The following is a 72,089-nucleotide window of genomic DNA, read 5'->3' as shown; positions in this document are numbered from 1 at the left end:
AGATTGGCTGGAAAAGCCAAGTCATTCGATGTTTAGGCAAGAGAATCGCAAGATTTTAAAGAAATAGTCGCGAATTCCAAATGTCGGAGAAAAATTTCTAGCATCGTCGGATTCGCTTCGATCTATTGGGTTGATGCAGCATACGTGTAGCATCTCTTGCTTCAAGTATTACTTCATTTCCAAACGGTAATTTGACTTTCACACCTTTCGTGTGGCTGGAAAATTAATTCGATCGAACGCGTCTCTTCGAAATCAGGCGCCAATGGATATTTATTCGTTCCACTGCGTTTCTTGAAACGCAAAGAAAACGGAGTGGATATTCTCATTTCGGCGGCACTTAGGATCCGATCTTATAAAGCGATCGAAAGTATGGCCAACTCGAGCCATTGTCGCAGATTTAATAAAATATCTTATAGTAAAGTCTCTGGACGTTTCAGAGTTGCAGTCACCGAAGGGGTAAGAGTAACGGGAACCCCTTACTTTCCGCCTAGCAACTGATAGCAGAACGAACTTTTAGTCCCGTGCTTACTACGGTTCAACTCCGTGGAAGTACAAGTCTTATCTCTTGCCGGTCCGCGAGAGCCGACTTCCTTCACCGCCTCCGTTTTCCACCCCTTTCCCTCTGCCGCCATCGCTGCTTCTTACTCTTTTCTACTTTTCCTCGCAGCTCGCTTTCAAGCCCTCCAGCAAATCGTCGCGCGCTTGTTGCAATAACGTCACGTACGACACGCTTTCTTGCTTCCATTCCCGAGGTAATTGCGCTTGATTCCTGTGGGAAACCGTGAAAAGGCGTTTTAATAAATATTCCGATGGATAACGATGATACAAGACGCGGTAACGTGAGAGTAATCGAGAGTTTCTTCTTCTTTCTTCTTGCTTCTGATTTGATTTGATTTAATGTCACAGTATTTGTGTAGTAGATTATTCGACTTTGGAGTATTTCCATTTCGCGAAAATTCTTAGAATCGCGAAAAAACTGTTTATACACAAACGCGACAGACGTATCTATTTATCCGTAAAAGAACGAGGGAATATGCTATAATCGTTTTATAATCCAAGTTGAAACACTATGGAGTCGACAGCGATATAACGAAGTTTTAAAAAATCAAAACATTCATTCGACTCGGTTATAACAGACGAGGAATAATCAACACGAGCTAGCAAAAATGTCACTTAGAAATTCAGACGTCTTTCTGAATTTAATAACAAAACGAAATTCTTTCTTTTGTGCCACAAGGCAAGGTAATATCGAGCATCGTTTATCACAACCTGTACATTTCGCTCTATTTTCATTCAAGCACCGTATCTTTTGCAACATTATACGCAAAAATCACTTTCATTGTTACCTTTTTCAGGTTCCTACACTTTGATTCCTCCGTTCGCTGTTTTTTAGAACTTTTGTTTCGCGAAAAATTAAACAATAGTTTCAAAACAAACTACGATCGTATACATGTTGTTTTTATGAAGCTTGTGCGTACGAACTCTTCTTTCCAAATAAATATAGTTAGTCGCGAAAATCTATATATTGTAAAAAACAAAATATGGTTACTTGGCATTGACGAAGATGTTCGACGATGCTATTGATTATATCGGACTCGTACAACATTTTTCTCGTGCTGTATTCGTATCACGTAGCAATATAATATAACTAGCGAAAATTGAAGATAAAAATTACAATGGAAATTTAAGGCATTACTCTGATCGTATTTCCAATTAATAATATAGTAATGCGAATTATAATATATCGAAATTTGAAAGAAAAGTGTAACAAGCGTAATTTATAATTCGTAAGATCCAGTAATCCTTGTCGAAATTACCTTGAAACACAGAATCCCACAATTATGTACATGTCTCTTATTCTGGGCGTAATTTTATACCTGAAGAGACTGAACAGCAGTTCTTCTTTTGATAATCACTATCGAAAAATCATAACATCGTGTATTTAAAAAAGGAAACTGATCGTTTTCAGTGATAATCACTCATACACGAGACACGAAACACAGGCGACGGACGGCCGCCAAAAATATTCTCTGAAAATGTCGATTGTCGGGAGAATCGCGTGGCGTGGCAGCTGTTTTCCTGAAAGCTCGCCTCGAAATGCGGAACAATCCCGGCTGTGCGATTCATCTTTGAAGGACGACTCTTCAGCCAAATATATATCGCTGGCGTGCTTTCGACAGTCGACGACACCTGCACGACGATTTTTTTCGTCTTTTTATTATTTTCTCTCTTTTTTTTCCCCCTCTTTGTCTCTATCCGACACGACTGGCCAGGCAGATTCGCAAAGCGTAGCATAGCGTCCACCTGCCGTCATATTGCGCCCGAACAACGGTTTAAAATAATTTAGAAGCGCTGCGTGGGACGAGAAGGAGAGCAGCAGGAGGACACGCCGCGGGTGTGTCGACGCTATTCTCGTGTTCGTCGCGTGCCGCGTGCGTGGCGTCGCATCGACGACAAGGTTGACGAGAAAATAATGAATGTACGAGTGTACGAGGAAAAACAGAGGGTCACGTGGAAGATAGCAAATCAACCAGATCTCAACTTCCGTTTTTCGATCCCGTTTCTTTGCCATGTACGACGTAGTTTTCTAGAGCGATGGGAAGAACACGTTGATCGGCTGGAATGCGTAATCAATCGTTTTATCACCAGGAAACGTGCTCATAGTTTGTTTTCACTCGATCAGATGGGATTTTATTCGCTGTTTCCGGTTGTCCCCATAATACAAGGATGGTTTGAACATAAATCGATAAGTACAATTTGCTTATTAAAGTATTTGGAAACTCATTAGAAACTTGTACGAATATATTATGTGTTTTATACTAAATATTTGGTTACACTCGAAACGAATCTGGAAAGGTATATAAAGGTGCAACAAGATATTTATTGCCAGCATTGATCGTTTGGAGGATTTTATACAGGGCGTGTTCTCTACAATTAATTACAGTTTCATCGTTTCACGACAGTCCAATGTTTATCGAAGATTTTAATGGTACGCGATGTTTTACGTATGGAAAGGAAGGGAACGAAAGAAAACTACAACTTATGGAGAACTAACGATGTACTAAAAATTGCTGTTCGGGGGATTGCTTGATTACTTGGTCTTGCTGGAGATTTATTTTTGCGTGAACGAGTTTGCACTACGAAAAAAGATCTCGCTACGTTAACCATGCTATCTGACCTGGAAAGTATTACCTTTACGTGAGTTAACATACAATTATAAATCACACGTTTTGTACAGGCTGTTTTAGTTCTAAAAATTTACGTTACGTAACATAAGACGTTCTATTCTTTGATATTGTAATTAGAAGAGAAGTGGACTACTTAATTTAGAAGACTGGTGGCGAATGTTAAAGGTAGGAAATAAAATATAGCTTCATCTTCGTTTCCTGTGTACTTGTATGCGATCAATTTTTCTACAGTTTACATGTTGTAGCTAGCCTGCGGATTTTTATGCATTCATGCAAAACTACGGAAAATATGCAAAGTATAATACTTGTTGTAATATTTAATAAGTAATATAAACCGCCATTTACATACGTTTCGTTTCTTTAGTTATATTCGTGAAAATATGTCATTATATAAAAGTCCTTGGTATTATTATAATATTATAATAATATGGTGGAAAAGATATATGTACATACGTATATGAATTTAACCAATTTTCCCACTGTTGAAAACATTTTTATAGTAATTTCTACTTAACGTGGAAACTGCTTAGTATTTATAACAGGTTACGGCGATAAATTTATCTCGTATCTAGTTTGTAAAGAATAAAATAAATAAATTTAACTTGTTCTATAGTACAATGTCCATCGTTTACAGAAAAGGAAAATTAAGATTAAATTCGGTAAATAAATTCCATCATTGTTACACAAATAAAATACCGTATCCTAAATCGTGAAATATGATGCCGTATCCCACGCCGGATTTCCAGCTTAGTTTCTTGCAATTCTTTACATTTACCATGAATAAACTTGTATTAATATTTATTGTTATTATCAAACCTATTCTCACAATGACATTTTTTATTATTATTTCTTAAATAAAAATATTTGATTGAATTTATATTTCTAAAAATATTAGTTTTAACTTGTGAGAGGTACGGTTGTAATCATCGTACAAAGTCGTTGGAGCGCAAAATTGATAAAATATTCGTTACAAAATTTTTGTCTCGCTCAACTTTCGTCGCGTTAGGTTTTCCGCGTATTATGTGGCGATAGGATTGTTTGTATATTACAATGGCAATATTGATAAATCTTCAAAAACGGCGCATCGCGAATTTTCGAACGAAGAAGAAATTTTCCCTGAATATTATGCAAATACTTTGTTTAATCGTCCAAGTGTTGATACCGGTGATTCGAAAAATGATAGTTCTTCAGAATACAGTTCCAGTTCGGACGATATGAATATCGGACTAATAAAAAGATAGAAAACCGATTAACGATCGACTTTGATATCGAAAATGAGAATGATCCACGATACGGTGATGGAGAACGCTTCTTTGTTTCTACGGAAGGGTGGATTGAAAACAACATTTGGCGAAAATTAGAAAACGTCGGCCGCAGACGTTAATTTCCGCCCGAATTCCAACATAATGATCAACAATATGTAATTATAAATAAACGTTGTTTTAACTGGAACGGATTCGTCAAAATAATACATAGGAGAGAAAATTAGAGAAGTATCATGGAACAACAGCACGGTCTTTTGATCGCATTCGTTCGTATTTCGGTCGCAATTAATTTTTCACTGGAATCGCAGGTAGCTTATCGGTGAGTACGGTCTCTGGATAAAATAAATTTTCTTTTATAAATCGATCTGAATTTCCCGGTAGCTGGAACGCATTCGTAAAAATCGTGTCGATTACAGACTACTTTATGGGGGATATTTATTTTATATCCGGCGGCCGATAAACACGCGTTTGCATAAATATCCGGGAAACGTTCGGTTCATACGGTGCAGTTTGTTCGATAAACAGATGTCATTTGCAATCCATATTAACCATTAAATCTGATCGTCTCGACCGTATAACAAACGTTGCACACAGTGAAAGCCATCATTTTTCAGGATGCAACCAAAGCATTAGTCCCTAGCCGGATGATTAATATACTGCCCTTTCGTAGGACGCGTGCGCGAACTTCGTTTTCGAACTCGATATCTCTACATTTACGCTCAATTTAATTCTTACCGCTGCACCGGTCTAATATTTAATGACGCGCGCACATTGATGACCGAGGTGAATTATAAAATTTCTTTCTCCGCGCAATTGGCCATACGTTACAGTGGGACATTTTGTCGCGACGAATTTTTGACAATAATGTGAAATTCAATTCATTCTACCACAAATATATAATTAGATTAATTCTACGCGACGCGACGGTAGTTCGAAAGATATATTTGCCTGCTACGTAAGTTCTTAGGCAAATCTTCTGCAAATTCGATTCATAAAATCCATCGGTGCGAATGTTCTGTCGTATGTTTCTTTTACGTTGATGTCTTCGAACTTATACTTCAGAAAAGAATGTATCGTATTCGTTATAATCTCAAAATTGTTTGATCTTTCTCATCTAAATTGTTTCAAAATGTTTCAAAACGATGAAAATTTGTTTGTACGATAGATTCGACGTTACAACATTTTTCCGGGCGCGTGATCGTTAATGGACTAATAAATAATTTATCCACTGTAAACTGCAATGGCACCGTTCATATCGACTTATGTAACAGCGTTACGTTTATTATAACACCGATAGCCTACTTATACTAACGAAGAGACGAACAGAATTTACCTAATACACCTCTATTTTTAAGTATTACGACGCAATGAAATAGAAGAACGATATTCGTTGTAATATTTAGAGAACGAAACGAACCTTTACTCAAATTCTCTTTCCTCGGCCACGTTTATAAAAATCTTCAGATACCAAAAGACGTTCTAATTTAGAATTCGCTTGGTCAGAAACGGTCAAAGTAAGTTTCACGTGGAAACTGGATCAATTCCCGATACAGGGATAACCTTGCATTTGCAATTTTTGAAGCTTAGCTTCTTCTCTCGCTCGCGTTTCTTTCGACGGGCAAAAGCTAGCTGTACGTCGATCCGCTGTCACGTCGCGTCGCTCTGTTTATCCTCTCTCTCGATATACATCCCTCTGCGGAGCTTTACATCGATCCCAGGTTCGTCGCGACTCTTTGCTGACTGAATCGGAACAAGACTAACAACATCTCAAACAATGTATCCCGGGTGTCAGAGGTTCGAAGCCGCAGGCACAGGTTTACCCAGTGTGTCTACGGGATAGGTGTATCGATTGTCATTCAAGCGACACGCTAACCTCCGTGTTAACCGCGTCGCGTCGTTTTGATGCATCGTCTTCTATCCCCCGTGGTGCAGCTACTAAGCGTGAAACAGAAGCACATTGTGTTGCTAACGTGCAACGGAAGTAAAGAGATTCGAAGCTTCTCTTTTATTAAAATTTTCAGTTGGTTTCAATTAGTTCGTTGCCGGATTAGCTACTCACTTTGGTCCTCGTGTTGGAATTAATTGTCTGCTAATACTTAAACGTACAGTGTTCCCCACTTGGACGTTCACAACTCACAACTAGTCTACATTTAGGATAGAGGTAAATGAATTTCGTATATAAGTAGAAAAGTTCGAAGCTGGCACTTTGTTGCAGAAAATAAATCAAATGTCAGTTCTGGAATAAAGTGTGTATTCCGTACGATGACGTTCTAAATTGAACGTCTACTTTGATTAATGAGGTGTAACTGTTGTATACTCCACAGAGTATATATATATATGTATCTACCGTTGCAGATTATTCCCTTCTTCAACCATTCTTTCGTATTACGTTTCTTCCTTTTATCCGCCAACTGAAAGAAGTTCGACCATTTCGTATTAATGTCTTCCTTTTTAATTAAAAAAAAAAAAAAAAAAAAAAAACGAAATAATAACCAAAATCAGATTTCCCTGTCTCAAAATGTTCGGAAGGGTCGGAGAACCTATTCGCAGCACCTAACAAGGTGCATCATCCAGGTGGAGCATCGCATACGTGTACATATAACAAGCATGTTGAACGAGCTTATAATCGGGAATGTATTTATTGATAATTTAAGCAGGTATGCACCGCGACAATCACGTTCCCCCACGCATCATGAGCAAAGAGGGAGCATACCAAGCGCAAAAACAAAAAGACTGGAGATGATGGCAGAGACGATACCAGTTACTCTACGAAAAACGCTAAACGTCCTAATTAGCGAGTGGAGTCGTGTATTTTCCGTGGTCATCCATAACCTTTTAACGCGATTAAATGGACCGAGTTGGCTGCAGGCTAAACAGCACGAATGAGCCCATGTGTTGTCCGCTGCAGAACCGACGCGACGCCGCGCCGCCCTGTATTTCTGTTAGTAAGGATTAAGTGTTTCCTTGGGTAGAGAAAGCTAGTCATGCGAAATAGAGCGGCCGCCTTGTTATTAAAGGGTGGCTGGATTAATAATACCAGATTGCGTCACGTGTCTACCGACATCCAGCTTTTTACATATGGATATTACGTATATGTAGTTAAATGTAACCTGCGGCGATACACGAAACGTATTATTGGGTTGTGTATCAAATGAAAAGAACAATTTCATATTTTTAAGCATGAAATACGATCATTAAGCTACTTTTTTTATACATTATTGTTAAAAAACAGAAACTTCAAGTTCGACATTGTGTACAGTTGTTAAAAAGATTTCCCTTAATTAAGTAACTTAAAAATGATAAAACATATAAAAAGAACAAAGTATAAATTGCCTGTTGTTATTTTTGCAAAAGTAGCACCAACAACGTTAGATTCGACAAATTTCGTTTCATTTCCTTCGAGCTGGCCATAATCTCACATAGACGGAGCATCAACTTACGACTTTACATCGAAAAACGCGGGTATCTTATACAAAATCTATTTGTACCTTCCTATTTCGCGCTGGATGCGGTTTAATATAACCGAGTTGCAATTAATTGTCCGGTTAATCCATTATCGTGGTTATAATTCAATGCGTCCGCGTGGGGCTTTTAAAGTTGGAGGATATCGTCGTCGCCCATCAGCAATAATTAGCAGGCAGCATCATTCGAATTTTCCATTAAGAGGTGCCGCGAACTCAATTTGTGAATATAGTAAATGATACGCTTTTATCTGAGGCCATCGCGATAAAGCCATTATGAATGACCCCGAGCTTGATGAAACACAGGATGGCCGGGTTATTTCTCATTAACAGGCCTGTCTCTATATTTTAATAAGCCCACTGAGAGATTTTCCACGGGCTAATCTGCTAAGGGATCGTGTGCATCCACTTAGCGAGGTTTAAACGATAATTGGAAATTGTTGTCCAGCTACCTAGCGCTTCGTTCACAGATCTGGCTTCGTATTAGCCTTTATCCCGAGATGGGATCCAAGGATCTAGCGCGATCTAGTGCATCTTAATAACTATCGATACCCTCGAGGAGTTTTGATTATTCACTCCAGATTTAACGGTCCATTAAAATCGATAGCTGGAGATTTTTTAAGTTTACGCTTTGGCCAGAAACTTTAGCCAGCCACTATATTTTAATACTTATTGGAAACATATTTTTCCATACTTACACGTGTATCCTTTGACTAGAAATATTTATGGTTTAAGTAATATTCAAAATCAAATACGTATCAGGGTAATTTAACCATCCACGTTGGAATGTATCCGTTAGCTTTCAAAGCGATAATGGAACTCATTTTTAAATATTTATAGTTTTGAAGAACATGGCAGGGCTCAATTTAACTATTTACAATGAACGCTGTATTAATTAAGTTTGCTTCTGAAATACTGCCACATGAAGAAAATAAATGCGAAAAAATGAATTGCTAACTGATATGAAACTGACAATACGTTTTCTAATAATGTTAGCAAAGATATATAGTTCTTTGACTAAATCTTTCGTAAAATTATATTTTTAAAGTATTTGAGCAGTCCTTTGCAATTGTACAAAGAACTTTCATAAATTTTCCTGGACAATTTGAAATTCTGACATCCTTGTTTATTAGACTTTTCCTTCGATATCAAATTGAAGAAATGCATAACCGACTCTTTCCTATTTTTTTCGGCGTTCGTTAAGACATTTTTTCTCCGCAATTCGTGTGCTTCCACTGGTTAGTGGGTCGAAAAACTCCTGCAATTATACCGCATCTCAAACACTTGTCCGAAATCGAACAAAAGGCAGCGATACTACTAACACAGGCACCTGCTCTCTTTTTCCATTTTCGAACACAGAATTCCGAAAATACCGATGCTTCTTCCATAGGTGCGATATTTTGAACTTTTTTTATATTTGACTAAATGTTGCATTCGAAGAATGTTGTTACATGCAGTTAAAGTTTAATTTGAAAAAATGACGTTTCATACGCGACAATCTAATAATTCAATATACGCAACAATAGCGAAGAATGCGGTAAGCAATTAAACGAAAATGTGACGAAAGAAGCAACGCGTCTATAACACATAAAAAAGAAATTCATTAAACGAGGAATCTGAACGAGAAGAAATCCGAAAATTCACTTCTTGCTACATATTTCGTAAGCAAGAAATAATTAAATCGCGTAACAGAGAAACAGCTCCATGCACTTTTTACCAGCGCACTAACTAAGTAGCGACTATTTCTGCCTAAAATGACGTTGGTACTGGCGAAGCAAGTGTAGATGTGTTTGTATGGGTGTAACAGGAAGCTGTATGGAAGAAAATAGCTTGCTCATTATAACGACGTTATTCTCAAGTAGGCGTATATAAACAGCTGCAGGAAAAGTAGGAAGAATAATGAGGTGTCCAACGAATATTATTTATTTAATTAACGAATATATTATATTTGGTATAGTACGCGATAGAATTTTCTACGAAATAAAGGAGAATGTAAAAATTACGAAGTACCCACATATATAAAATTTTATTAATTAACGTGATAATCGCTTCAATAATTGCTAGATTATCTTGAGTTTGAAAATTTCAAACCTTGTCAATAAATTATTCTGAAAAATCTATTACTCATACCTACGTGTATCTAACTTGAGTCTATGTATTTAGTATCGATTTACGTTACAGTTATATTATAATTTACATAAACAAAATATTTCTCGCGGTAAGTTTGTTTAGAAGCGAGAGATTGCTCGATAATTTTTGATAACGAAACGTGTAACACGAAATATTGTTACCCAAAAGTATCGAATGTCAAACGAGCTCGGAGCTGGTAGTTTGATTGATTTTAACCAACTTGACAGAAAGGAAATGGCTAAACGAGTGTTTTCCGTTAACAAATAACATGTGTTGGCAGAAATCTGTGCCGAGTGGGAAAAAATTGATTTCTGACGGGGAAAAAACTATTTGTCAAACTAAAAATCCATCGCAAGAGCAATTGTTTCTTCGACTGATAAATGGATGACGATATACGATGACCACTCGCGTGGAAAGTTCTAAAAATCGAACTATTGATAAAATTAAACGAAAACTAAAATTATTTTCATTTTATAATTTCTATATATTTGTATTTTCAGATTTCTTGTAAACTTCATTTTGTATAATCAGATAGTCGGATCTCCTCGTAACACTAATGAAATTTCAAAATGTTTTGTATGGTTAATACGCACATAATGTATTTACAAAAATATATAAAAGACATAAAGAAAAAAATATGAACATGTGGAAGGGATTGATAAGCATTTATTGTAATGTAGGCAACAATAAATAGAATTAGATTAATGATGTTACTTGTTAGGGGATTAAGTGATCGTATTTCATGCTAAAAACGAATACATATTTCATTCGTTATAGGCCAATACAAATTTCAGTACAGCTATTAGTTCAAAGCGAGCTGGGTAAGCATGTTTCCACAATACATTACACTTTGCAATAATTATTCATCGTTACTGGAAACGTTCATTTGCGCGCATATGCGGTCACATGATCGACGTTCAACCCCATTGAAACACTTCGACGAGTACGGTTAGCTTGTTTCCCTCGCTTTGTATTCACCGCGTGTCTATCCGTCAGCGTCTCTATTTAACAAATTTCTACATGCGTAATTCGCATTATGTATATTCCGTTGTACGTATAACTTGTATCGTAAAAGGAACGTCTCGTTTATTACTGTTTTCATATAAGAATTTTCTTGCAAGAATTTTCTTGCACGATTGAACTGATATATCGTTAGCGAAACTTTGAGGATCCAAATAAATATGTAAATGCTTTTGTATGACAATGATAGGTCTGGCAATACAACGATAAGATTTTATATATGAATTTCAGAAATTACAATATAATGTAAAATTGTAGAATCTGTTTATACAACAGAAGTATGTACATAATTTGCATGCATTATTTGCAATGTTTAGAAAAATGTTTAGAATTCGATAGAACTCATTATTACGAAAATATATAATGAAGATTTATTACGAGCTACTCCTTTGTACCTGTAATTATTTATAATTCTTTGCGCGGTGTTCTTTTCGCAAATAAATTCTGATGACAGTTCTGTACAATTTGGTAACAGAATTTTCCTTCGAAATACAATTTGATAATTAACTGTTGCATCGAAAAGTCTGTCTCTTGTCAGTTACTAGCTATTCTCAGCATGGGACAAAATTTCGCCCTTCTTTATTGAAAAACTGATCGAATCAATGCCACGGTGGCTACAGGCAATTATTAAAGCCAAATTACTATGTAACGATATATTAATATTTATTTGTTCATACAGTATAAAGTTTTTTTTTAGGAATTATTTGCTAAAATATACGAATGAAATATATATTATTACGTTTTTACTTTTAAATATACGTATGCGTTTATATCAATTTTTCCGCCACTATTCGTTGCCACCATAGGTGTACGCTCAATTTTATGGTTAATTGTACTCGAGCGTATGTTTCGATTTTCCAGATTCTTTCTACTTCTAACTGTCTTACACGTATATTATATTTCTTTTTAATCAGAAAGCGACGTTAAATTGAAAAAGTCGACAAAGATATTTAAAGCTAACATGCCGTATTCTTTCTAGTTGTAAATTTAAAATGGAACGTCTCTGGAATACTGCTTTTTACGTTTAAAACTTGAACACAGCGTTGATCAGGTTCTTCTTCTAGAATATTTAAGCGAACTCTAATTACGTCCGGGTAAAATATTCACGGAAAAAGAATGCAAATCCTAAGAGCATTAGCGATAGTTTTATGATTCCTCGATTTCGATGGTACTTTGTGTCGTTTATGGGCACCGTTAACAGCCTGCTTTTAGTGTTAATTATAATGGGACGGTACTTTTGGTTTTAAAATGGACTTCAGACTATTACCGTTAAAAGCAAGAACCAAGAACAGAAACTTGGATAGCTGTGTTTCTTAAGTCTATTCTATCATTAACCTCAGTTTGTGGATAAATTAATATTACGCGTAAAAGCAGTAATCTCCAAGAAACAGTTGTAGATTTGCGTATATAAAAGTCAGTTTTACCATTACCAGCAAACCAATTTTGTGTATTAGAGCTGCTTGAATGTGCGGTAGAACTCCGTTTATACGAACCTGTCCACCTTATTTCTGTTTACCGCCTATGATTTTTCGTTCAGTTAATAGGAGTTCGTGTTCACGTAAAAGGATTCCTCGAAACATTTGTTCTTAAATACATGATAATGTTGCGAACTTGTACCGACTACGAAGCACGAGAGGGTGTCGAATAACGCGTGCCCCTACTGTATAGTATAATAATCTTATTGTTGGATGTTAATATAAATGGATTAACGTTCGACGGTGGTTCAGACAATTATTATTTTATTATTAAGCTATGGAAATGTCCTTAAATGAACTCTTAAAGAGAAACTTTTATTTGTTTAATAGCGCTCGAGATATTAAAAATCTTAAGTTAAGCATAACTTTAGTTAAGATTCTGAACCTCCACATGTAGATATAAAGCTATTAAGAGTACTTCAATGCATTCCAGTTTTTTAATCTATTTTCGGCTATGCTTGTTAAATAACAAAGATATTAAAAATTAAGAAAAAACTTTCAGGACATTGCTCTAAAAAATAAACTAGTAACAAAATAAAAATGTTAATTATTTTGATATTTGTTTGAGAAAACAATTTGATATGCATAAAATCCCTAGAAAATGACTATGACAATTGAGAGTCGAGACAGTGATAGAATTATAGTATCAGGCATTTATGTATTATTCCATGCATATCCGTTACATAAATTTCATTAACCATCAAATACCGGTATAGGTTTGCAATATGATACTATCAATCCATTGACATAGAATTTGCAATCCTTTGTGGTGCTTCATTTTGCGCGATTATCACTTTCAAACGTATCTATCTTGCAACACAATTAATGAATGTGGGATTAGGATTAGGACATTTTACGGGTATCACATGTTAGTGTACATAATTGATTCTGAATCTTTTAACAATTGAAATTCTGCATCCATAAATTCTGTCTCTATTAATTCTCATAGTGAAAACACGTGTGTACCTGACGTAGAACTGCAGCCATTGCACGTATCATTTATCATTTCTACAGAGATATTAAGTTTGACGTTAAATGTCAATCAGAAGTAACTGGAATTCATAAATAATTTTACAAATAGGTGGATATCAGAAATCTTACATTTGTAAAACGTTTACTTTTTACTTTTAACTAGATTTGAACTGTAAATGTAAACTGTCAGACGCCAAATATCGACTTCATTTGGATAAAATTGAAATTAAAATCATCGTAATACAGTATTTACGAATAATTCGTAATTTTTAAATATCAAATAATTATCACCAAATGAAACCGTACCAACAGGTACTAGAACTTAAAGGAACCGATTTTAAACCATATTTCTTCGTACGAGAAAGGCAGTACATCGACCTAATAACGTTTGCTCATTTTAGCCAGCAAGTTTCGGACACTTTGACCTGTCGTTCAGTTTCACAGCTCGTTTCAAGAGTACGTGGCCACGAAATTCGGCTTTACGTGACCTGGACATAGTCGCGTCCACACATGCGATAACATTTATCTGCTCGTTACTTCTACGTTATACCATCTCGATTACTCCGAGTCAAAAAATCACTTCTTCGAATGCTCTTATCGGATTACTCGCTTAAAATCTTTTGCAAAGATTTAGAATTTTACGAACTTTCCAACGGAGATTAATCAGCGTTCTCGATCAAACATTCGGTCTTCAGACAGATCCCATTCCCTCAAATGATTGTTCTAAAGTTAACGACGTGTATAATTAATAACGATGTAATTGGAAATCGAGGCACTTGATGATACTATAGACATTGGTATAATAAAAATTGGACAATGTTAGAAAAGAGTGTAGTTTATTATTAAATCTTAAGGGATGAAATCAAACAGAACGTTAGGTCCATGTTAGACAATACGTATATCGATCTTGAGCGATCTGGATCTCGCGAAGGTTGTGGGCTAATTGTTGAGTTTCCTGATTCATTGTCAATCCTGTTTGCCATAAATTCTTGTCATACATTTGTTATCATGGTACCAGCTATAGGCGATACGATACTCTGTGTTTTCTTAGACATATTACGGTGGTAATTCTAATTCAAACAGTCTTTAATGTAATGTAAATACAACTCCAGTCACATATCGACAAAATTTCTAATTATTTTTAACGATGTGGAAATAATAAACTATACCAATTTTATTTCTATGGAATTCGTAAAAATGTATTGCTTGCTCGTGCTTTACCCAGTCGAGTGAATAAACTTTACGTTTTAATTGCTATACAGGTAATATTCAAAATTGCGATCTGCCATTACAGAAATTTCATTTGGTCGCGAGTTAATCCCAATTGAACACGTGCGGCTATGGATTCGAAATGCGTATGTAGTGGCAGCATTGCGAACATATGCGATGAAAGATCTGGTGCACGGAATTAGTATCCGTCGAAATTGTTACGCATTAATTAAAATATCACAATTCTATAATTATCTTAACGCGGAGAGGCTACAGCAGTGGCTATTTGAGTCTGCAATTACAGTCAGGTAGCAGTTTTGCAGCTGCGGATAAAAACAGCTGCGCGCACCCGCTCATTTGGACGAAACAAAATTATCAAAAAATTCATGCGAATGCATATTTTCGTTAAGATTAACATTAACTCCGTCGCGCGTTTAATTTTGCACGGCAGAACAAACATGCTGAAAGTATCCAATGTTAATTTCGGTGTATCCTGTTTGAAATTTCAAGAGGTTCCTCGAATTTATTCTACGCTACGGTTTCATTAGCTAACGATTAATCGTTTAATTTACGAGAAAGGTACAAACGCAGATGGGAAGTTTTTGTTAAAAAATTATTAGCTTTTTTTTTTATCAAACTCTACACTTCATTTTCATAGTACGAAGTTTTTGTAGTTACGTACAAGTATCGCTACATGGTATGAAATTTAATACACTTAGACTTAATTAATTACTATGTGAATGCTATAATAAATACAATGGTGTACAAATACCTTTCGTAGACACTGTATATCAAATCTTTATCAAAAATGTCTCTATAAACATTATGTTCTTATCGCGATGACATCATCTCATAACAGAATAATGGGGTCACGCAACTTAACTAAATGTACAGCAGCCACGTTATACGGCCGTATGATAATCTGTGCGACCCGATGCTCGCACGATGCGACATAGGTCTTCGTAAAATCAAGCACCCAGTTTGCTAGATGCTAGAAACATAGCTCGTCGGAGGCCGTGGTCGCGCGTAACGATGTGGACTTACGTGTTTATCGACGCGTTTACATGAACGCGTTTACACGCACGAACGGAGTCGACTATGTTTCGCGCGAACCATCGGCGCGGCACAACGCAGAGTTTCGATCGATCAGACGCAAACGGATCCAGCCTTGATGAGCTCTCGACTGTCTCGATATGCGTTACAATTGCAGTTAAATCTTATAAGGACGCGAGAATTTCCAGTCGTGTACCAGCTACTACCGCGACTATCGAAGATTAAAAATTTGTTTCAATTTAGATAATATTTTGAAAGTGGAAGATACCTTTACGTTTACCAACAAAATTGTGGACATTGCATATGCATAAAGTCACAGAGACAAACCTTAGTTTTATTCCATTTTCTCATATTCTACGTAAAATCGAATGCTAGATTGCTAACTATTTATTGCTGCGTTATGCAACAATTTTCTTACGCGTATACGTGCGGTTGTACCACGGAAATAAACTAATTATCTCTTCGAAATCTTTGCTTCCGGCTAATTTCTGAAAGATCGTGACGCGTTTACGAGGTTGTTGTCCGGATCAATCGCCGCTTCGAGTCGTCACGCATGGAATAGGAAGAACTTTAAAACATTATAGCAGCCCATCGTTTTTACTAAATTGCTCTGTGCGATAAAGTAATTGAAAGAAATGACGTTGAACAATGACGTTAAAAAAATAAAAACTCATACACGTACGTACGATGTATGGAAATAAAAAGCGTTGCGAGAAGGATACTATGGGTGCTTTGACGAACTACGTTGACAGGAAGAACGTTGAACAAAAATCGATCCCTTTCCGATCGACTTGCAAAATGCGAAACAAAAACGTTTCAATTACCCGTTATAATTCGACGATATAACTTTGCCTTTAGTGATCGTAAAAGGAGATATCGCGTATTCTAAAAACGTAGCGACATAGAGGAATGTAAAATAGACGTTTATCTGCGAGGCGAGTTTATGCGTGAAATGGAAACACGCGTATACGAGATACGGGGTTTCCAACGATAACACCAGGCATCTGTGCATGTATTTAGCTATGTGTTTACACGCTAATAGGGCACGGAACTGCACAATAAACTTAGATATTAACACAGTGTTTACGCCTTTGCATAACACTGCCGTGGCATCCAGCTCGACTTAATGAAAATTTGGAACTGTATCGCCGCGGAGTTTACAATCGATTTCCGTTTATTAACTCAATCTCCATAGGAAAATAGCGCAACGTAAAGGAAAGTTTAGGTTAATTTTATTTCATATTCGATGACCCCTCGCAATGCGAGAAATAAAAATGTTCTGTTTCTAAAACGAGTAGTTGCGATGAACGTAAAAAAGGGAAACAACAATGTTTCCAGCTTAAATAAAATTTAAAACACGAATGTATTATAAATTATAGTGCTTTTCAAGCGTATAATAAAATTTATGGAGAGCAAGGTGCTTTTATCGTGTACTTGGGAACGCGTAGACCTATGGCCTTACGCCATAAACGTACCTATGTTCTTACTTTTAATATACGTGTACAAAAGTAAATGTTTAAATATTGACTATGCAGAGTGCAAAGTGCAATTCACTGGAAAAAAGATCAGGAGTAAATTTCCATTCGATGTAATGATTTTAAAACGTGGAACTTTCTTACAATTATTATTTAGGAATGTCCGAACAACATTCCCTAGAATTCTTTCATTAAATATCCCTTTAATCGCTTTTAGTGAATTTTTATAATAAATATTTATTATAAACTAACATTATTATATATCATACCAGCATATCGTAACTATAAGAAGTCAATTCAATCAATCGACCAAATCAATCGACTACATGCATATAAAAAATAGATTTGACGACGATCTGATGGTGTACCAAACATCTTACGTTTCTCATTGATCTGTTCGACATAACAACGTGTTTATTTAGGGACCCTTGTCATTTTCTTTTTCATTTCGCTCTCATTAAGCTACTGTGATCGTACTAGTATTTTCAAGGACTAAACCCGATCTAAAATAACTAGAATTAATACGTCTTCATTAATTTCCAATTCCACGATTATACCAGTTTCTAGTCAGAGATCCGATTAACAAGTTAAACCATGCTTTTTGACAAGGAATTCCATTCTAAAAAATATCATCGGGTTTCGTCTCGAGTTATAAATGACAAATGGCACACGAAGCAGATTTCCACGAGGGAACGAATCAGAATAAAGCGCGACAGTATCCTTCCTGTTCGCCGCAGCAAATATATACGTCTCTAATAATAAAAGGTAGACGGCGCAGCTTTTTTAGCGGATTGTCCCCGGCGATAATCCTTTAATCTCCGCTGCACTCGTCCATTTACTCTCGTGGCGCGGCGTTTTCTTTTAAAAGCCGTGGAAGCTCGCCAACAAAAAGGAGCCGCGATGGGGAAAAGCTCCAAATGACTCGCACCGTCTATCGCCTATAGAACTTAACAACGCGTTCAAATCAGGGCGGACCGGTTATCAAAGCGTTTGGCGATAAAACTTTCTCCTTGGATCGTGAAACAACGCAACTGTGACCAAAGCTTTACGTTTCCGTCGCAATTATACAGAGAGAGAGAGAGAGAAAGAGACGTAAAGGCTGGCACGATACAACCTTGCGGAGAACAGAATCGTATAATCGTCCAGGCCATTACTATTCATTAGGATTTTTCCAGCTATGTGTCTTCCTTAAGTTTTGTTTTTCACCTTGCCGCAAGCCACGGCATTACTAAGTGAGCACGGATTTATCACGCCCTCGTACTTTATTAAATTCGTAGCGAGTGCCTGGCCACCCCTGCTGTGTCACGCTCATCCCTCCTTCTTGTCGAGACTTCACCGCAGATAAATTCCCTTTTTCCTAATTTATTCCAATATGAGCGAGGATATTCCACGACCCTGGAATCATTAAGCGACGTTTGAAAGTAAATGTTGCTTTATGATTCTCTATCATAGCTCCGGAGGAGGATAGCTCTGAATTTAGACGTTCAACGATTAATTCGCTTCAACCAGCCGGGTTAAGTAAAGTTGATTTTTGTAACCATTGCTTGCAGAGAAAACCGGTAAGTTTTCCCTCGAAAATGGTGAAGCGGTGAATTCGTTTTCAGAATTTTTGCACCAGTTTAAAATATTTCGCGGAATTCGGGCTGAAAACACTGGCGAGGCCACTGACCAAATATTTTGCATTATGATAAATATCGTTTGTGTAAACGGTTCTACGATGAAACACGCGGTTTTAAAAACTTTCAGTTTAAACGCAGATACATGTTCAAGTTTAAAAGAATAAGCACGATGGAACACAAAATTAGTAAAATAGGCAAACATGGTATAATTAATTATTTGAGTACGATCAAGAATCTTTCTGTTCTTTCTATTTAGATAGAGAAGCAAAATGAGTGGAACAGTGGAATTATAAATCTTGTCCTTTGAAAAAAGGTTTAATAATTTACTATATTAAATCGGTGAAAGGAGATGCCTGTATAACACAGCAGAGATTCGTCGGATACTATTTCGCTCATTTTCGTCAGTATTAATATTTATGTAAGCAGAACTGCGATGCAGCACACCTACTTACCAAATGTAAAATATTTCGTTTCTATGTGCGAAAAAAATCGCTTCCTCTTTACTAGTACCAAAGAATTACTATAATATATCAGTGCTTAGACCGCTATATGAAAGCTACTATTGTTACGTTAACGAATAAAGTCACGTTTCCGTGTTGCGAGTCATGCAAAAAGGAACAGATAAATAAATTCCGAACTGTTGTAGCTAATTAAAATAATTAATATTGGATTATTAACTTTAATATTTTAGTTGCTAATTTTAATAATACAATCAAACGAAAAAGTTCTATCTTATTTTCCTCGATGCGATGATCGATCTTTCCCGAATTAAAAAAAAAAAAAAAAAAGATTAGCGAGATCGATCTCAAAAAGAGCGGGTATCTGTGAAAAAACTGGTTCGATCGATCTGAGCTCGTGGCACCGATGAAGTAGGTCGATCAACCGGCAAAGATCAATCAAGGGAACAAAGACGAGAACGTGGAAGAAGAGCAAGAAGAAAAGTAAAAGAGTACGAAAGAAGGAAGGAGGGAAGGAAGGAAGGAAGGAAGGAAGGAAAGGGAGAAGGAAGGCAGGGGGTACCCGCTTGTCGGATCAGCAACTCGACCGGTTCAATTAACCATCAAGGCAGAGTCCAAGAGTCCTGATTTAGGGGGATGAGGCGAAAAGGATGGAAGACAGGATGGGGAGTGACAAATCGACCAATCAGTCGCGATGATGAAGTCCTCCGTCTTATTCGTTCCTCCTTAAAAGTCCCTTTGCGATTCCATTCACCGCGTAGCTCGGTCTGTTCCAGACGGTTAGCGAAATCTTCCCAAGTTTTCAGAACAATCACCCTCAAAAATCATTCGCTCGATTAGCCTGACTTGAAATTGCCGCAAAAACTATCCTACGGTTTATCACCGAGTACTTTCGGCCGGAGGAAAATCTAAGGTGAAAGTAAGCGAAAGAAACTTGGCTGCGCTTCTCGCTTATTTCATTTGTGCTACCTGGTTCCAGGAACGAGAAATACGTGTGGTAAATTTCAGTAATTTGCGATAACAGGTTTTCCATATGCGCAGATAGTTAAAAGTAGGTTATACGTATAAAACTAACTTCGGAATATCCTTTTTATATCGTTCAATTTTGCCGTCTGATACGTTTTATTATATTCCATGGAATTTTATTTCGTCTATACCTGTTTTAAAATTATATCCCGTATCTTTTCAATTAATTCTTACACGAGAAATCATCCTTCTTCTTTACGCGCTACTATGATCGCGTACGATTCAGAGCACTTGGTTTTCGTGATTCAAACTTTATCTAGTGTACATTAATCCATCGTGTATCTTCCTTTGACGACAGATCCGCGAATACACGGACGATGGCATCGCGCTGGTTTGTCGATTGTGTTTAAGTACGAGATGAAAACGAAACGATAAAATCGAGATCGTAAAATGGAAACGAGCAGAGTTTGCGAGACAACTCGTAGAAACGAAGAGAGTTAACGACGGTGGTACGATCGTGCATTATAGCCGCATGCCGCGCGACTAACGGAACGAGATTAAAATTTAAACAGTGGAATAAGAAAAGTTGCGGCATATTTTATAGAGAAATTCGTAGGAAAGCAACGGATAAGGAAGGACAGAGGAAAAAGTGGAGAAAAGGTAGCAGATATGGCTCCTTATTTTATCGCCAGCGAGTTACATTGCGACATAAATCATATTCGGTAGGTCGAGACACTCTGGCCTGGCCACTCCTGCAGGAAACGATTTCCCAACCTCTGCGCGCTTTATCACGATGTGGATTCCGGCTTCGACTTTTTACTCTGTACCAACTGACTACCTTCCTGGTCGTTTTTATTGCCTGAACCGCCGCAAACTTCACCGCGACGCGACGCGCGATAAGTTTGACGCCGAGGAAAACGTACAAAATCAACGTAGCAAAGCGACGTCTGCTCGATGGTCATATTCTTTGGCCGTCAGTTCGGGTGTTTGCATAACTTTTTATCTTAACAACAGGAAAGTGTGTTAATAGAAAAACAAAGAAAGACATACGATCGCGGCGAAATCTCTCGGCAAAATATCGTTCGTGTGCATTCGGTATAACGATCGACAAAAGATGAAAGTAAGCTGTGTTATCAAAATAATTGATCTCTTTTAAATTATATTTTACAAATATTTAGCTTACGATATGTATATTTTAGAATAATTTTCACTTTATAATAAATTGTCGGTAATACATATAATTTAACAAATACATATTTTATTTAGCTTTGTATAATAAATCAACTGTAAAATATTTGCATATAAAATTTGCTCTTTTAAGGATATTCACGAACCCCTACTTAACGATATGAAACTTTAAAGAAGATTACCACCAATTAATTAATGGCAGATCGAATACAAAATGCTTCGTGTCGAAGTAAATCGATTTTAGATTCATTAAATATGCACGTACGTGACTAAACACGAACTCTATGGATTTTACTAATAATAAAAGCCAACATTTGTAAATTGTAGCCAGATACTGCCTATAAAAGTATAAAGAAGATTATGAAGGTATCAATTTCCCAGATTTACTATTCTCGACCAAATATTGATTTGACAAAGTGCAACGGAAGATTTTGTTGCGTTTATAGTATATAAATTTCACAAGTAGATTGCATAAAGCACACATTTCTCTGTTTCACGTAACGTATGTTTTGTCCAACGTTAATTCGACTCGTTATTTAACCAGAAAAGCAAGTACAATTAAGGAACTGATAAACATTTTGCGATAATTTGTAACGTTATACATATGTACATAGAAATTGCAAGAAAGAATGGCTAAGAATTAATCGTTTTAGAAAAATAAGAGCGAACTATCTAAATTATGTTCTGTCAAGAACAAGAACGGTGGTCCGGTGATGAAAAATTTGTCTAACATTTCTCGATGAGAATCGTCACTTTCTTCCAAATTTTATGGTGTATCGTCATGTTGAAATAGATATTATTTAGACAGTTGGGAACAATCGAGTTTTTCATCGGCTTAAAAAAGTTGGCAATTTTGTCGGAGTTCGTTAAAATTCATAGAAGTGAAGTTTTTCTGAATCCCGAAGTTTGGAAGTTTAAAACTGGCAAATCACGATTCATAAGATAAGAGTTCATAAATGCATCCCTTTTCCAACTAATCTAACATAAATTCTAAGTTTTCCAGACAGGATAATCTTGAAAGGTTGCTGTTAGCGACGCAACAGAGCATAGACCTAGACCTCTCGTACATTTGGCAGATTGTTTTACTTCCTGAAATCTTGGATAAGCTTGTTCAAGAGCTTGAAATCTTTCAGGACAACAACTTTGCGAGTTTACGATAAATTGTGGATATCTTGCGAAAGTTCTCTCGCAAATTTCCCAAAATTGATCGTTTTTTCATCTCTGCGTCGACTTTTTCTCTCCTCCTCTTTTGTCTCTTTACTTCCAGCACTTGGTAACTTTTCGATCGAGATTTGATAAAAGATTCGAGTAACGAGTTGATTCCACGTAACTAATGCCCTGTGAATTGCAACGAAAATTCAATTCTCTTTCGTACAGAGAAGCTTCTCTTATCCTTAAGTACATTTCAACCGCGTTCTATAGATTTTACGAGAAACCTGTCGATTAGGAAGTAATAATATTAGTTTAATCGTACAAGAGAATCCAAGTCATATAAAAAATCATTGTCAATTCATCTGGAGGCAACGAAGAATCGATGCTCCCATTCCCCCTGTTCACGGTGGATTTTCGAGATTCCAGCAAGCAATAAATATCAGGAAGATTCGCGTTAAGGACCGACCATCTCTAACCTCCTCCCTTTTAGGTATCTCGAACTTTTTAATAGAGTGACTCAACGAAGAAAGCGAGACTTGCGGGATGGTACAACGACCTTATCCTCTTTCTCCCTTTGCACCCTTTCCTTTTCCACCCTTTTCCTTTCCTCCTTCCTCCTTCCTCCCACTTGCTCGTCGCTTCCTCAGGCCTTTCCTTTATTTTCATCGTTAAAACTGTCTCTCTTTTTCTGACTCGTTGCCCTCGGTTGTTGGCGCGGCTCTTTCCTTCTCACGACCGGCCTTCCGCCAGATTTTTCCTGCATAAACAGCAGGTCATTAACCAGCACTATAGCGGAAGATCGTATCTACCTTATCTCGTCGAGACTCTACTATTCTCGTCGGACCGAGTACTCGAGCGGGATGATTCCTGTGCTCCTCTTCCTCCTCTTCGGATAACGCCGTCCTCGAACGCGTTATTAGTTTGTTGTGCAGCATCGTGGCCAACGATGATGGGCAATAATACCGTTCACACAGATAAAGGTATGAATTTGGTGCTTCTGAGAGCTAAATATGACCTCTCCCTATTTCCAACGTTGGCATATTAATTTTCGCGGTCGTTGCGAAGAGAAAGATCTTAAAAATGGATATCAGCGATATCTTCTTTCTGTTTTTATAGCTAGCAATGGTGCACCGTATTAATCAGCCTCGTAGTATTCGACTGATAATATTCCTGGCATATTTTTTGACTGATATTTTCTCTTTGTTAATGTTGAGATACGTATGATTTTGTGTGCTGGACTGGGCTAAATGCGTAGTAGAGATACTTGTATGTGGGTGTCAATGTATGGAGTGTCAGTGTGTGCGCGGCGTCTCGAAAACAGATGAACGTAAACTGTTCAGTCGGTTAACAGTCGGATATAGAAAAAGGTGTTGAGACGCGTGCAAGTGTGTATCGTTGATTATCTTAGAAATCGTCCATAAAATAAATATATAACTATTCTAATATTAATTCCAAGTGTAAATTTAGCGTTCCTATAACATTATTTCGGCTATCAAGATCCACGATTCTCAACAGATAAATAAGAGGGTGGTATATTAAAACACGGACGATTCTAATCTTCAAATGACACTGTTCGAATTACGAATTGTCCGAGTATAAAATATCCAAAACGTAGTAGTCGTCATATTTATTGGGTAGATAAAGCAAATTTCTGTCTAGCTTTCGTTTTTCTTTTAATTATACCCGTACGAATGTGAATTTTCTGATATAGTCGCGATCTACTCGTGACAAATACTTTTCTTCGTATACATTCGTACCACGAAATACTTTCGTATCGATCAAAGTATACTTGCACGATAATCTCAAGTATCATGCTGTTCTCTAGCTCCGCCGACGTTGCTCCCTGCAATCTCTCAGTTTGATGCTTTTAATGACAGAGCAATTTAGCCCCGCCGATTTCCGTTGTTTTTACCTCGCACGCACGACCGAGCGAAATTCAGTGGAAACTCGTCGCTTCGCTGATTGCACACTCAAAAGTAGGGGCTGCGAACCAAGGCAGCAACGATAAATCCGATATCGAGATTCCAGCGATCCTTGGTCGTCGTTAAAATTCTGACGAAGTACCCCTCCAATTAAAGTACATTATTGATGTATAAAACCCACGGTAGAGGAAAAATATCGTCCGTTTTCAGTCACTGCATTTCTCTACGATTCGAAATTTAACAAAAATTAAATACGCTGTTCAGATCTGAAGAATGCAGTTCTTTTTTTATTAAAAGAAATCACTCGCCAACACAACGGTTATTCTTCTAATTAATAATTAATAATTTATATTCGCAATGAAACGTATTTTATTTCTTCCATAAAGGACGATGTAAAAAAATAAGCCAATACACAAGCTACTATGTGTAATATGAAGTTATCTAATGTTTCAGTTATGTACGTAGATTTATCTTCTGAGAATCAAATTCCAATAAATGTGCCGTTAGTTAAAAGGTACTGTGCTGTTCTTGTTCCATCTCTCTCAGTCTACCTGTCTTTTCCCTTTGCACCACATCCTTTTTGTAACGAAGCACCGCGATAAATCACCTTTTGTTCACGGAATTACTAATTCCAGATAGCTAAGAACCGGCAGTGTTCTCCGTAGAACCAGGAACACCCTTGAAACGTGGTAGCTTTTGTAAGTACGTAACGATTTGTTCGCGATCATTTATCATACCAACCGACGATTTTCTGACATACAGGCTATCAAAGACACAGAGTTTAAGGCTTATAGCATACTCCAAGAGGGGTAAAAAATATTTAATTAGCAAAAATTGTTTGATCTATAGTAAATAATATAATTAAATGGCAAGAATATACGCGAAGGAAGTACGCGATCCAGGCAATTGATAAAATTGCGATAGCCAGGAAAATACACGTACGATCAGCTACAAATGTTTTCGTATAATTTTATGCGGTTATTTTTATTAAATTACAATGATATAAAATTAATGGATAATTGTAATTGTTATAATGACATACTTTGTAATTTCCACATATGTACAATTTCAGGCTAGTAAAGTAAAGCGTTTCGTATGACGTTGAACGTTGCACGGAATATATTCATAAAAGGTTTTCGTAAGTGTCCTAATTTTTTGACGAGCTACTGTCTGTATATCTTGTATTATGTTATCCGGAAAGTGTCTTTCTTTTACAGACACGTCTTTTACAACAACGCATCTTTATACAAACATGAGATCTAATCTGTCGAACGTTGTGATCTTTAGTTTGATAGAACAAAATGAATCACACGTAATTCGATAAAATAATATAAAACGGAAAATGTCGTGCATCCATTATTTCCTTACAAAACGAAAGAAACTTTTCGGACGACCTAATATATTCAATTTTTATGACTCTATTACACGCATTAAAACCAATATAAAATAATTTCTACGAGTCTTCGATAAAAACCGGCTACGTCCGATGCAAAAGCTCTCAATTGTAACTCTTGAACGAACCGCAAATGCATCGCGTGGCATACACAAAAATATTCAAATCTCCAATTAAAATCGGATCCCCTCCCTCCCTCTCTCTCCATTCCGCGTCCATGGCGTTTCCTACTGGAACGTTTCAATGAAATTACCGTCAGCGGTGTATTACCATAAATATTGTTTACAGGATTAGGTATGCATAGCACGTAAAGGATTAGGTTCCCGAGCCTCCTGTATGCAAATCACAGGCTCGTCGTCTGATGTACAAATTTTCGTGGAACACGCGAGGCTTTGGAGCAAACGATCTAAATCACCGGCTGCCAATACTGAACAGCCCTTTGTCCCCCGTCAGAGCGCGCCGACAAAGTAGAAGTTGCCCTACTGGAATACCGGTATAGATTTTATGGAAGTAGCTGTACAGTACGTACGAACTTCACCCATCCCCGGTCTCCTTCCCCTCTTCCTCCTCCTCCTCCTCCTCCTCCTCCTCACCTCCTTCGAGCCTTCCCTTTGTTCCGTGCGGAAAATGGGCCGCAAGAATTTTTCACGCGGTTCCACCTCACGTATTCCGCGAAAAGTTCGCCGCGAAAGTTATCGAGGTCGACTGAGGCTCTTGGTTGGCGTCGTTCCTCCATACTTTCTCGATCCGGCAGAAAATTAATAGCCCGTCCATTCGCTAAATTTCCACCGAACACCCGAAACAAACGTGCCCTTTTCTCGCGGCCAGCTGATCACGTAAGGCGTAAGGGAAGCAAGGCGCATACATTTACGTTGAGCGCTGTTATCATTCATCGTTCTATGTACTTGCGTTCGTGAATGTACCGACTACGAAAGTTTAACGCTAATGGTAGGTATTTTTTATGGAGAATTATATCCTTTTTAGCCTTTAACGGTCGACAGTTTCTGTTATATCAGCCATCTGTAATTGTACGAGGGCAAATCTGACTGGCAATAATTATTGGCTAAACTATAGTAATGACAAATAAATGGAAATGAAAAGGAATTTCTTTATACGTATGTCCCTGTAATGCGGCTTTTCCTTTTCTCTGGTATAAGTGTAATATCTCTGCAGCGGTGCCTTTCGACCGTTAAGAATTAAGTTGTAGTTTAGTTGATTTATGTTCTTCATTTTTGCGATTCAAAGGACGAAGTATGCGGTTTGTCTTATATCGCAGTTATAAGATGTCAAACGAAGTTTCATACAGCTAATTCGTAGATAGTCGGAAATCGCAGAAAGAATACACGGTAAGTAAACCTGTTACGTTAATGCCCAACTTGTTATGTAAAAAATTGGAAAACGCGGCAGAGATCATTTTTATCGCGAGATGTTCGGTTGTCGCGTGATTCTTGACAACTACCGGATCAATTTATTCGATCAATTTGAAATAGACACGCATTTGCACGATTTTATTGGACTTGTGCTGTATAAAGTTAATGGCCTACCTAATCGATAGATTCAAGTTTGTCGATTCCGCATAGTACTCGATCAAGTATGGGATAAAAGAGGTTGTTGCAAGAGGGAAGGTCGATCGAGATGGGGAACAGTAATTATACTGTGCGACTTAGACCAATAATAGTTGGCGAGTGGTTTTCAATGGTTACAACTTCGGGAACGGTTTAGCTCCAATTGAACTTGGACCAACTTGGCGCGTTCAAGAAGATGAAACGAGTGGAGGCGTGGGAGAAAGCCTGGAGAAATCGTAACTCTGAAATCTCGAGTTCCACTACGGCCAATTCGATCGCCCAGTGATGCTGACCTTTTATGGTCGAACCAGAGCCACAGATCCTCGAATTATTTTGACGTGTTCCACGTGTTATAATCGAACGTTTTAATCGTTTATCAATTTCTTTGCCTTCTATGATGATAGAATCTCGATTCGATCATTTTCACCACACTTGCAACCTTTTTCCTTCTTTGTTGAAACTGTTAACCGTTTACATAGAGACAAGTTGACTCGTCATTTGGATTCGTGAACATGAATTAAATTATATAATGTCTATCTTTGGAAGAACTAGAATCGACCAATAGAAAATCGTTAGAATATTGAGCTATTTAACGACTTGTTCCAATTCTATAATCACTGGAAATTCGAAAAATATAGTAGCATAGAATGGAAAATGAAATAAAAATAAAATTGTTGTTCGTAGAAAAGCAACGTCAAATATCCAGAGAAAAAAAATGAAAAATATTTTCGATTGTCTATCAGACAGACGTTCGTTTTCGAGATAACGCGTAATGTTCAGAAGATTCGTTCAGTTATAACCATTAATTCACCTTCGTTCCGCATCAGTGGATTATCCATGGTGTAATCAGACAACTCGTCGTCAGTGTAATCACCGTGTCGCATAATGGAGATTGCAACGCGCCAATTCCAACAACGTGACGCGACAGTTAATTTAAACATCTTTCGGTTTCTTCGCGACGTTGATTATCAGTTGGCGTAAAATCCTGATTATATGATAATAGACAGTTGGAAGTAACGGAAACGTGACAGGCCGACCGATTACGACGCGGTGACAGTTGATTAGTGTAATTAGATCGCGTCCGTGGTTACGCGAATATCACGCGCGTGAACTATGACCGTGCCATCCCGCGATTGTGCGACGTACAACCTGCAATCAACAACGCGAAATAATATATTATGACAAATGCGTGTCTGCTAGACTGGTCTGAACGACGTGACGTACGTTCATACCAACCTGATCGTTAATATATGAATATATAAACAGTGTTTCTATCTTGCATTTTTTAGTATCATTTACCTTTACACGGAAAGTATCGTTTTAGGACAAAGTTTGATAATTCAGGATAACGAACTTTGTGATTCATGAGCTTTAAAACTATTCCATTCGAGTTTTTAAAGTGGTGCACATTTTTTCAAACGATGTTCAGTGGAACTACATATCGATTTGAATTTAAATAATCTGAAATTAAATGTGCAAATAGGTTGATAATTAAAAAGACTAAATAACTATTTCTACATTGCACAACGATATATACAGGGTGGTTGGTAACTGGTGGTACAAGCGGAAAGGGGGTGATTCTACGCGAAAAAAGAAGTCGAAAATATAGAATAAAAATTTTTTTTAATTTTTTTTTTAATTTTTCCATCGAGACAGCGATCTACAGTGAGATCCGTTATAACGTACCGCACGCGTACCGAGCGAAAATTCAAAGACGATTTTCTCGAAAACAAAGCCTCGAACGAAAAATTTTTATTCTATATTTTCGACTTCTTTTTCCGCGTAGAATCATCCCCTTTCCGTTTGTACCACCAGTTACCAACCAGCCTGTATATAACGTTTATTCCTACAACTATAATATTCTCATTAAATGTTCCATTTGAAAACAAAGGAAGGTTAAATTATATATCTAAAACTGCATTTTGCAAACTGAATTCGCACACATTGCATTCAACGAGAAAATATGTATCAAATCACGAGTGTGTGTTACCTTCTACGTAATCCAGATAATGTTACGTTTGCGTCTGTTTCCTTATCGGGTTAAGCTTTCCATCGTATTCATTTGAAAACGTAAAACTTAGCAAAGGAGAAATTCCCATTGAAACGTCTCGTCCTATCGTTGGCAAACCGCATAATTTCCAAGTTACACTCGTGTAGTGGTTAAAATATACATTCGGAATCGCTTACAGTTTCTATTCGACAGATCTCCCAGTATCCTTCCATTCTTCATACAAAACTACGTTCTCTTAATCTTCCTCTTCTCCTCGTTCTCCATTCCAACATTCTATTTTTCAAATTTGCGGGAAATAAATTTGGAAACAGAAACAGAATCGATCGATTTGACTTCATAACGATTCGTATGTTGAAACGTTCTAATAAAATAATTTAGTATGTCACATACTATAAATAAGGTGTATAAACTTTCAGCCAATCTCGTTTAAAATCTCTTTTCTCACTCTATCTATGTACATATATTGAGTAATTTATTAATATTATTATCACTTTGAAATTTAATACGGATATTAATCAAATTTTGCACGAAAGGGTTTTCAAAAAGCACCGGAAATCCAAATCCCAATTTGTTTACATTTCTTATTAATTTTTACTCGCTTCGCTGCAATAAATAACTCCGTTTTATCTATAATCTTCGTTAAATCTATAGGTTGCTATTACGAATCTCACTAATAAGAAGTCAACAGCCTGTGAACTGTTGTGACCCCGTGAACTCGTATTTCCAAAGTTTCACGCGCGACCTCGTGAACTGTTATTTCCAGAATTGCACGAGCAATCTCTTGAACTACCACTTTCCAAAGGAAGAAGGTTCCTCGACATTGCGTTGGACAGGCCTTGAGTACACCTGTCTGTATCTCAGACGATAATGGATGTCGTCTTTGACAGTATGACAACCGCGAACCGAATTTTTAAAGGTATTCTCGCGCTTTGAGCATCGATCCATTCAGGGATGGATACGCCATTAGTCAAGCCGTACAAATCTTTTCAGGGCGCGTTGGGTAAGGATTCGTTGCCGCAGAATGATTCTTCGAGCGAATGTTGCTAATGGGCTGGATCAGTATTTGTGGTCGGATGGAATTCGTTTGTAGCTCGCAGTTTGATAAATTTGCGGGTAGCACGCTGACCCACGAAAAAGGCTTTTTTGTGGAGGGAAAAGTGACCAGCAGATTTTGAAAAAGCTATCAATTTATTATATAAACGTTACTGTTAAGTTTTATATACATGTATAGATACGTTATATAGGGTGTTGTGAAACGTCTCAGAGTTTCCCTGAAAAACAACGCTAGCTTATCCTTTGAGTAAAAATAAGAATATTTCAGCGTAAAACTCGATTTTTTTTTTTAACTTGAAAAATAAACCCCAAACGACACGAACTTTCTGTACACGAACTTTCTTCGTTGTCTCGATGTCACGAATTACACCCAAGAAACATCCCTTATTTCTATAACACCCTGTATGCGGAGAATCTTATAAACTAGGTTTGGAAAGTATAAAACGTTTCGATGCTGGAATTATAACTCGGAGTTTTCGGGCGGAAAATATTTTACTACAACATCGAATCTAAAACAGCAGTGCGCTCTCTTGAATTTTTCGATTCCGAAATTAGTATATCTGTAATTTATTTTTATTTGAAATATAAATATCGCAAACGTTTTAATGAAAGCAAAGAAATGAAAGTTTTAGCATGTCGTAAATAACGTTCTAACATACATTTCGCAGTATTAATAACAGCAGTTTTAATATCTACCTTTTCTAAAAATCCAACCGTGTACAATTTGAAGATAAATATTAAATCCTCTTACACTTACAGATACATACACTCACGTTCTATCGTTAATAACATAGTACGTAAATCTAGAAAATAATATCAATCTACGATGGTAAATTACAAAATATGATTCTACGATTAGAACGTATCCAACAAAAATGAAGAAAATCTTAATAGGAGAAAATATACTCACGGTATATAGCATCTCAGGAACAGGTTCTGAAGGATAAGGTAGAAATTATAGTTGGATGATTCTTAGAATCGATACGTGTAACAGGGAATGCGTGAATTAAAAAAGTATATCGAAAGAAACTAAGAAACTATCACTTATGTTTGTTTATCATAGCGTTCTAAATATTTCAATATCCTTAAACTTGGTAAATGAATCCAAGTACATCTATATACATAGACAGAAGAAACAGTGCCAAAAAAAATACTCGAGAAATCTTTGACACTTTCTGCTATGACGACGATGATAAAAAACAAAATACACTAATAAAAAAAAAGAATACAAATGAAATATTAAGACGACGTTAGGCCTCAATGGATCAATAAATAATCGAACATAAAATTTCCTACCAAAAAAAGGGAAACACTCTACGAGAAACAGATTACGAAGAAGTACATTAAAGCATGGTGACATAAAGTATACGTATGTGTAAACGTAGAATGACATATAGTAATATAATATAAGAAAAGTAAGCAACGTAGGAAAATGAACGAGAATCCACGCAACTGTTTGAAATTAGCTTCGCCCAAATGGATCCGCCATTCCGTTAGACAGAGTTTGTAAAGAAAGTTTAACACGTTTAATAGAAAATACGTTTAACTTGACGAGGAAACGGTATAAGGCGGAGGACGCAGATCAGTTTGCGTTCACTTTCGGTGGACGCGATTAAACGTCAATTTTTTTCTACATGCAGTTTCTTATAACCAGGTCGGTACAACCAGCCATAGAGACGCTGTAAATCAACGGATGAAGATATAATCCGGGATTCTAGCGAAGTACAGGCTGTGGCGAGGAATACGACGACCACCAACAGCCTCCAATGTACATACAATATCCCCTCAGTTTTTCGGTCACGGTCTCTATTCATCAACGCGACAATGTACGTCCTCTAATAAATTAGATATAAGCCACTTTCCTCAGACTCTTTTTTTCTACTAGCTACATTCGCCTGGTCTGCTAAAGTCGCTGCTCATTGTTATTTATACCGTAATTATTTCACGGCGATTTTCCCTCGTTCTTTTCGGTCACCTTACAGCGGAGGGGTTCGCCGACAGGAAGAATACGTTGAATATTTGCTTAACTCGCTAATAGTGTCATCCTTTAACCAGAAACTGCTGCAATTGTAGAATTAAGGAATAACAAAGAAAAATTTGTTGTCGTAGTTTTATGAAAAAAGGAATTCAGGTATGGAATCAGCGAATGAAATTTTACAAATAAGCTTTATAAATTATCCTACTTGAATCGATGTTAAAAAATTGTACAAAAGATATCTGTTAAGAAGTTATTTTGGAACAGAACTCTTTGGAATATTTTTCGTTGGTTTAGTTAGTTTATTATTAATTTGATGTTCCATTAGCACGATATGTATCTTGCAATTTAAGATACTAGCTAAATAAACAACGTTTTCTTACAACTTTCCAACAAGTAGATGTCCTAATATTTGCAGCTTACAATGTACGCCTGATTTTCAGAACGTTAATGTTGATATAATGCTCGTAAGTATTTTGATGGGCACCGTAGAGTAAAGCCGATTATATGGTAGTTAACATATATCATTTCGTTGGGAAATATTGTACTTCTTAGAATATCACCACATACTAAGATAACCGTAATGATAACGAACGAAGCTTAATTTATTATGTCCCATGGTGTATGAATATTTAATCCTATCTTAAAATCAGGCAATTCAGAGTTCTAATATTTGATATATGTATATGTACCTATATGTATAGTATATAAAGTCTTAACTACTTTGCAAGATACGTTTCACTACATCCTCCATATAAATAGAATTCAATTCATTAATTGTTCATTCGCAATTAATGATTCAATGTCATTTTAATTAAAAATCTAATTTTGATTAAAATACGATATGAAATCCAATATGGCTGATCTTAATCTCCGAATTGACTCTGTTGAAGACTTGTTCCGCTTTCGAAAAATCGATAGAAGACCAAACTTATTTCTTCGTTATTGGGCACAATTTTTGAAGTATCTCTATATTCGAGCTACTAGCAGAACTTCAAAGTTGCACATGTCAACGAAATTCTTTATACGTTCCGATACTGAAACCTTCCGTTTTCTATGATAATACGATATGTTTGATATGTTTGTAACTTGATGTTTCCTACGTATGTAAGTACGTACGTAAGTCTGTAGGTGCGTATGTAAGTGGATACGTAAGTACGATGTGCCCAGGATAGATAGATCTTTTCCACCGTTAAACGTTACAAACTCCATTTTATTTAAGGTTAACAGTCTGTGCTTTCGCATTCTCTTCGAAAAATCTTATTACATTTACAAGACGTTTGGTTCAATTTCTCCAAAATGCGACAGCTAATCCGGGGGTTGAGGTTTCACCGATCGAGCATGGGCTAGCAGGTAGATTGTTTTCATCCGAAAGCTTGCATCGGGGCGAAACATCGAACGGGCGCAAACGATCGTACACCAGGCAATAACTGTGACCAGACTGGTGCAACTGTTTATGCAGCGACGACATTTTATTGGACAGATCGTCCTCGTCAGCGCCATATTAGATTCCAAAGTGTACCGCAACTCTGCATACCAGCCGATGCAACGCACAACTACTCGCCAAAGTGTCGACGAAATATTGCGATTGGTGGCGAAGACGGCTGCTACACCGGACGATCACGCTCCGATGCAAGATCAAAATTTCGTCTTGGAATTTCGTCTCTACCTTGCAGATACGAGATTCTGTTGTGTCGTGTTATAGGATCCCTCTCTATTTCCGAGATGAACGTTTTTTAGAGCCTGTCGTCGGAAGGAATGCGAATTGCTCGAGAGCGGTAGGCTCTTTATATATTCAGCTTTTGTGCTGGAATTTGTGAAAAATTGTTTTTGATACGAAAGACGGAATTTTCATATACAACGAGTTGTATTCGTGATTGCGCGTGTTAAAGGCGGGCTCGATTTGTTTTCAAAATAGCCGATATCACCGATATTGTAAATTCGACCAATATTATTATCTAGCGGAACAATATATATTCCTTTTATATAGGAAAACCGTTTTCGATAAATATCAGAGCGTTGAGACAGTTTCTACATACAGCGAAGAATATGATTGAACCAATAACCACAGTTTAAATTTCGTGTCAATCGTTTTTCATCACCAGTAATAAAACTATTCAAAAGATATACATAGTAGAAACATTTCCCATAATTGAAGCTACATAGTTGAAACATTTTTTAAAGTTATGTCCTTTTATTTATTGGATATATTATCGTACATATTATACATATCCATTATTATATAGAAACGTATGTACACTTAGAAAATTCAACATGTCAATCATAAAATCATTTGGAACGTCTCAAATTAATTCTATGATAAATTAAGCTGCGAATGAAGAGAAAGGTTTTAAATTTGTTCGATTAGTTATCCGAGATTAATTCCTCGTTAAATAAAATCAGAAGCGGTATCTCTCCACGGATTTCACTCGCTTCTCTGTTAAACAAAGATTCACTCGCCATACGATATTGACTACCTTCTAATTGAGCAGATCGCGTTAATTGGAGGCATCAAATAGCTCATATACGAGCACGAGCATCAATCTTCCACGAACACATCCGTGTTTCTATTCCAGAAGCTCGGTCCTTGAAAAAGAAGGCAAAGGAATGAAATATATGAAAAGGTTCGAGACAAATGCCGTCAGCCGCATCAGCAAGTATAAGTGAAATGACAGCGAGTTTTAATTGCATCATTATGGCCAGCGAAGTGGCTGGAGGGCTTTCTGTAATCACCAACCACGCGTTCCCTTCCTCTAAGTCCCCTTTTGTCGAGGTAGCCCGCTGTGAACGGAGCGTACATACGATTCTTTTCGTTCTTCTCGCCGCTTCTATCCACGCCAACGTATCTGATCCCGAGGCAACGCGGCTCGCCGAAGAAAAGCTTTTTTGACCGACAAAAATGGCAACGAGCCAACGGCAGTCCTGATGTGTTTGTCGAAATAACAAGGTCAGTTATTTCAACCACGAAAGCGGGACAGAAGCTGTGCCGTTATCGGCTTATCGAGTTATACAGAGTTCGTGTACTAATTACACACCGTTTTACGTACGACGTCCTTTCAACGACGATAATCGAAAATGCGGGAAATGGCTTTTCTACCTACTCGACCTTCTCTGTGTTCCCCGTGGATACGCGCGATTCGCCGGATTTTCTGAAGTGTAACTTTGTCTAAAACGTCGTTGAAGCTCTCGTTCAGCCTGGTATAAAATGACACCTTTGATATCGCGATCTTCTAGCGACTGCGTTTATATTAAACGGAGATTGTTGTTTCGTCCAATTTTATCTTTCTGACTTTTAACGACAGTTTTACCATAGAAATGCGAATCCGAAAGGGTGTGCTGGAAAATGCGTGGTTAAAGAGATTTGAAACAAAGTAGCTACTTTGTGTACAGTGTATCAATTTGCTGTGCAGTGTACGTATGACGTAAAGCAAATTCCGGAAAGCAAATCGCGCGATTCGATATCGATAGAAATTTTCCACCATCGAATTTATATCCCATCCCAGAGAATTTATCGTCATTTCGACGATTGCAATTCGAAACGGCCGTCCGTACGGTTTACTGAATTTTATGTCGGTCAAGGCGTTTTGTTCCTCCTTCCCCCGAAACGAAGTCTGAATAAGCCGAGAGCAAAATCGAATATCGTCTATATGCCCGGAGAGCTTATTTTAGAAAATATGCAAATCTAATGCAACTGAAATTCTCGGCAGCGATAAGAATATGTTTCGCTGGAAGACGTTTATACGTCTGGAATGTGAAATCCCCGAAGCTGAGGAACGATGACCGAATCCTACTCTCCTTCACCTTTTGGGAATCGAATTTCACCCTTAGGCAATAGGGTGGACGAGCTTCCTATGGATGGGCGGTTGGCTCACCACGAAAGCACATTTTTCTCTAACTCTACACGACAGGGATGAGAAGGTCGAACCTCCTCAACCCTCGACACCTTCGCCCAAACTACCATCTTCCTTCCTTTTTATCGTGACCACTCGCATCCGAGCTAATGATTACTTTTCAATCGATTCATTCGCTGGATCGTCGACCTGTCACCGTCCCTTCGACACTTCACGATTCCACCTCAATTTATAACCATGTCCAATCCATTGCGAAGATTAATGAACCAATGCGTATACATATGCGTACAGGAAAATAAATAGGTAACGTCGAATTTCGAATTAAAAGTACGACGTAATATTTTTTTGATTAATGCGTTGGTTCTGTCGTTGTAATTAGCCTGATGTAACTTAATCTTGTACGTATTTATATATTTTAAATAAATTATGCGATTTTATAAATTTTATAATCGACTTTTCAACTCGCGTTACGAAACCGTATGCATTTTTCTTTGCTATTCACTGGTCAATAATTTCAATTGCAATTCTATTCCAATTCCAAGTGTACAATACGATACGGTACCTTGATAAATAATAATAATATATTGTCTGAGTTATGTGAAACGTAATTAAATCAGAGAAATTTTTTTACTCTGTTTATGATAAATACGTATATCATTTATAATTGAGAATCGTGGTAATCGTCAACCTTTTATCGGAATGTTATTTATTTATAAGAAAGAAAACTATCGCTGTACGTACAAACAATTTCTATGGTTTGAAACGTTTCAATAAAAAAAATCGAAGAGCACAGAAGCGTTCGAATGAGATAAAGGGCTTTCGCTTGGAGTGCAGGATGTGCCTTAGGTCAAGCGACGATGGCAGGAAAATTGAGTCGAAGCGAATTCTTCGAAGAGCTAACGTAAGTGTTAGAGGTTTGCAACATAGTAACGTAGAAATAAGCAAAACGTATTTCTGGCCCGCTATCACCAGAAGGACAGCAGCGAAACAAACGACTGTCGCATAAATTACGCTATCTTGATGCTCGTTGCTGCAGTGCATCCTGGCACGAGGCAGGTCTAAAGGTGTTGGAGACGCGATCACCAGAACTACCTGCTTGTACAAATCCCAGTCTGCTTGACACGAACGAAGTGCTCTTCTTCCAAGAACGTACTTTTAACGACAAGATATCTTTCGCTCGTTAACGAAAATTAGTTGCTAATGTACCGTTATATAGCAAACTTTGTTATTTACAAACTTTTTAGTACTACCACGTTATATTTTTACGTATCGATTCAAACGATAACGAATGCGATAGAACAGTTAATCGTACGAATACCAAGGCTGGATAAATAACCGCGATCAACATGGACGAGAACAAAAGTTTAATTTCGTATGTTATATACGTAATATGATTTTTATAATGATCTTTTGATTTTTAAAACCATCCCGATATTTTAGATTAGAAGCTTAGTGTTTTAGACTTCTGTATTAGTGCGTTTTTTACGACATTCGCAAACGCAAAGAATCTCATCTGTCCACAACTAATGAAAATGTTGTCAATTTATCGTGTTTTCATTTCGCGTTAATATCTTTCGTAAAGAGTTAATTCTCAGCAGCGAAGTTCAGCTCGTAAATATCATTTAAAGTTAGGCAAATTGTCGGACGATATGAAAATGAAAGGAGATTCGGAGAATTTGGGAATATTAAGGGGGCCAGGCTGGCTGCGGAGGTTTCGTTCATAGGCAGGTGGTCGGGACAAAGAAGAGCAGGAAGGGAAGAGTAATCAAGCGCCACTGCTACTCTATGGCAAGACAACAGATCTGAAACAAACGACTGTTTCATAAATCATTCTTGCTACATTTCTAGTATATTTCGAAATATGGCGAGGTAGAGAAACCGTTGCTACTGCAGCCGACAAGCCTGTGAAAATCAAAGAGGTATTCCATGAATTTTACACAACAAAAAGTAATCGTCAAAGACAAGTACTCACGGTTGGAAGTTTAATTAATCCATTGGTGCACATTGTTCGCTTATATGGTGCTGCTTTTGTCTCTGGATGCAAACGAGGCAGATGTTTGACGGCCTCATTAGCGAGATATTTTAAGTTGAATAGATGCAGGTAAAGTATGTTTTAATTATTATACGCAAGAATGTAATTGATGTATTTATTACGGAAAGTTGCGAGCTCCGGTAGATATTAATTACCTTAATAAGATAGGTATTTCGAAGTGATATAGAAAATCATATACGAAGCATTTGTCACGAAAGAACATTTTATTAACGAAAAGTGGTAAAAATATTCTAAAATGAAGTAATATTTAAATTAGATTAAATATCGATACCTCTATTATCTCGTTTAATATTAATTTTACTTTGGCATAAGACAATTAAATTATCGTTTATTATGAAACAATGAAATCAAAGATATTAAACGTAAAATTGTTGTAAAATTTATATGGAACGAATAAATTAAATTATTCTTTAGGATGAAACAGTTAGATGAAAGGTATTTAATGTAAAATAACTGTAAAATTAATATATAATACAATGAATAAATTACCAGAGATGAATTTATTCTACGTTAAAACGAAAACAATGCTCAAAGCTGACTTTAGCGTCAGCAGGAAGCGGAATGAGGTAAAATGTGTATATAACAGACGGTAAATATGTGCAGTTAGAAAGGTAACTCAATTTTTTAATAAATTATCAACGACGAACGCATACTGAAATTTTAATTTTAAAAGTGGCAAGGAAATCGCGTCAGTGTAACGCGTAACTTAATTCTACTTATTCGAAACAGTCGTTTTTCGGAAAAGATTCTGTAGATATCGTCACACGTTTCTCTTTCGTTTTACCTTTACTTCCTCCCTCGACGATCGTACGAAAACAATCATTAAAAAAAAAAAAAAAAAAAAAAAAATGCGAAAAAAGGACACTTCTGAACGCTAAAAAGCACTCCGGAAGTCCGTTAACCGCGAGCCGTAAAACAGAAAGGAAACGTTGCTCCTACGACAATAAGTCGAACATCCGAGTGCTCGATTGTCCTCAACAACGACAATACGACGAAACAATAGCCGAAGTTCGATTCACGAGTGTTCTCGAGACGCATTTGAAGTGTTCGGTAATATGAAAGTTAAGAGAATGGAGTGGCCTCGGTGGCTGCAGGTTTACGAGAATGACAGAGGTATGGGCGAGGAATAATCAAGCCGCACTTCTGCGTTCCGCTATCGCGGTCCAACGAATTCGAAACAAACGACTGTCGTATAAATTACGATGATATCTGCCCGGAGAACAGCGTGCCACTCGAATCCTCGAGAACCAACCGAGGGGAAGACCGAAGATAGGGAAAAGAAGAGCGAGTTTAAGTTAAGCGTTGGCCTAGCTTTGATACTCGTTAACGCGTCCTTTGACCGATTCGAGCACTTACTTGGTGGAACGAAGCCAGACGTTGGTCCAGGACGATTTACTTAATGAGCTTGCGCGGGTATCTTCGGACTCTCTGACTTTATCGCTCGAACAAAATCGTTGACATTGAAAAGGAGCTGCCGCCGGCGCCAGCGAACGACTTTATTAATCGGAGAAGGTTTTTAAGCGGCGCCTGCGGAGAGAGAATGTTATCGTTTCCCCCTGGGATCCACGTTTTTTCGTTGGCAAGGTGTTGCAAAAAAAGGGTAACGTAGCCTGACAGAAAATTTATGGGCTTTCGGTGGGATCTGTTTCTCAGAAATTTTCCACACCATACTTCTTTGAATGCACCGCTTTTTATTTTGGTAAATTTTTTAACCGCTACGGATTAAGAGTTACTATATAGGCAAATTAATTAATTAAGGATTTTTTTACTAGGTCGTACTACGTCGTTAATTATCGCGTGAGAATTTAGAAGCAGTTAAGTAAAATTTCATAATGTCAAGTAAGTTGTAGGAGGTTTTTTTAATTTAGAATCACAATCTTGTTTGTTACTATAATATAATGTTATATGTTACGGTTTACTTTTAGCTACATTGATAAGTTTCGTTTTCGAGACGAAATGCACGAATAAATCTTGGTCTAAACTTTTTAATTTTTTAATTTTTAATTTTCAAAGTACTTCAACTTGAAATTCAAATACGTTACTTTCAACTTGATGATAAGAATAGATTTATCGTAGGATGTGAATTTTAATGTTTTAATTAATGAACATCGATCAAGGCGTTGTGACAACCATTGCACTTACGCTTCGTTATTAACCTGATTAAAGAGGGTCGAAGTACCTTGATAGATATTCCGCTATCTAGTTTCCATCAATGTCAGGAACTACCAGACATTTCGAAGTTGCAAACAACAGGCAATCAATTTCCACTATCGATAAATCATCGTTAAAATCGTTTGATTGTTGGTTTAATCATTCGTGAATTGTAATTGTTCTACATAAGTGTGCGCAGTAGTAAAGGAAATGAATCACGAAGCTTAAATGTAACATTGGCCCTTTAATTTATAAATTTGTATTGTTTCGCATCAGTGAGTGAACTGTTACTTTGCTTATCTTTCCTTAATACCAAATAAAACGATAAGCTTAATATTATGGAACAACACGGACAAATTAATCGACCTTGTTCCTTCGCTGCAAAATATTTACATTATAAAGATAATAAATCGATAAAATAAAATAAAAAATAGAATAGTTTGTAAGACTCTATTCATTTAGACAAATTATTAAGATTTTATTTTTTATTAATATCACACGAGTATTTTCAAAGACACCGTGCGATAAATACTAATATAGTATAGTGTCTTCTACATTGAGAAATATTATGTAAGAGTTAAAACCGATATTTTTGATAACGATATACTTCCAAAAGTCTGTAACAACTCCGAGCACCAAAGTGTCCATTTCTTCAACAACGTTTCGAAGCTTGAAACGTTACCATAGTCCATTCTATGGGAAAAGTGATCGTAGAGTTCAGACCGTAATCTAAACTCGGTGGTATTTAAAATTGCGTACTCGACAAAAATCGGTATCGACGAGAAAGGAAACCCTATGTTGATCGATCGTACAATAGAAATGTCGCGGTTCTATGTCTGGTGGTTCTATGAGAAGAAGCGACCAAGCCAACGATGGATCCCCCGGTTTTTAAGTGACGTGGGAATGGAGGAATGCGAAATGTTTGCCGCGCATCCATCATTCGATTCGCATCCATCGTATCATTTGGCACTGCTTCGCAGGTTCTTCCGGTTGCTTTCATTGATAAGCGAGATAAGTGTGCCCATCAGGGCCACGTTCCACGTTGTGAGAAGAAGACGAATGACTTTCGATGACGGCCGATCTGCGTGCGCGTGTGAGAATCGATTTCTACCGATCGCAATTCCCCGATGATTTATCTATGCCTGCCTACCAAAAATTCGCTCCGAATCGAAAATCCTTTCAACCGAATAGCTTATTTTATATCGAACGCGGTTTATTCTGTGTGAAAGAGGATCGTAATCCGTAAAGATTTTCTGTAATTATTTTACTTCAGATCGTTTTATCTTTGCCACTTGAAAATAAATTCTGGTAGAAAGATTTTGATACTGTGAACGCAGTTCACAAGATTTTGATACATATCACGCAGAGATAGCGATCGAGAAAATGTTACGCAATTTGGTGAGTAAAACAGTATCGACTACTATATTTATTATACTAATTTACTACTACTGTACTACTAACTATTATTTACTACCATACTGTTATACACCACTATATTCTACTACACTACGTATGTATTAATTAAATAGGTCCAAGTAGATATATATTAAATTTCGTGTTTAGTAGTAGACTGTCAAAATTTCATACCATGTAGAGTAACAGAAATATAGAGTAAAAATAGCTTCATTGGAAAATAACTTCTTCAACTACTTCTTTTACGAATTTCTCTACTGACCACCATTGACACACGAAATTCAAATTACCATATAAAGTCCATTTTTCTTTTCGATAACCAGCTTGTCGAATGATGGTTCAGCCTCTCACCTTCTTTCTTGTTCCGAAGGATAAAAGCTGATCGTCGAACGCTGCTGCTGTAGCTATCTGTTCACACAGATGATATAATATCCTGTAATTTGACGTCTATTGTTCCGAAAAAATCATTCTATTACTGAAAGCTATAGCGATCTCTGTACAGATAACGTCTGAGATTCCGTATCGGTTAAAGCGAACCAAGTTGCTCGGTGGACGTACCGCGTCGTGGACACGCGTGTTCTAAACGCAAAGGAACAGCCTCGACCATGTCATAAACACGTTGGTCGGTTCTACTCGAGATGTTTAACGCATAGCTGTTCAGCGAAGTGATGCGAAGTGGAGCTTGGATGCCAATGCGGTCTTAAACGATAATAAATTCTCGAACAACGCAACCCTATCGCGTAACACGTTCTCCGTGATCCGTTTCGTGCGCGATTCGCGTCACAACGCAACGATTTCTTAGCGTAAGGAGAACGAGAATATGCGCCTCGAGCGCACTTTTTATTCGCCGTAAACGGGTGTAACACCTTCCATGCGGAACCATTAAAGACGTCCGTATTCTTGCGTTGCGCGAAACGCACGCAACATGCAAGCTGTAATATTGCAACTTTACGTCTAGTTTAGTGGCTGGGCGAAAGCTGAAACCTGAAACTACCTGTGTACCGTTTCCGACTATACTGCCTGGTTGATGGTTTCCGGATTAAAGGCACTGCCATCATGTTATTCGCTGTAAAGCAACGCCTGGAAAATAAGGAATCACAATAGTGTTTTTCCGTTCTTTACGATGTCGTTCGGTTATAGAACTATGATACGTTAGCGAGCCTGCTACTTTTCGATCAAAATAAACCCGTACACGTATCGCTCGGTTCTTGTCGAGTTTCTGATCATCACCGATACCGGCGTTTGCAAACTTTACAACGCTTTTAACATTGCTAAAATTGTTTACTGTATATCTTCCGTAAGTTGACTAAACCTGTTTCGTGAAGCTGAATATTTAACGAATAAGATAGGATTTTTATGATTCTAAAAAAATAGAAAATTTTCTAGAGTTTACAAGGTTAATAAATATGCTAGCGTATGTATAAATATGGTGGAAAAAGCCGAGAGCACTCTGTACAGTTTCATTTAACATACAAAATGTTGGTCAGCCGCGTATGTACATACGCACTCGATAGTTTCAGAATACTCGAGATCAAACGGATTCCATCGATTTTCGAAATATCACGTTGCCACCGTTGGCACATAAGCGAAATCTGAGCACGCCAACAATATATAATTTAATATATTTCAACAGTCTTCGAGTTGTCAACGTGTCTCGTAGAATTTGTACTAGGTAACACTTTGAGTAGCTTAGGTAGCTTTGAGCCACAACGAGATAAACTAAAACGTGCTCTAGCGCGAAAACAGTTCACAGGGTATTAAGAGAGCTACGAGGCTTCCTAGAAAGAGACGTAAACGATTTAAGTGTGTCGTCGCGAATGCGGTTCTTCGCAAACATTCTAATATTCGTCAACTTATTATAATACCAGATTTTGCTGTGATAGTCATGATATACATTTTATACACCCTATACCCGATAATATATAGACCTCCTTTCAAAACTTGCCATTTCCTGCGTTTAACGATCGAAAAATCAGCAACGATCGTTGCACGCGATAAATAAATTTACATTAGCGCGAGACAACTATAGAATTGTGAAGAATTTCCTGCCAAAGAATGCCCATTTTTAAGCATTAAAAGATCCACGAGCTCGTAAATATATCAAGAGAAATTTGCACGAAGAGAAGGTAACGCATCGTTGTTCGAGAGAGAATCTTCCCTCCATCCACGGGCTGTCAGTTCGGTCGGACAAAGAAAGGAAAACGTTCGGCCTTCGTCGAAATCCGGTCACAATAATCCTTTATTAACGATCGGTGTTCGTTCGTAGCCGCAACTTCTGATCGAAGGTAGAATCCGACACCGGTGACCCGGGACAGGCCGCAATTATTCGTAATTTAGCTTGGCTCGATTCGCGCGCGATCACCTCTGCCTCTCTCCACCGGCTAATAACCGTGAAATTAGCATAATGTCACGTTACATGACGGAACGGCGGATCTGTGTTCGATTCGAGCACGTGCAAAGGGTAGGAGATAATCCGGCGGATGAGATATCGGGTCAGCGACAGACTTTAGATCGCTGTCTGGGACCAAGTAGTCCGCGGGTTAAGATAAGATATCGTACAAGCGTCAGACGCGAACGTGTAAGCCTACGTGTTCACGGTCTTCGGTTAAACGCAGCATCGCAGCGATTTTTTAGTCTTTGATCATCGAATTGGGGCCATTTTTCTAATTATTACTCGGTATAGCACGTATATATGCAGATATCGCGAAAATGGCTAGGCAAAGGAATGTAAGTCTGATTAGTAGATTGTTTCGTATGTACGTACCGAGGGACTGTCGTGAATAATTGTAGTAATAATACTTAAGACCAACCGCTGTATTACAATTTTTGAAGACTAAGGACAAATTGAATTGTAATATTTAGACTACAGATGTGCATGAAATTCATGATTTTATAGTAATTTATAGTAATAATTTTATAATAAGCTGAAGAAGTGAAACTTGGACAGAAATTTGTTTTATCCATTAAGTGCGTGTTTTGAATATCTTATATATATTTAAGTATCACATCTTGCATCTTGTGCTTTCACATCTTTAGATCGTATTATGTATACATTTAAGTTTTGAAAAATATAATTCGTAATACACTTCGTAGATACAACCGGTGGTCGTCACGTTTGCATAATAATCTAAATTCCTGGAAAGGATTATATCCTTAAAATTATACCACGGCGGTCAAGCCATCTTAAATCACAATCAACGCAACGGACAACTCCGTTCATCCCTGGAAAAATAAAAGTCACCACTTGAAAAACCTGAACTCTCATCGTCCACGTCTCAAACAGTGGACTCTTATCGTGTCTGGAATCGATCGTGGTCAATCCTGTCTACCCAAACGAACCGTGGTTTAGTCTGGAACGAGGAGAGATTACCTATCTTTCCGTCTCCTTTGGTATAAAGTTCCCTTCGACCAGACCAACGAAGATCTCTCGTCGAGAGATCGACGATTTTTCTTGTTACTTCGGTGGAATCTGAGGTGGGATTTTCTATACGCGTTAGACGTACCTATTTCTACCGACACAATAGCGAAGTATACTTGCGTTTTCCTGCAAGCGATTTTAAAATGTTACGTCCGCGCCAAATATACGCTGTCGCTCGTGAGAATGCGGTCATTTTGCTTAATTCGTATTAATTAGATTTATTCGTTCGATTCGCATTAACGATATATAAGAAAAGAATTAGGATAGGAATTGATATTCTCGAAATTGCGAACGATTTGTATCGACGAGATTCTACAAAATTTATCGTGCTACATAAAATATAATGTAATATTTAATCTCACTCATCAGCTTTCACTAAAGTAAATCAACTACGATTCTCCGTAATTGATCCATCAACTACGGTCAATTACACGATCTGTTACGAGTTTTCATAATTGGTTCGTTTCATTGTTCGCTGTGTTAATACTTGTACGACAAAGTGAAAAATTGGGTGTTATAACTTAGACCGGCATAAACTCCGAAGGCATTTGCTTCTGTCAGCTTAATAAAAGAACAGAACGAATGGAAGAAGGAAGGAGGGGAAAGCAGAAAGCGTGAACATTAAGCCGAGGCAACGGGGGTGCTCGATTTTACCGCTAATCAGATCGCATTCTTTCTCTCTTTGGCGTAGGTCCTGATACAGGCTATATATTATCCCTGGTTCGCAGAATGGCTGATTTCAAAGAAGCCACTGCCGAATAATTCCCAGGCTTGTTATCGATTGCCAACAAGGGATATACAGTTCGCTTACAGTCACCATTGCTTGTTTCGCTAATCCTCGTTTCATGACAGGATTTAGTACGTGTCAGTGTAAACACGCGATGCGACGCCTTCGATGAACCGAATGTGTCTCGAATAAATTCTCCAATCGTCAGTTCGCGATCCAGCAAAGTTACACGAAGACTTATCGACGTTAACGTGTAATAATTTTCACCGTATCGTACAAGAAATCTGTAAATTCAATCGATCTACCGTTAATAATATTTTCCAAGTGCTCGGAACAGCGATAAAAACATATATTTAATTTCAAAATCAAATGGAAAGAGGGTTTTGACGTGAAATTGGTCGACAATCTCGAGTTTTAAAATTGTTTTTTTATAACATCACTTGTCATGTTTTCCTGTGACCTTTGTACGCGATATTTAAAGCTAAAATAGATATGTATAACAGTGGAAGGATACGAAATTAAAACGACCATTCGACGAATTTCTTTGTTGCGACTCGGTTCGGAGGTAAAGCGAGGAAATGATCGCCGTAGGGAAATTTTACGGTGAACGAGACAAAATGGCTGAAAAGAAAAAAGAAAGAAAGAGGAAGCAAAACTGAAGCAACGGGAATGATATAGAAGCTCGATACCACCCGGAGAAAATTTCTCGGAGTGGTCGGTATGCAAACATTCCTCTCGCTCGTGCCTATGCGGTTAAATCCAGCTCACAAAAGAACCGTGATAAAAAGTACTCGGTCGTTGATATCGGCAGCCAGCGTGTTTATATTAAAATAATATCGAGATTCACCAGCCGTATAATTAAAAGACCGTGCCCCGTGGCTGTTCTACCAAAGGATCGAACGGTCCTTTAATTTCATGGGAGTACGGATTCGTGAATGAATCTCGGGATTCAGGAAAGGGAATTTTCGAGCTTCGTTATCGTAAGATTTTTTACACGGATCTTGCTGAATTCTGGGCTTCTTGTTTTTTCGACCGTTCCTTCCTTCCTTCTTTAATTAACTCGCTTGTTTAGCATAAAATATGCAGCGTGTTTTTAAACTGTATATATGTACGTGTTTTGTTCCTATATAACATTTTAAAACGTACAAAAGTTTCGCGTGAAAGTTGTTTTACTTTGTAGAGAAAATTTGAAACTATTTAGATTTTTGTTCCAAATTGCTATTTACAGAGGTTTCGATATAAGCGTACTTTTTTAATATAAATAATTAATATTATAATAACGAAAACATTACACGTATGTTTAGTAGTGAATATTTGACGGGAAAGCAAAGGTTTAATTATTTAATTTAACAACACTCTGTTTTCGATGCTATATTTTTTCGACCTAGATAGGTTAATAATTTTTTATAAAAAATTTCACGACAAATTGATTAACGTGTTAAAAAAAAGTATTAGCTCTATTAGAAAGAATAAAGTTGACTTTTCCTCGAACAATTCTCGCAATACATTCACGAAGATTCAAAGTGACACAGGATCTAGTCAACGAGACACGGCCAAAGAGATTCTTTTGGCTATTCTTGAAAGAAGGATTTCATTTTCTATCATATGCGTAAAGTACTAAGATAGTGCAGGGTTAAGGAAATTCGAGGATTTGGGAATACAAATAATTGACTATATTTCCCACACAACAGTTATACATCTATATTACTCTCTGAAGAACGTCTTGCACGCACGCTGGTCGCCAACCAACTATCCTAGATTCTTCTAACATCTGGCAACAGTCTTTTGTCTCCACTAAGACCTTGACGCCCTCTAACCCTTACACACACACTCTCATGTACAGTGTAAATGTATCACTTCCCTAACATGCAGCAATTTCGACAAACAGCACGTATTTCCAAATTTTCCGTTTCTACTTGCAAAAATATTGCCGTAATAAAAAATCTTGCGCGGATAGGTAATTAAACATTTGTCATAATGTAGCGTGATCCTTTTCCTTATTCATTACTTCCCAACGCTGTTGCACGCTTTCCATCGATTTAATTAATTTCTAATAAGATCAAGCGTGCCGAGGCCTATATTTAAATTGAGCTATATAATTTTAGAATCGTAAGCTATGACTATACGCCTCGTATACATATTCCTCGATAATCTATTTGTAGATTGTCTCTGTAGAAATTTCGGCGTTGCGCGCAACTAGTCGCAAGTGGAAATGAAAAGTGGAAAAGTTCAACTTATAGCATCCGTGACGTCCTAGAGACTGTTAAAACCACGGTGATCCTTAAGTGTAGGACCATCACCGCTCAAAGCCGCTATCGAGGTTGAGCCTAAACTTTGATGACACATTTATGGTTTCGGCTATCAGCAATGCAATACTCTTGGAAATGGATCGACACCGCACGATGCGTCGATCTTGACACCAACGTCTCCTCTATAGAAGAACCGACGCTAACACGTTACGTGCTTGAATGAACCGATACTATAACGAAGAAGCATTGTTATAATTTCAATGATATCAAACGAATAATATATAAACTGGAGATATAAATAGTCTTTCTCTGACTCTGATGTTTCGTACAAAGTGGCATTCCAAAATGGAATTGTCACTTCCGACATTAGACTTACACGAAGTTATTTGTTCCGTAATCACTCATCAAACTTACTGAAAACAATCTAATCCTAAGTCACTAAGCATAACGAGCTTTCTTCCTGCGAACTTTAACACGATGAAAGCTCGTCGGTACTAGGAATATTTCAACGATCGCATTAGCCTGCTCGCTTGACAGTAACTCGATGAAGGATCGTGCCGAACGCGTTGAGAGGGTATACACCTTGGCGGCGAGGTCTCGAAGAATACACGAGCGCGTATTAGATTTACATGTAGATAGTGCTCAAGCAGCCGGCTACGAAACGGCGAACGAGAGAAAGCGTGTTGGTTGACGCGCGCCAAACACTTTGCTCCACGGTAGAAGGCCCCGGGGCACGAATTGAAAATCGGAACGCGGGCTAAGATGGAATAAATTAGGGGACACGGCGCGCGTAGTCGAGTCTTTGACTACGAATCGTTTGAAAGGCTGTTTAAGAGCAACACGCTTCGAGACTCGTCGTTGTCACGCAAAACCATCGACAAAGACATCGATATAGGTTGACGCGGTTTGTTTTTCATGCTTGCTGGATCACAAATTATCAAATTAATAGACAAAGGAACGATATAATCCTCGAGGAAACTGATTATCTCTTCGCTAATTCTTTGTAATACAAAACGTGAAAGAATAATGTTTGTTCTTTCAAGTGAAAGGTTTTAAATACAGTTAGGTGATTACACGAGACTTTTATTGAAATCTCAGTGTTCCCTGCGTACTTTCTCAGTCCGCAAGTAGATAGTTTTTAAAACAATACCGATAAAAGTTAGATATACGCGTGGCTACTTATTCGTCTGCCACTTTTGTGGCAATACCAGCATGTCCTCTGCCGTACGAGCTTGTTACGATTCAGAAATCGAGTGAGGAAGTGTGTTGATAAAATTGCTACAGAATAATTCTCTTTTTTGTAGAATCACGCGTAAATATTTCAATTTCTTCGCGCTATGTCGCATCGTGAAAAAGCAAAATCCAATAATTTATTTGTAAATTAAAAAAAGAATTGCAAATGAAATATCGCATGAACGCAACATTGGTCTTTAATAAATCGATATTTCGTGTTTTATATTTCGTGTTTAATATTTTTAGAAATATTTTACGATACATAGACTTTTTAATGAATACTTCTACGACGAAAGTGAAGAGATAGGATTATGAAAAGGAAGACTCGTGTATGTATTATAGATACCGCCATCCAAAGGACATTGATGACGATGGTTCTCAGGCGAGTAACGATTCTCTTGCTTGGATTTGCTATCACGAATTTCGTATTCCGTGTAGCTTCCTTCCTGACGGAGTTAAACTTAAGTGCAGTTTGTGCTTACTAGTCGTCATAACACTGAAGTGTACAGAGTGATTGGAATACGTATGCACTATGCTTCATTAAGCCGTTTCGTCATCCTCTTTTCTCGCAAAAATATATATTTCTTAAAGGATGTATTATTTATTTATTACTAATGACTGTACTGTTTAGTAGTTGAAAACGTTTCTCTTTCACAACTCAGGTAATGCTTTATTTTCAACTTCAATTTCAAGAATCTCTAATGAAATATTGTTTACGCGTAGCTATCGAATATTATTAAAAAAAGAGTTAAAACAATATTTGAATTGTAACACGTTTCTCTAGTCATTGGTATAATTTCGTTAGGTAAAATATTGACACTGCTGTACTAGAAGGCGGCTCGCTATTGGAGTCAATTTCTGTCAAAATCTAATTTTTGTAAAAATTGTGCAGTCTTCTAGCAAACCGACGATGTACGAGCATAATAGCGTAAGCTTCTCCTAACAAAAATTTAACGAAACGTTTGATCCTATAATTTGAAGAAATTATAATTTTGATATTTACAGATTGATAAAACTACAGCCACAAGTTTGTCATTATAATTATCCGCAATTAATATTCTATAGTACGGTATTGGCATCGTTTTCGTAATCACGAGAAGAGGAGAAAATTTGCATTTCGTACGTCCGCGTTACAGTTCAGAATTTTCGAACGAAATTAGATATTCCGATGCGTGGGTAATCTACATTTATGTAATTTACATGCACGTGGAGCAAGAATGCGATTCGTGTGAAGTTAAAATGCACGTTAGAATTTCAGTTCTAAAGACACTAGAATATCCAACGGATCGTTGAGCACGCGATACAAATTACGAAGAAATATTCTTTGTAAGATTTCAGCGGAACTTCTCCGTTGCATGCAACCTGCACTCGAGATCCTTCGTGTCAGCTGAGGTTGAATTGGACTTCGTTAAAAGTATACCTCTCGTCGAAAGCAACGAGATCTTCTATTAATCTAGCTGTCGTCGCAATGATTTTTTTTTATTTCAAATTTATGGAACGAATGGTTTGTTTTATTCGCGGTGTTTCTCCTCACAGAAACGAAACTTGCATTTTTAAAGTAGCTTTGATTTTATATGTGGATTATTTCACTTTAGGCTGAATACATATCTCCTTTGCTTTTAATGATAACGATGACGGAAGAAATTGAAGTGACGATTTCAATAGTTTGCAAGAAAAATTTCATTCCAAGGATATTTTCATCCGAGACTATTCTTCATTGCTATTACTTTTTCTTTATCGCAACGTTGCAGATATTAATCGAGTATTCCTTATATTACGTGAAACAGAGATCTAAACATTTTGGGTTCGATATATTTTTAAGAAATTTTTAAGCAAGCGAAAGACATTTTTATTTCTCCCTTTATACCTGTACCTTACTATTTTTCATACTTGTAATAGCATACTTATCAATTTCCTTGTTATTTGAATAATAAATAAACGTATTCTGGACTAACACCGAAACCGTAAATTTTTCAATTCGTTTTACATCGTATAATTACTCTATTTCTGTAATCGCGAAACGCTACGTATCACGATCGATTGTATCTCGATTGTCAAAAATCATTTAGAGTTTGAAGAACAGCGAGTGACACGGGTCGGGTAACGGTGGAAGCGGCAAAAGCCAAAAACGCGTAGATGCGGCGAATCGTAAAACATTTAATAAAATCTAAATAGCGGTAAAACGGAGCGGACACCGTTTGACGAGGCGTACGCGTCTCTCCTTCGCGGCGGACGCTTCGCTGGATTTGATTCCATATTGTTTGCCGTTTAATTATATTATATACACGATCCATTCCGGTTTCACGCGGGCGTTAATGGTTGCGGGCATCGGCCGTGGTCAATTATATTCCTCGGTGACGTAGCCAAAAACGAGATGCCATGGCGCGCGAAGAGCATCCACCGGAAATTGAAGCCTGGAAACCGGCTGTTTTATGGACTCGTTCCCGAAACTGATAGCAACTGCCCTGGCATCCGATTAAACGGTAACGAAGCCGTTCAAGTCCCGCGTAAAAACGAACTTTTCGTCCTATTCATTGTTGGAAAATGATTTATCGATCCGCGTTTTGCGGGTGCGCTGGTGTACACCAGGATTAACGGTCGATTGAAACCTATGAAACGTTCGCGTGACTTTTTCATAGTTTTTTTTCTAGTTTTTTTTTTTCGTTTTACGTTGAATTTGTAGAAGTTCTATGACTTGTGAAAGATTTGTTCATACCTAGTTATTGGATAGGGAAATTTTTGGATTCATGGGTTTCACGGCTATGGAGGTTTTTCATACGTAGATATAATTGACTCGCTAGAAAAGCGATAGGATTGGAAAAATATATTTTTAGCAAATGAATTTGAAATCTTTTTCGACGGAGAATCATTTTTCATTTTTTCAAATAAATTAATCATTTTGTTTACTGTTTAACCGTCAGAGTAACTAAATGAAATACTTTTTATTATTTAGCTAATAATCTCTATTTGGTTTCTAGGATTTCCGATAAGATATTGTTTATACCTATCATTATTTATAAAAGAATTAAAACGTTTACACATATCGCATGATATTTCCAAAAAATTTTTATCAGATTTAAATATATGTAACTACATAATCAATGTCTATGTAATTTCATATCGATAATATCCCTATGCTCTTTTTAAAAGAATGTTTTATCCTTCGTGGTCACGCTTGAAACTTCCATACTACGTAACATGTTCTTCGAAAATGTACAATTACAATTTTATTGTACTCTTTGGTAGGAATATACCTTAGGCTTCGTACCGTTAACTTGATTAGTAACGACTCGTTAATCGCAACTAATTGTAAGAATTAAGGAACGAATTTGATTTACATTATCGGCATACTTGCGACAACGACAAGGCGTGGCCATCTAAAACTGTTCTTTTTATAGAAAATTAGAAAGTGGATCCAAACTGCTTTAAATTATTTAAAACTGTAATCGCGTTATAACCGTAAATTAGTTTAGAATATAATTTAGATCCAAGGAAATATGTACTATAAACGTTAAAGTGTAAAGCTCCTTTTTTCAGACTCGATGTCTCGCTAGAAATTAAAACAAGCAATTAAAGTACGAGTTTTCTGCTAAAAATTCAGGTGATAATTTCAAATTAACATTTATATACCGCTTATAAAGATACGAACGTACAAAATTCGAAGAAAATTGCTCAAGTTATTAAAATTCTATATGAGAAATATTTTATTTTGTATAATAAAATGATATAGTAAATGAAGTACATCGAATTGAATTTCACTTACACGGCAAAGGACTTCGAACAGGACTCTAAAGTGTTAAACTGAATTCATTTATCGGTAAACGAGATTCTCTTCAAAGCTAGAAAATTCTGCTGATATTTTAAAACAAGCAATATTGCGATATATTTGTAAAATTGCAATATTTAATACTCTCGCGATACATTGTCCAAATAGTCGTGACGTAAAAAACATGCAATATGTAGTTATAAAATAAAAATAATACAAATCTATAGTTCGTATTATATCATGACGGATACCATGAAATTATTTTTCTGCCAGGAATTATATAGATCGAAAAAGTCCAATTACCTGTAAGTAATACGCGTTTCGTCCTGTGAAATATGTTGTTAATTTACTCTCTTCAGCGCCGTACAATTTATCGTGTTATACGTATGTAATGGAATTTTAGAAGAGACGATCGTTGCTGACCAAGCGAAAAACGAATGCATATCACGAAAGTACTTTGAAATTCGTCGCATTTCTGTCTTTTCTCATTTCTGAAAGCTACGATAGAAACCTCGACGTTCTTGCATAGAAATATTTGCAAGCTGATCGCATCTTTACGCGTCTGAAATTGCTATTTCTGCTTTCGAAAATTTAATTATCTCAAGAGTTTCATTTGAGAAATATAGTTTATATATTTGCAATGATCTAAAAACGTGCAAATACTTATGCGCGGTGGTACCTACATGCACATAATATACACGTCTTCTCGATAAAGGATACGACTATGGAGAATTTTTGATAAACGATACATCGCCGATATCAGATGTATCATGGTACAGATATTATATTAATGAAACAGCTTTACGAATACGCGATACAAATAACTGTGATAATTTACGGTAATCCTTTTATAACGAAATCTATACGTGTATAGGTATTCACGTGTTTCTCATCTTTTATCGGGTACGATAACCTACATACAGTATGTATTTGAAAACAACTAACAAAGATAATCCTGTAGATTTCCTCTGGAAGTACGGACCACTTCGATATATATAAGATTTGCTGTGAAAATATTGATCATAACGTTGGAATTTGTCTCGTATAATTAAGCAGCGTGTATTGTATTTAATCCGTCTGTTACATATAATAAATTTCTAATTTTATTGTATCCAGCTCGCTGAGCTATAGGTCTACATCGGTTAAAAATGATGAAAGATTTATGAACTTGTGTTACGAATTACGTAGTTGAATACGCGCATTCTGATATTAGTTAATTTAATTACTCGTATGAATTAATTATGTATCTGTGGAATATAATAACAGAAGATTACATAATTCCCTTAGAACAGGAAATTAATCGTTTGTTCGAAATAAGAATAGGAAGATAATTTACGAAATAAAACTTTAATACAGTAGAACATTTTCGAGTCTTGAAGGAAGAATAATTGTTTGATATATTAGACGAATAGTTTATTACAAGTTTGATATATTAGATTTAATGCCTTCGATATCCAATAAACAAATATTACCATTACTTGTCATGAAATTGTACTTTCGACGATCTGAAAGCAATTCCTACTAAACAATCGAACCAACCTCCCACGTAAATCAAAACATAGCTGACTGTATCTGATTCTTCGTTTCTTATCTTCACAGCGTTCACGAATGACGGTCGAACAAGAGGATAAGGAGTGGTAACAGGATACTCGGTCGAAACGAAATTTAATTTTCGTAGCGAACAACTTTTAATCAAGTTCGAGAAATTAGAAGGAAACCTCGACAAGCGTCGCATTCTCCCTCTCTCTCTCTCTCTCTCTCTTTTTCTCTCACATTTTGTTTCCTTTCTTCGTTTCCCCTACCCACACCTTCGTTTCATTTCTCTGTCATTCCCTTAACCTTCCTTCTCCTCCGATATCCTCTCAGTTTCATCCCTCCTTGTCGGTCCGTAGCAGGCTGCCAAGAAAACTCGATAAGTAGGAAATGGGGAAGTTGGCACGTTGGCTAACTTCATATGTCCACCCTTGGCATGATATCGAGAGCCCAAGGAAAAAACTCCCCACACAGTTGCCCCTTTCTTTCATGGCGTTCCGTTTTTTCTCATTTTTCGATTTCGCCTCGCCGTCATTTTCTCTTCCATCCCGTGAGACCGTCCTCTGAATTCTTATATTTTCCTTGCGACGCGACGTTTCGGCTTTTATCGTGATCACCGAATATGCGGGTAATCTTCCTCTTGACCAGTGTCCCGTTGCTCGGGGGAACGCGGTTACGTTTTACATCATGAGAAATTGATTTTTAGAATCCCGTATAAAATCTCTCATATTTATTATCGTTGATATTTATGCATTTACAGGAAATTCGAAGGCGTTAGAATTTCCAGAATTGGATATGATACGAAGAAATATACGAGGGTCACAAGTGAAAATACTGGTAAATCACGTTTCCTGTTTCTTTCCTCCTTTTATCCTTTTTTTCTTTTATATAGAGAGAAGAAGTTAACAAATTTATTGTTACTTTGATCAATTGTCCAAGTTCATCGTAGCAACATCGATCATTTATAAACGACACACATAAAGCAATCACGAAATTTTGAAGTATTATCTATTCAGAAGATAATCAAAAATATACCCTTAATAACGAGTTTTGATTTAAATCGATATCTCGTTTGGTTCTGAAAATACGTTAATATAAAGTGAGATAAACGTATCCAATCGTAAGTCTGTAAAATTATGTACGATCCATATTGTTCCCAAGAAATGCGTACGTTTGATAGTAGCAATAGTTCCAGTGGTAAAAACGCAGATGTTGCTTGTCACTGACCAGCGCGCTAGTAACGAGATTGTGATTGAACGATGACGCGGTGAGAGACAACGATGGAAAATTATTGAAAAATTAGATTCTCTTCAAACGATGATATCTCAGCAACGAAGAGTTGGATGGAAACGAAACGAGAAGCATTTCACAAGGAAAATTTCATTCTTTCCGACTCGTACGGAATTGAAAGATTCGCGTTTGTTTCGCAACGGTAATTGCTTAAACTTGTAGTAGTTTCAATAGATGTTACTCCTGTATTTGAGATTTATTGGAACAAATGTGTATATTTCTCGAACAACGTCGTTTATAATCGTACCTTTAATCATTTTTATATTAATTATAATGCAAATTTATGCGTATGTTGGAAAATTTCGAACATAACCGAAAGAAACGACTTGTCCAACTTGCGAGGACAGTCGCACCAGTTATCTGAGACTTAAGACTACATTCCAAAAAGAATTATAGCGAATTTCGTTGCCAGCGACCGATTCCTATGCCCCAGCTGGTCGGACCTTGAATTTAACACGATTCCAGCAGCAATTTTACGCTTCGAACACTTCGAAAAGCCACTGAAATAACGGCGAAGGGAGAGAGCAGTCGAAACTCGTAGAAGGAACGAGTGAAAAAAATGGAAATCCACTAGGACTACTAGGAGTCGTTTTGGCCCTCTCTCTCTCTCTCTTTCTCTCTCTCTTTCTCCCCTTTCTCTTTCACCCTCTTTCTCGGAAGTGTCGTAAACTCTAGTGAAAGAGACCTTTGAAGTCGCCTCCAATCGGAAACCGACAGAATTCGAATCTTCATCCCATAATTACGAGTGCCCGGAGGCGGAAAATTGACATCCACTCGCGGCAGATATACTCTGTGTCATCGAATCGAACAAAAATATACGCCGGTTCGAAACGAATCCCGTAATTGTCGATGTGTACGCGTTGTATCATAAATTCCCGTGGTAACGTCCGATTGAAACACGAAAGAACGAAAATCGTCGAACGCAGAGAACGCTACGAATAATACAATTTGTTCATTATCTGTGTGTTTAGTCGGCGATAATATCGAACGAAAGCCTCTCACGTTCCTGACAAGTCCGCTGGAGCGAAACGTTCTGCAACATCCCCTGTTTTCCAGTATCGCGTCGATAACAATTATACCTATACATCGGATCGTCGGGCAAACGTAACAAATCCCGAAAGCTGATGTTCGGTGCTGCGTGTCCACGCCACCCTCTTCCTATTTTATACAGATTACCGTTTACGAAAAACTGTAACCGCCAATTATCGTTAGCGGCAATCAAAATGCAAATGAGCATTAATCGAGTGCCGTACAGGTTGATCGCTCGTGTCTCGCCTTTTTAAATCCCTATCCCCTTCTTTATCTCTCAAATGTGCGTTATCCTTTGATTTTGCTTGTGTTCTCTCTCGTCGGTACCGCGTTTTCTCTTTTTTTTTTTTCGCTTCTTCTCACCCTATTTTGCATATTCGTTTTACGACAGGGATCTCTCGATTCGGTTGTTCGCTGTTTGCAGCGATTTCTGCGCTTACGTGTAATTTGCGTGAAACAAACGCGTCGATACCGACAATGTCGCGATCGTTAACTGGATCGAAGGAAGTTAAAAAATTGTGGAAAACAACGAGATTGGGTAAAAAATTGGAAAATTAGAAAAAGTAAGGGAAACCAGAGATATTTGATGTAAGAAAAACTTGCATAGTATAGTATAGTGATTGTCTCAGTCAGGAAATTATGTTTATTTTAGCTATATTCAGGTAGTTGGCTTGGAAGTTGTAATTGCAAAACATACGATAAGAAATATTTTTTTGGGTATATGGTTATTATTATTTTCGACGACGTTATTCTAATTCATCTTCTATTATTTTCTTGTATGTCAAGACTGTATCCTGTATATCATACAGAACCTTGTTTTCTCCTTACGCATAATTTTCTAACTACTTTCACCTTCAAATTTTTTAAATTTTACCTTCACTTCGCTTTCACCTCTAACGAATCCTCCTTGTTCTACTTTCTTCTCTTCGCGTTTTATTCGCAACTTCTTGTTCAGAATTTTTAATAAGGGAAAATTAAGGGCAATTTATTAAGGGCAAACTCGTAAAAGTTAACGAATATAAGTGCACGATTATAGCTTTATAATACTGAAAGTAGTTATCTTTACCTCTTATAAGGACTTTAAACAGTACAACGAAAATTTTTATAAATGTGAATCCACTTCTTTTTTGACGTTACTTTTCTTCGAAATAAATGTCTTAAATAGTATCATTTAGTAACAGTTATTATTATGTGTGGATAAAGGAATACTCCGGTAGCAAAATGTTCAGATATCGTAGGTATTCGAATAATAGAGATTCTGATGCGGAAGATTACTACAGCTACATACCAAATACTTCATTTTTCACACTAGTAAAGAGGTTTCATGTAGCAAGTCAAGCAACTCGAATGCAGATAAATTGTCTAACCTAAACGAGAATATTTTCTTTTCTTATCGAGAAAGTCCTAGTTTCTTTTCTGTGTGACTCTCTTTCCTACTTTTTACCAGGCAACGGATACAGAACAGCGAAATGTACGCGTGCACCACGGAACGGGACTTGTAGTGCAAAGCGCACACGCGGCACCGCAGCTGCCGTTGCCGGCGTACAAGCGCTGTAATTTACCGCTGGTACAATTAGTTTGCTTATATGAACCAGAGGCCATTCGCTGTAAACTATGAATTCGTATCTGCACGGTACACACGCAGCCGTGTACGTTGCCCGTGGATCGCGATTAAATGCAAATCGTCCAAGGCCCTCTTCTGAGGACCTCGTGGGAGATCTCCGACAAGCAACGTCGATGATCCATGCTAAACCTCGTTCGGGAAATCGGCCAAAATTTTCCTCCATTATATATCGATGTGTGGAAATAACACGGAAATTGGTTCTCTGGTTTCATCCTATATTCGTCTGGAAATTATTTAGCGGAAACAATATGTCGACAAAGCGATCGTGTTTTTGAGTTTGAGGCACTTTTAATCTACAGTTCATGGATATTAAATATGTGGTGTACTATTTAGATTCGATGTATGAAATTTTTGCGATTGTCTTTTCGTTTCGTTAAGCGTTTGAAACCTTACGAACGATTTATTTCCTTGTCTATGCAAATATTGCAGACTACGTTAATTTCTCAGTTCCTTTCTTCCGTGTTACGATTAGTATGACAAAATAGTGGAAACAGTAGAACAAGGTTGTAGTTTAGGAACATTTTTAACGATAGATTAGATAGATAGAAGGTTTTAATTAAAATTGTAGATTTTATATCAAACGTTAGAAATAGACGACGTTTTTCAGTGTTACAATATTTCCTATTCATTTCGGAAATAATTCTGATACAGCTAAAGTCAACGATATCAGTTGGAAGTTAATCTTCAATGATTATTTATTCCATTAAGAATTTTTCAGCAACCAGAGATTTGAAAGGAACAGCGAATTCGAAGTTAGAAAGATCCTTATTTTATAAAGATCGTCATTTTGATTTATTTGTTAATTTCTTATAATACATTTGCTAATTAGTCAAAAGCGATGATTAGTATTCGAATCCAATAAATTATTCAAAGTTTAGTAACGTTCAAGTTAATTTACGTCACTTCCAAGAAATGGTAAAAAATATTGAAAATTAAATTTCACTAAAATTCGTAGATATCATATTGAAACAGTAATTACACAAAAGTGACACGAGGGTTGAGACCATGCTCGTTAGAATTAATTCAGGCAGGCGAATGATTGTAAGGTTCCATTAAAAGTGGATGATGTTCTAAATTGAAAAATGATCGACGATAGTTCTATGGTGGCACGAGCAAAAGACCTTTAAACGGAGAATTTTTCAGCACCAATTGTCCCGTTCATTTTGAGTAATTTCGTTAAATTGTTCGGAGGAAAACCGGCCGAGTAATGGTACTCGGTCTTAGAACCATTGTTTGGTGGCGGATGTCTCGTGGGATGAAGTACTCAAGGATGAAAATGCGGTTTCAGAACTACGTGTACAATTCAGAATCAGCAGAGGAGAGTAGAGATAATAAGATAACCAACGTGGTTAGAATAGAATCGTCGTTTGGGAACAGGCCGCAACGCTTTCATCCCTCGGAAGTATCTTCCAAAGGTATTTTCTGTGTCAAATAGAATTGCCATTACGACCAGCTGGATGAAGTTTTAAAATGTTTCCCGGAACGCGCCGTATTATAACGCGGTTCAACGATTTTATGCGTTTAAGCTGACTTGCAGACGGCTAAATGGTATAAAAATAATTTGTAGTCCATTTTGCAACAATCGGAATGCCCCGTCAGAATTTTCATGGAAAGTTCGCGCAATTAACTGTCTTCTATTACGCTGTTACACTAGGAAACTAAAATTGATTAATCTCTGGATATTAAGCAATTTTCAATGTTGGTTGATTGAAAATTAATGAGAACCTAATTTGTTATACCGTTTCAAAAATTCTTCTATTTCTTATTCTAATCACGGAAACAGCCTTGTCAATGATTTATATTAAGCGTATGAATCAAACGGTTTCAATGCCACACGGTTCCGACCGTAATTGGTTACATAAACATCCAAGCAGGATGATTGCAGATAAAAATACGTAAAACGTAAATCGAATTGCGATGATTTTATCCTTTACAATCATCATAGCCATGTGTAATGGAATATTGTGAAGCGTTAAAGCGCTTTTCGAAGGCCACTATGCGATAATACAGCTAATGTTTGTTATTGACAAGGATTACAGGATATATTGTTACTTGATAAACACTTTATCTTTGGATTCTTTAATTTCTGAACTAAGAGTCACATTGAGAAGGTTTTTTGTGTCTGGTAGAAATAACTCGGCTGTTAATACAAATAGCAATATTGAGATAATAAATGTGTATAGTAATATATGTACATATATAACATATGGTAAAATATAATATATTATTATACTCTTAATAGATATTTGAAATTTATAAATCGGTGACTCCAAGTAAATGCTACTTCTATAAACGAGTTAGTAATTTGTCATTGATTTGTGCATTGGTAAAATTCACATAGGATTAATTACAGATCGACTAAAGTGGATCGATAAGTACCGACATACTGAACTTGATCGCATTATCGTTGGTCAGCCGAGGTTCGAAATGAGCAGGCTAAATGAAGAAAGAAGCTGCTCTAATTAGCCTGACGAAGGGCGTTACATAGAAGTAACGTTGACAAATACAACGGCAACCGTAGCGGTGTGCTTACCAGAAGCTGTAACTGGATTAGTCTGGTAACTTAGTAATGTGGCTACGATACCCGTGCCGAGAGTCGAGAAATTAAAAAATTAAGACCTTAAAAGCATTACCTCGGCGTAGAGCGGTTAGTAAGTACGCGGTGCTCTGTCGCGTAGAGTGCTGCTCCATCTGGGAATGTGAGAAAAAAAAAGACTTGGATTAAAACTTAATCTAATTTTCCCCCTCCTTCTCGTTAGTCTCAAATTTTCGTCCGCCATCACTCTATTTGCATCTCGCTTTCATTTTCTCGTCACTTCCACGTTGGATGGACTTCGTTAACTTGTATTCCACGGGGACACTGTTTCAACCCTCAAGTGGTATCGTTGAGTTGTAGCTTACCCTTAAGAGTTTGGGCTAAATTACTTAATTTTAGAATACCTCATTTTAATTCATATATGTATCTATGTGCTCTGTTTTATCTTATGCTTTATCTTGTAACGAGAAATACAAAAGTGCTCGTACCCGGAATAAGAAAATTTAATTTTTCTATAGTACGTAGGGTTGCCAATTGGTGGCACAGCTTTTTCTTTCAAATGCAACAAGCATGTGACATTTGCCGTGTATCGTGTTCGAATGTATCCGTACTATCGATATATTGTTTTTGAGCGTTTCTATAACATTTTTATATCACGCGAACAAAATTCTGTGTTTTTCAAAGAATTGTTCGAACCAGAATAAAATCTCGTTGTTAGTAGAGATATTAACAACGTACAGGTATAGGAGTAATTTTATTTCTTTAAAGATTATAATTATTTTCAAGGTTGCTTAATAAAATATTCTAATGATATCGAAGTATAGTATCTTTAAATTTTTCTGAAGTTCTGTTATGGACTTTTCCAGCAACTGGTTACATTTTATCACTAGTTTATCATTTTTGATACCACACTTTCTTTCTTGCATATAATTTTAATCCTAGAAAGCATCAAAATAATTTCTATCTCTATATTGTAAAATATCATATGTAGTGTACTTCAAGATTTATTTACACATTTACACGGTTGCTATAATATGAAGGTATATATATGTATAATTCCTTCAATCGAGATTGATACTGCATTAAATGGTCACTCGGCTCACGCACCTCTTTTGAAGATTGAACGGTTCGTGTATTGGCTTAAATATGCATATACTCGGCTTATTTGGAACTATCAACGATAGGTAGGAAACGCATTTAAGGTATAACTGCATAGAATAAGGGTACAATATAAAGTTTGTTCACAATCAAGTGATAACGCGACTATATTACGCGAAAGCCGGATCATAAATTATTAATTTCTCATCGACAACGGCGTTGTACGCGCAGGTACAAGTAATAAGATGAATTTCTCGAATATCGTGTCACGTAAGGGAGTACCAGTTTCAGAATACCGAAAATTATCGTGCACCGTAATTAAAATTATTTCCTTGTGTTGTAGCAGTATAATTATATTATGAATAATTCATTATATTATGAACATATTCAGACAATCTTTCAGAAAGAGATATAAAAGAAAAAAGAAACATAATAGTATGTAGACTACATCGGTGTATTAGTAACCAGAAATTTTGATTTATTTCAGACTAGAAACTATTAAGATGACGTTATGAGTAATATTTCAATAGGCTCTGTCTCGTTACTAAAACTAGAAATAGCTAATTTTGTCACACATGATTGCTAAATAAAAGATTGTAATACAGCAATTCTTGGATAAAGTGTCTTTTGAATTCTCCAAGATTTCCACCGCGATATTTATAGGAAGCATAAATCAATCGAATAATTTAAATTGGAAACGCGTGATAGCGTACATCTATCAGGATTTAATAAGCGAAAGGTTAAAACTGTCGGATAGGACGCGCTATGAATAGGAATTATTGACCATACATGTTACGCTGCCTGTTAGGTCTAATATCGGCGTTGTCCTAATTATCGTATCCTTGCTAATCCTTGACAGGTATACCGAGACTAATCGTCGCAGACACGAGATAAGATAATGGTTTCTGAGCTACAATGTGAGCGGAGTGTATCGGATTACGTGGGAATGTAGCCTGTTTTAAGTGAACTTTAATGACTCGATCAGGTTGCCGATGATCTTGTAGCATCAAGTAATTTTGAAAATTGGAGAAAAAGTCAATTAAGTAACTTTATATTAATGATAAATAATAAAATAAATGAATAAGTAGTAAAAAAAAGTAGTTTTATACCAAACAATCGAACAAATGGTCTATTTTTTCTATTAAAGTGCTATTTTTCTATTAAAGGTTAATAAACACCCTTCAATGTAATTTCATTTGGTCGACGTTGTGAAAAACTATTTCGACCTCGTTGATCCCAACTACTCCTACAATATAGCACGTGGTTTCATAAAAGAGAAAATATGACTCGGACAAAGAAACAGCAGCAGAAATGAAATGTTCCAAGTACAGGCAAATAATGAACGCAAAAACAGGAAAATTTCAAATTAGTTTTCTAATAAAAATGGGACTCAACTCGAATACCATGTTAACTATCATACACGTGTCGTGATAAACATACAGTGACGTAGAAAAGTACCCGAACGTTCACGTTTGTAATTTTTATTTATTTAATTATAACATATTTATTTAAAATTTCATTGATAAATAGAAAATTTGTCCATATTCTGGCAGAACCACCATGCCACCGCCTGCTTTATCGTTGATCGTAAGTTTCATATTTCTATTTTGATATTTGGTTTAGTTTTAGAAAATGTTCTAGTTCCTTTCATTCGGTAATTGTATTCTAGGAGATATTATTATTTATGTACACTGTAACAAAATTTACATTTTTAAATATCCTTTTATTTGCTAAATTATACATCTTGCCGATCTCACTAGGACGATATTCATATCTATTGCTTATTCTATATTGCTTGTGTAAATATTTATTCGTAACCTAAGTAAAAATGTTCTATAACAATGTAAAAATATACCCGCTAAAATATAAAATCCAACACGAAATGAAATAATTTTGTAGAGTCGTATTGTTTCCTCGAAACATTGTTCGATATTCCCAACCATCAAGGAATAACATATTGAATTAGGAAAATCGTTTTCGTCATTGTAACAAGCTAACAGGTTCTTATATCGATGTTCACGATTTAATAATAAATTAATGTAGCAAAAATATGAGTAGAAGTATAATAACTTGTTTATTTTAATGAAACGCGCATTCAGTCTGTTTCTCCATTTGGGATTAAATAGAGCTCGACGGAATTGTTATACAACAAGCATTTCATTTCGTCACATCGAGGATTATAACTTGATTTCACGTTTAAATCCACGCGTGTATATTCCGTGTACATGTATTATAGCTGAATAGAGTTCCAGGTATGTTATAAACATTTTATTAAACCTATTTATCCCCACAGGGCTTACAGAGGTTTATTTTCTATCGAACGAAATGAATGAGTAAATTATACACGATGTCGTATGCAGCTGGGGCAAGTTACGACCCTAAAATGGTACACGGTACGTGGGACATATTGTAGGGATCATTTTCGGATATAAAAACTTTGATCGTGGTTGAATCAGAGGTTTTTAAATGGCACGAATATAGATGCCAATTCCAAAATACGGACCTTTTAAAAACACGTGACGAAACACCGTCCTGTAAAAACAAATGACGAAACACCGGTCGCTCGTCTAGATGTTTCATCGAACATCGTGTTTAGAAAACGTGAGCGTTTACACGTGTCCTCGCGTCTTCCTCCATCAGATTATACGTAGAACAAAGTGCAGCATTCGTGACGAATGGTTGCGGAGCGACATTACTCGTAGTTTTTAATATCAGCGTTGTTGTATCAAAGGTAGTACGAAATATTTAGAACTAAGATACATACCTGCAGGTTGCACCGCAGTTCGTGTTACAAAGAAAAACGAATTCAATTTGACAATTTACCAACTATAGGTTATTCCATGTACGAAAACGAGGTTACCCTATATACGGATATATTCAAACTATATGAACTGTATGTATATTCGCCATATCGGAAATATTATGCAAACAGATCTGTACAAATAGAAATTCCGTCGATACCGTATAAACACAACCTTCGTACTTCACCTGGTCGACCAATTTCGCCACTGTGATTACATGATCTTTCCCCTTTGCGAGGATCATAATATCGAACGGAGTTAGTTCACAGATGCGAGTTTACGAGGGCATAAACGATTATGGCAAAGCAGACAGCCGGTTGGATTTATAAGAGTCGCTGTGAACCTTGTCGCTGAAACTCATTACATACTTACAACCGTTCCTAACGAGCAGTAAGCTGGAAATTATTGCACGCGAGCACGTCCGAGTCGTCTACGATTTTTAATTTAGATCTTGTTCCCGCGGTAACGCGTGGCCATTTTTCTCTGCCGCTGCGGCTGGACAGGAACAGGATGTGGAATAATTTCTTTATTAGTTTCTTCTGTAGAGCAATTCTTAACACTTTTTAACAATGTCGCTCCCTTCGCCCGCTGATTACTCCTTTCTTTCTTTTTATTTGGCCAAAATAAACGAGAAACTGGCTGATAACCAGCGCCTCGTGCACTCTGGTCCCCTTATTCCTTTTTCATGGATCGCGCGTGCGCGTTCTTGGTCAGCCTTAAAAACTCATTTAAACGTTGGCCGGTTCGTATATCACCAACGCTGACACGTAGGAAGCGCGAAAAGCGGAAGAGCTGTTACGTTGATTTGAAAGAAACAGAGATCGTGGAAAATTGCTCCGCGGGAAACGCGTTATACGTTTGCGAGATGTATTTTTAGCTCCCGCGTGGCCGTGTGTGCAGTTCATTGCTAACAAATCATGCGGGGAAAAAATTTTATTACCGAGCCAGCTATCTGACCCGTTACCCACGAGTTTTCCTCCTTTTGCAACCACATTGCCCATCAATTTTCCTTTCAACCGTACAGAGATTCAAGAACCTGTATAAGATTATTCCTCTTAGAATGACAAATGAATAATTATTCTTACGTACGTTTCAATGCGTTTACTGATAACATCGATCCCTGCGGTTTGTTTCTTGGATTAAACATTCTTTGGATTAAGAGCCACAGTTAAGAGAATTAACGGTAACAAATAAATAAGAAAACGACTGCCAGTTTTAGAGCGACGAATTTTCAGTTCGCGGTATATTTACTTGTAAGAATGGAGAGAATTTTGAGAGGAACGTTTTATAAATGATTTTATGTAAATTATTAAACCGAAATACGAAGAAAATTGTCAATTAGAAATTGAACTTTCGAGCTAACGAAATTTTAAACGTTAAAACCTGTTAAACTCCTGTTAAAACGAACGAACATGTTTTGTAAACTAATACGAGATTTTCATCGTAGTAGTAAAAATGTTATGAAAATGTGGGAAACGGTGTACGCGAAGGACTATAATAAATCATGCATTCTTTCCTGAATTCTGATTGCGTCACTGTCCAGATCGAAATTCGAACGATCCTTAGCATTCGAAGAGCGTCTCGTTCCTCACCAATACCTCGCCTCAACTTACCACGTACCGTGAATCTAAAGCATTCCTTTCTTCGTTTGCAAAGTAGAATAGGGCTGCAGGCGAACGCCACGATTGATGAGAATACTTCATATATGCTGGAGAGCATTAAAGAAGTATAAAGAAAATTCTTGAAACTGTTTAGAGAGGGAATTTAGGGCATATCGTTCTGTTAAAAATCCAGGAAACAAAATACCAAGAAGAAGAATTTCACCCATAGCGATCAAAACGTAAAACGTAATCATAATATCACATTGCAAAGCTTTATATACTTTTCATATTTGAAAAATCGCTTTTGCATTATCTACTATCGAGGAACACGATATATAATACGAAATAATCTCGTTGGAAAATAAGGTTGTGAGCCACTACTTTTCATAGTCGTTGTGTATCTATGTGGAATTTTCGTAACAACTGTCACTAGTTTAGAAACACCTTTGATCGTAATTCGTCTTCTCTGCTTCTCTGCCTTATGCTTTGATACGTTTCGCTCTCCAAGAACGCGAGGACTATGTTTCCATTGGAGATGGAATGTGGATTTAGGCAAGTTTGCGAAAGGCAAACCGTTGCAGCAGCATCCAAGGCGGTGCGGCGTCTCAAGGATACGACGAAGGGACCGCTTTCTATTCGTTAAATGGTCGTAGCTGGTCGTTGAAAGTAGTTAGTCGTCCCGAAAGTCGTTACTCAAGCGGCACAGCACCGTCGTTGTCCTGACCGTTTTACCCGTAAGAAAACTTCTTTTTTCTTTTCTGGCGCTTCTCTCAGCGGAATGCTTGTAGTTCGTTTTTATAATTAGCCGCCTCATTACCATAGTTACGATCGAAAATGATTATCAAGCCGCTCCGGGCGCTATCGCTCTACAGTCGCGGTGCTATCGCGTAATTTCATGGAAATTCGTGTGACAGAGGGTGCGCGGACAGAAACTGAAGAACGACACTGGGACCGCGTTAGCAACGAACGAAGAACGAGAGGAGAAATTATACGTAAAAGTACAGAGTTAGGTGAAAAAAGAATATTACATCGCGTGGAATTATTCAGCCAGTGATGAATATTTGGAGAAAACACAGTAGCTCCTGCGTGTACACCCACGAATAAAGTTTTTACGATGGAAAGTTTTTACCCACATTTTCGTATCCAACGAACACTTTTTCCGTTATTCTGTATCGTATTTTGGCAACGTTTTTTAAAATAACAGTTCGTATAAAGTTAATAAGTGTTTCCGAGCGACACGTTAATTGAATGTTCGTTTATGTCATTATAAATGAGAAATTGCATTTGGTTGAATATTTTTAGAATCACCGTTTTTCGTCTAAAATTGTCGATAAAATATTTTCCAGAAAAATTTAAATAAATAATATCTTACGTATCATTATATGCATTCTGGTACGAACACTAGGCTAGTTTCAATCCTTGCACGTATATCCATATATAAAGGAATTACGTGTAATCCATCTTTAACAGAAATGAAACGATACAAAAAGAAAAGTAGGGAGTCACGAATAAAGAAATTATTATATTCAAGAAATGGGCAATTCGAATGACGGGATAACTCGTCTTTCTCGATTAGATATTCAACGAGCATGCATGACATAGAGAGTCCTCGTAGAAAGCTCGATGGAATATCGGAAAGGGTAGTGAAAATAATAAATTATACATTTAACATGGACATCGAACGAAATATTCTCGTGCAAGTAAATGTTCCTTTCTCGAAACGCGAGCAAGGAAACGATTTTACGACAGTGGTCGGACGTGGCACACTATGTCTCGACGTATATCCTTCGCCAAGTAGAATCGCACTTAAGTGCATAGCGACGTGTAAAGGGGGATGTGGTTCAAGCAAACCGCTAGGAATTTACCGGACGCCTTTCCAGCCCCGCTTCGAGCTCCCTTTGCCCCATTGCTGTCTCCACCGATCCACACTTTCGTGCGCCATACAGGAATGCAATGTTACAACCGATGTTTTATCCCTATCTTGCGAGCGTTCGTCTTTTCCGCAAACATATTTCAAATATACGTACATCGATATATTTGTCGAATCGGTATATATTATAAAATCACTACTAGCCGCACGATATTTTAGTCAACAGGTTTTTAAGAAATTTGGAAAATTACTTTACGAATAGCTGCAAAGTGGCTGATAAAAATTAACGTACGAGTTCGTTCGTTTGTCTCGTTTACTTTTACTTAACAAATAACACACGTATAATTGGAAAATGTTGGATTTCTCAAAATTTTGTATACTTTTGCACGAAGATACTGATACATCCCTGTACCAATCTACTTGAACTACATATATCGTCATATGTACGTATAGAACATTTAGAAAGCTCAAAAACTATATGTAATTGTAAATTTATTTTTAGCTTTACTCGTTTCGATGGTGTAAACAAGTTTTAGTTACTTTGGGTAAACTTTCATCGAAGGAAAAACTCGTTCTATTTTTAAAATATGAAGGTTTTATAAAAAAGATTTATAAAAAAGATATACAAAATCTTCTAATATTTTGAAGGTTTTTTTTTATACAAACGCGTAAACGTTAAAAATAAAACAAGAGAAAAATTTGTTACTTCAGTTCGTACTCGATCCAACCTGAATATCACTTCATGTATCAGAACAATATAGATACCGAATGTTGAAATAATTTTCAAGCTTTTTGCTGTAACTTTGTTCCAGTTTAGTTTTAACCCAACTTTTATCTGAACTCATCGCCGGTCCGTGTAAAAAAAAAGGCTAATTAACTTCTGCAAATAATTTCGATTCGTGAAACCAGGTGTATTTGCTGAATAACGAAGAACAGCTGACTGAAATTTTCCTACAAAGCGCTATGCCGTTATTTGTATAATCCTTTAATTACGAGTAACTTCTAAAATTAAACAATTACAGTCAACCAAGTTACCAATAATTCATAAAAATTTTGTATCGATATTCTATGACGAAAATTTTCAGACGAAGAAATTCCTGATAACACGAACTGCGACGTTCGCCAAACGTCGGAGAAAAGCGATTGAAAGTCGAAAAACCCGAAATACGTTATCTCATCGTCGTACAAGTTTAACATTTCAAATAAAAAGTACAAAAATTACCTGGAAAACAGACTCGCATCGAAGCAATTAACGCAAAACGTACCAGCTATCGCAAATCGCCTCCGATCCTCAAACTGAAATCTTCGAAAATACGCAAGCCGTTCAACCGATATAGACGATCCATGTACACGTCTATATATGTACTCTCGTGTATATTGTACGTACGTGTGCGTTGCGCTGCATAGTCAATTACAGGACGCACGAGCCCGGCCATGGTCGTAAATAAGCGATGGCTATCGCGTAATGCACTGGCACTCGAGACTTACCACTCGGCATGTAATATATTAATTACAAACAATTAACCATTCTTTGCCCCAAGGCTACGTGACTGTGCACCCTTCCCGAAACTCCTTTCACCCTCTTTTCGTGCGGCAGCCCTCTCACGTGCTTTCTCTCCGTTGGCATACTCGGCCGTTTTACCACGGGAGCTCGAGGTGGTGGAAACCGAGGTTGATGAGGAGCCGAGGTAGGAGGCGGCGCTAGGCGGTTAAGGTAGAACGTAATGGTCGGTACGCTATTCTCGCGTGCCAAGGGGTAGTTTCCCTCGTAGCTGCGGCAGCCAGTAGAGTCCTACGGTTTATGTGCGGCTCGGTTTGCGTTCAAGCGACGCACCCGAGTAGATGAACACGGAGGGACGTTTACAGCACGAGTACATGCGTCATCCTCTCCCCCTCCCCCTCCCATACCCTCTCTGCCTTTCTTCCTTACATTCATCAGGATGTATCTCTCTGCCTGCCTCCGTCCCCCTCGCAATCGTTCCTTTTTAATTTCTATTCGTAATTATACGCTTAATTGCCCGGGCCTTCTTTTCCCTCTGTAATTGTTCGTTAAACCCTTCGTCGTGGCAGTTTCGACAGGGTTGACTGGCTGGCTAGTTGACTGCGCGTGGAAATTTGAAAGGAACGTTGAAATGACTGGTGGCGTTAGCGACTCCGTAATTACTACCACGTGTACCGTCTCGATCACGAAGACGTGGAAAGTAGCGATACCTCTGTCAGCGTCTCTGGTCGTCGGTGAACGATGATTTAATTAATGCGACGAGGAGGTTCGCTAAGACCACGAAGATAAATATTCTTGGAGAAACGCGACCATCCGCCCCACCTCGTCGCGCGTTGTCAACGCCCGTTACCCAGCAGCTTCTTTTAAATTCCGTGTTCGATCCCAGGACGGCTGACCCAATCATGCAAATTAGACGTTATCTTATTAGTTGCTTTATCTCCCATCCGTAACAGCTTGCACATTTTACTCTTCCAATTTCGCCTCCGTCGAGAAACCGGTCCCGAGGGTCGATAAACCATATCTGCTTTTATTCTCCTTCCCTTTTTCGTTTTTGTTTTACTTCTTTCCTTCCTCTCACAAATGCAGTCTCGACCACGTTGCCTTATTGCTAGCTTAACCAGCCCGGAAGAGCTTCGGGTCTACATAGAAATACGCGCCAGTCAGCTATGCAGGTATACTCGGATTCAGGTGCACGCTCGTGTGCGCACGAGACTTATGCACGCGCTTCCTCGGCTCCGCCATACCACGATCAATTCACATAAGCGCTGCGTTCTGTACTTGCACCGCCGTTCGATGTGAGCGTGTGTTCGTTTCTTCTTCGGGGAAAAACAACCACGCAAGGCCTATACGGTCTCTTGTTCTTTATCCGACCGCCGATTATCGACGCGGAAGGAGAAAAGACGAGAAAACGAAGGAAGCGAAGAGGATGAATCGAGTGGAAGTAAACGATCCTGAATCGAGCCTGACGAGCCACGTCCTGGAGATCGACTCGAGTTTCTGCTAATTATTCAACTGCCAGTTGTCGGTAGGAGCCCACGACAAGAGCCGTTCATCGACTTCGCTCGGTGTAGCGTTAATTCATTCCATCAGCGATGCTGCTGGGGCTGGTTTCCGGTTGGCTGTTGCCGCAGAACCTCGTCGAGCACTCTGGCAATCGGCCAGTCTTTTCTCCACGAAACAAGAGGAACGCGACATTTATTATACACAATCAAACAAGAAAGACGGCTACTAATTTCCTGCCGGGGGTTACGTTTTATCAATGCGAACTAACGAATCGACCAGATATCGATTCGAA

The sequence above is a fragment of the Bombus huntii genome, chromosome 12 (genome assembly GCF_024542735.1).
Source record: "Bombus huntii isolate Logan2020A chromosome 12, iyBomHunt1.1, whole genome shotgun sequence".
Taxonomy (NCBI): domain Eukaryota; kingdom Metazoa; phylum Arthropoda; class Insecta; order Hymenoptera; family Apidae; genus Bombus; species Bombus huntii.
This window is presented reverse-complemented; position numbering follows the sequence as displayed.